The sequence below is a fragment of the Larimichthys crocea genome, chromosome VII, assembly GCF_000972845.2.
Source record: "Larimichthys crocea isolate SSNF chromosome VII, L_crocea_2.0, whole genome shotgun sequence".
Classification (NCBI taxonomy): domain Eukaryota; kingdom Metazoa; phylum Chordata; class Actinopteri; family Sciaenidae; genus Larimichthys; species Larimichthys crocea.
Window position 1 is genome coordinate 24,864,864 of NC_040017.1, and position 70,904 is coordinate 24,935,767.

At 42.4% G+C, this 70,904-nt stretch overlaps 4 protein-coding genes across 7 annotated transcripts; 3 read left to right on the top strand and 1 right to left on the bottom strand.

Moving 5' to 3' along the window:
* The first annotated feature begins 6,309 nt into the window (after positions 1-6,309).
* bcl9l (bcl9 like) lies at positions 6,310-33,185 on the top strand. Of its 3 annotated transcripts, none has more exons than XM_010739702.3 (9): positions 6,310-6,681; positions 24,712-24,785; positions 25,012-25,430; positions 27,684-27,806; positions 28,155-28,335; positions 28,494-28,578; positions 28,929-31,332; positions 31,428-31,682; positions 31,861-33,185. In XM_010739702.3, the coding sequence occupies exons 3-9, from the start codon at positions 25,100-25,102 to the stop codon at positions 33,045-33,047; spliced, it is 4,566 nt and encodes a 1,521-aa protein (XP_010738004.2). In that variant the 5' UTR covers positions 6,310-6,681; positions 24,712-24,785; positions 25,012-25,099; the 3' UTR covers positions 33,048-33,185. The 3 variants fall into 3 exon arrangements, with proteins under 3 accessions (XP_010738004.2, XP_019128537.1, XP_027136021.1); XM_019272992.2 differs by lacking the exon at positions 6,310-6,681 and adding an exon at positions 7,892-8,176; XM_027280220.1 differs by lacking the exon at positions 6,310-6,681 and adding an exon at positions 13,873-13,892.
* A 448-nt stretch (positions 33,186-33,633) lies between these two features.
* Positions 33,634-36,580, bottom strand: cxcr5 (chemokine (C-X-C motif) receptor 5). Its single transcript, XM_010739703.3, has 2 exons — positions 36,350-36,580; positions 33,634-34,925 (listed from the first exon to the last, which is right to left on the bottom strand). Exons 1-2 carry the CDS (start codon positions 36,380-36,382, stop codon positions 33,873-33,875), a joined length of 1,086 nt encoding a protein of 361 aa, XP_010738005.2. The 5' UTR covers positions 36,383-36,580; the 3' UTR covers positions 33,634-33,872.
* A 3,451-nt stretch (positions 36,581-40,031) lies between these two features.
* Positions 40,032-49,601, top strand: ddx6 (DEAD (Asp-Glu-Ala-Asp) box helicase 6). The gene is made up of 14 exons (XM_010739705.3): positions 40,032-40,177; positions 40,810-41,361; positions 41,448-41,511; positions 42,514-42,618; positions 42,902-43,031; positions 43,326-43,472; positions 43,595-43,689; positions 43,789-43,911; positions 44,006-44,134; positions 44,401-44,517; positions 44,877-44,940; positions 46,041-46,142; positions 46,232-46,411; positions 47,700-49,601. Exons 2-13 carry the CDS (start codon positions 41,147-41,149, stop codon positions 46,405-46,407), a joined length of 1,467 nt encoding a protein of 488 aa, XP_010738007.2. The 5' UTR covers positions 40,032-40,177; positions 40,810-41,146; the 3' UTR covers positions 46,408-46,411; positions 47,700-49,601.
* A 1,565-nt stretch (positions 49,602-51,166) lies between these two features.
* Positions 51,167-58,972, top strand: treh (trehalase (brush-border membrane glycoprotein)). 2 transcript variants are annotated; one of them, XM_010739707.3, is made up of 15 exons: positions 51,167-51,367; positions 51,933-52,033; positions 52,124-52,271; positions 52,348-52,435; positions 53,263-53,363; positions 53,516-53,608; positions 53,768-53,884; positions 54,153-54,275; positions 54,352-54,401; positions 54,893-55,093; positions 55,201-55,418; positions 56,529-56,640; positions 57,800-57,912; positions 57,998-58,051; positions 58,314-58,972. In XM_010739707.3, exons 1-15 carry the CDS (start codon positions 51,285-51,287, stop codon positions 58,449-58,451), a joined length of 1,740 nt encoding a protein of 579 aa, XP_010738009.2. In that variant the 5' UTR covers positions 51,167-51,284; the 3' UTR covers positions 58,452-58,972. The 2 variants fall into 2 exon arrangements, with proteins under 2 accessions (XP_010738009.2, XP_027135960.1); XM_027280159.1 differs by having other exon boundaries at positions 51,235-51,367; positions 51,568-52,033.
* Positions 58,973-70,904: the final 11,932 nt, after the last annotated feature.

Genomic DNA, 70,904 nt, shown 5'->3' on the forward strand with positions numbered 1-70,904 from the left:
CACAGATGGAAAATAAACTTTCTGTTATATCTCTTGAAGATGGTGAGTTTTGTTCAGCATAACAATATCGGTGTGTGGATTACTTGTAGATGTGTAAAGTGATATTATAAATTAAGAATGATGGGGATATAAATCGAGGGTGTCATCTTATTTTTATGTCAAATGTGTCCTAAAGATGAATTATAAAAGAAAATCTTAAAGATCATGCTGCAACATAACCTACAAGCTCACACCTTTTCCACGTTAAACCACTGGACACAGTTAGTGGAGCACAATAATGTGCTTTCATTCACACATACTGCAGCCACGTAAACAAACAAAAGTAATAAAATGTATCTACGGGCACACGGCCAAAGAGTTACACAGTGACACAAATCTGTGACAGGTTGTCTCACACTCATGTAGGTTTCCTGTCTTGGTTTTTGTAAGGTAAAGACATTAAAGCATTACATTTTTTTTTTCAAAAAACAAACTTGAACCCTGGAGTGCGTTCTCCATCTGGAAGCAGTAGAGGGCTTGTCTAAAAGATAAAAACGATATGAATCGCTGCTGGCAACTCAAATGTCCAGTCTGGGATCAATTACATAGACAGGATTCAGAGAGAGAGCGGAGGGGAGCACAGATTCTATATCATCGCCTAGTCCAGCATAGGCATGTAGCCCACATACACCCACACGCACACACACACACACACACACTAAACAAACTGCTCCGTGACCTGCAGCTTGTGTGCACAGTTCCCAGTGTCTGGTTATGGATTGGCTGAGACCGCATGCTGCCATGTTCCCGCCCCACTCGCACACTGCATTTAACAAGCGACTGATGGCAGTTCCAGATGAGGCCACTCTCAGCCAGCTGCTCTGTCATGTGGGTTGGGGCAAGGATTTCTGCTAGGATCAATAGAGTATGCTGGTTGTCTCGTTTACGTGTCTGTGAAGTTTTATAGTATTAAAAAAAAAAAAAAAAAAAAAAGAAATCCCATAAAAACATGTTAATTATTCCATTTTTAAGGATTATTTCCCAGCTTTATGCTCAACGTCCACGTTTGTCTAACAATCCTGTACCCAGAATTCATACGGTGCAGTGCCATGAAAACATCTGCCTAACAGTCTCGACGAAATGCATTGTGGGACGCTTGCGATGGAGGGGAGGAGGAGGAGGAGGAGGGTTGTAATGGAATGAATATGAATAACACAAAGTAAAAACAGACAGCACAACCAGGAGGGGAGAATGGGAGAAAGACAAAAGGATTTAATAGGATCCAGACTGCTGTGAGCTCTTGCTGTTTCAAAGGGAGACGCTGCCATATGTACGTCTACACTACACCGTGTTTGTTGGAGACCCGCGCAGGCAGGGCCAAGCATTCAGAGCTTTACAAAAGGTCACAGCAACACCTCCAGTCCCCATAACCTTTTTTAGGGTCAAGCCTCAATTCACAAATAGTGCAGGACCTCACCTCATGTGGCCCCCGTTAAACTGCATAGGCATGGTCTGCTCTGTGTCTCCCATTACCCTCACAAATGTAAATACACACTGTTGCAACCGGTCGGATGTTACACATCAGCGTACAGCGATATCTTACATGTAGTGTCAGATTAGTTCATTTAATCTGAGCTGAGTTCAAATAAATAGTATTTATTGGAGTAATTAGTTACACTTACAAAGCCAGTGTCAGGCATTAAAGCTGTGTTGGTGGTCCATCATAGGACAGATGTTGGAGGATGTGTCATACTGTTGGTCTCTTAATGTGTTTAATATTAGTATTTATGCATCTTCATCATGTTTCAGCACCTGTTGATTTTACACAGTTCACTCAAGCTGTTTTAAAATCTAAATTTGCATATTAATATTAATCACATATGTTATGTTTTGGCATGTAGCGTGTAGCGATCAGGTTTATCCAATGAAGAAAAATATGTTTTAGGACTAACCAAAGACTAAACAGTTCTGTGCAGCGTTGCGATGCCAACATGCCACCCAAATGGCAGTTTATACTAAATCTAAAAAATCTGGGATTTTCCAGAGACATCTGGACTCTGATGTGAATATTATCCACCATTGTTTCTTCTCCTCCTGCCTTTCAGTGAGTCATACCTGTGTTTGTGCAAAGCAAATCTGTCACTGCAGGAAAGGGAACGATGACTGTGACAGTGATTAAAATTCATCAGAGCAACTCTACTGCCATCTACTGTTTGCTCCGCTTTTCCACAATGAGGGGCGAGCACATTTTCTGTTGTGCCGTGGAGGAGCTTGAGCAGGAGGAGATAACTCTAAGCAACGGTGTGATAAAAGTAGAACAGCTAAGTTTTAATGGTGTAGTTTTAAACCGACTGCAATGATGACTAAGAGTGTAGAGCAAGCTCAAATCAGACATCAGACCAGAGAACAAAGTGTCAGGCATCTTCCACTGATTCAAAGAATACCTGGACAAATTCTGCTAAGCACACTGTCCCTGCTCAACGCAGATCGTCTGTTTATCAAATGGATAATTGTTAGTTCAACAGGTTCGTGTAGATATTCAGGTTAGAAAGATTCTTTACCTGAACCTAATGTTTGCTTGGTTTGTCTGCGATGTGTAAAACCATCCTGTCCGATCCCATCCCAGTCAGGGAGACAAGATTTAAGCATTTGTGTTTTAATGAACACTCTGCTGTCAGTGTGAAACCACTGGACCCAAAATACCCAACTAAACATTACCTTAATTCACCTCCTACATGGACCCAATCCAAGAAAACAAGTTGCCCATCCACTGCAGAGCATTGGAGTACGTGGGTATTAAGGTGTGCCAACAACCTTGATCAGAACACAAACAAGACTGTGGAGATTAGATTGGCTTTCACAAGAACCCAGATGCTCATCTCCCCCCTGTTAATCAACAATAATACTTTGTGCACACAGCCGAGTGGATTAAATACATCAAAACCCTGTAAATAACATTTTGTCTATGACTGAAAGATGTTTTTTCCTGCTTTGACACTGCCAGCGCAAACATGGTGCAACAAATGATGGACCGAGCTCTTGTCAATGAAAATCTGCTCGGCATCCATCACTACTCACTCTTCCTTCCTTCTTTTTCTGAGCAGTTTTTCACTTCTGTGTCTGCGGGCTACCCACCATGAAACACCTGCACGATTTTAAAGCACGGGGCATGAGGAAAACATGATTGTTGCTGACTTTGCCCATCTGGGAAACCACCTGTTTGAGATCCTGTGCATCAGCTTGCACCAGCCGCCACGGCAACTGCTTCTCCCCCAATTAAAATTACACTCTCTCCAAACACACATGCGCACAGACACCACCGTCAGACCCCCAGACTGACTGAGCAAACAAACAAATCTGCACATGGCTGCTGTTTATTAGATTATTTAAGCTATTTATAAATGTCAGCCACTGATGCATCATTGCTTTGTTTCGTGCTTCACTGCATCCTCAAGTCAATACTCATATGTTTGACGCATTTAGGATGATGACTGATAATGAGAGTATTGTATGTGAAGACTGCTGCTACTGCTTGTATGTTAAATGTGATGTATGCATAAACCTTCCCTTTCACAGCAAATGTCATTACATTATGGGTGAAATCCAGCATAGAAGTGCATTATACATTATGTTGCATTCATAGTATAATACCTGTATATATGTGAATTTAATATATGAAAACAGCCTGAAGGTTTATGATACTTTTGTACAGAGCACACACACACACACACATGTTAAAGTACAAACTATTGTCTGTGGAGTGCACGGTGTTCTCAGATGTACTCGGTGGAAACATCGGCGGTAGAGAGATTGTAGGTGAGGGACTTGACTTCCTACATTGCTACACACAATGGCAAGGGTAGTGTTTGTCACCACGGAAACCATTCGTATCTTGGCAACATCATCTCTAGCTGACTCGAAAATCAAATCTAATGATGGGATTCTAGCAGCCGAGTGAAAGAAAAATGCTCGGGAGCAAAGTGGCGGCAGAGGCTTTGGAGGTGTGAAAAAGCACACAGGTGAGAGGGGAAATAATGATGAGGTACAGCAAACTTTTTCTCTCTCTGCCCCCTCCCCAACGCTCCATCTGTACAGACTTCCTGCAGCTGCTGACAAGTGGAGAGTTTCTAAAGACAAAATCTGGACTTGAATCCTGTCCATTTGTAATACTGTGTGGAGGGAGGCTTACATGTATCTCCATCACTAAATGTCAACCTGCAGCAGCCGAGCCACAAGTTGTTTACCAGCATTAGTAATTCGCCCACTCAGACTGACCTCCACAGCTCTCAGACTGTTACATGTTTTAATTAAGTCATTTATATGTAACTGCTCAAGGGGTGATCCTCCCAGATACCACCGTCTCCATCCACTATCTAGCAGATGCTCAATACATTAAGCCCTCTACATTTAAAGATGTATAGTTTTGTTGTCAGCTTTACTGTTATAAATGTATTTTTGTTTCAAATCTCTTTATTTGCATATCATTTTATGGACAGTCCTCCCTTAAATACATCTCCCTGCTTATTTCTTCCCTGTAGTGCCATCACATTCCCTCAGGGTAAACCAATTTACATTCTTGTTTTGCTCTTCAGATCCATGCCAGTTTCCATGACAACATAGTTTCACTTTCTCATCCTCTCTGTCTCAGTCTCTCCATCTCCCTCCTCTCCTCTCCTCTCCTCTCCTCTCTCCTCTCCTCTCTCTCATTCCCCACTGCTCCTTTCTTACGTTCTCTTGACCTTCCCTCCAATGGTTTCATTTTCTTTCCCTCCAAATATCGCGGGTCCAGATTCCTCCTCTCCTTCTCATTTCCTCACCTAATTGAGCTCATTCCTCCGCTCTGCCATATACCAGCAAAGAATAATGGGCTCAGATAAAACATATCTCAGGGGGGGAGGAAACGGTGGGCTAGAATTCACAGCATCTTTTTGCATTTTCATCATAAAATACAAATGCAGCACAGTCTGTCTGCGGGCTTTTTTATTCCCTCTTAAATATCCCCGGGCTGGTCTATTTGGCAGGAGTGACGCCTAGAGCCAAAAATTATTGAATCAAAACAATGTGCAGCAGAGTATTCTTTGCTTTGATTAAAATGATATTCTTGTTTGGCTACTGGTGTGTCTACACAATAGCTCGCACGACTCAAAGGGGAAAAAGAACAATAAGAAAAACAAGATGCTCCTATCAAATAACCACATGTCTCCTCTGCCTTTAATGTAGTTATTCAAACAAAGAAATCCATCAAGCTGATTTGTTGTATGATGACAGTATAATATGGAGTGCAATTCTCTACCCATTGGCGTAATTAAAATCTCAGGCCATTTAATTACTCGGTGATTAAAAATGTCTCGTGTCAACAGGTGTGATGGTGTCTCCTCGTCTGATTAATGCCCGTCCTTTCTGGAAGGAGAAGGTCTCCTGCACGACTTTGTCTGCAGGTCAGGCAGTCACAGCGAGTCACCTCTGTGGACTGTGATTATTTTCACTGCTCCATTCTGACCCACATCCACTGGAGATTTGTTTTTTTATTTTTCCACCCCTCTCTCTCTCTCTTTCTCTTTCGGTATAAATCACTGCAACTTCCTCCTCGAGGATTTAGGACTTGTACTGTATGTTCTTCCCTAATATTCAACTGGTTGCCTCATAAAAAAAAAATACAAAAAAGTAGAGTTTCTTATTCACTGAAAACAGGAGGAAAAATCCTGGCTGATCTAGAAACCCACATCCTAGAAGGTTGGAGAGATGCTCTACCCGTGGACAGTGTCTCGTGTCCTTTGTCTGTGATCTTAACTGTACAAACTGCTGCAGCTGTTTCCAAGGTAACAAATTATTAAGAAAGATTTGCTGACTCACATCTCATTTAAAAAAAAAAAACATGAAAGAGATGCCTTTAAACCCCCCTTAAGTTAACTTGAGGGTGTTTTATAAAGCCTACTCCTGCTACCCACACCACCAGAGGGAGCATTTAACTTAAAAAAAAAAAAAAAAAGGAGCAGGTTTAAACAGTGCAACAACTGGATCTTCACTCTCTGAGTAACTTTATAATGGTTCCCCCCTCTGTACTTCTTCTTCTGCTCATTAGAAATCTGACATGTGCAATAAAAAACACATATCTGCTTTTTTATTTATTTATTTTTTTAATATATATATAAATGATTGATTGACTTGTCTTCGGGGGAAACGCACCCACAGATTATTTCAGCATCATGTTTTTTTAAATATTATTATTGTTATTATTATTATTAGTGTAATAATCTGAAAGGAAGTGGCTCTCTGGAGAAGTCCAGTGTGACATATCAGCACAGTGACATACGGATGCCCGTGTGGCCACACTAATTATTGTCATTGGCTTTGGGGGGGGAGTGAAATGGACTCGCAGAGAGAAATGCAACGTCCTGCCCTTCTTACATCTTGAACAGTGGGAGTCATGAACCGCTGCAAGGTGACGCGTCCTCTTGATTTCAAGCGAAACTTCAACCTGGTAGACACGGCGCGTTATTTATCAGCCGTGTAAAGAAAAGAAAAAAAAAAAAAAAAAAAACACTGCTTTTTTTTTTTTTTTTTTTTTATTCTAACAGTGATAATAATCACACAAACATCGGGGACCGTCTTGCGCAGTGGTTACGGAGCGAGCAGCAGCGGCAGCCACTCCGGGGAATGTGGACCGGCCGTCAGTCCTGACATCGGCCTCTTCAGATCCAGGTACAGTACACATCAACAACACAGTGTTGTCAAACCGAGCCGAGCCGAGCCGTGCTAGCCTCGTCGCCTTTTGCATATTTCTAAAAACTGTCTTGCGTGGTGTTGGACTCGGTGTAACTTTCTCCTCTCTCCTTCTCCTTCTCTGTCTCTTTCGGCTTGCAGAGCCAATAACAAAAAAAAAAAAGTTCAAATCCCCGTTAGCTACAGTAGCATTGGTTCGCTTGCAGATGTGTGTGTGTCAGTGTGTGTTTCAGTGTGTGTGTGTGTGTGTGTGTAGACATGAATTAGCATGCTAAGTTAGCCCAGGCTTGGCGCAGCTCATGCCGCCGTGCGGGGTTCACAGCCGGGGCATGTGTCCTCAAATCCTCCCTGACGAGACTGCGGTGCTTTCCACGTTTAACGCCTTTTTTATTTATTAAAAGAAGAAAGAATGATATTAGCATGTCAGCGAGCACAGGGCAGAGCACAAAGCTGCGTGTCAATGCTTCTTCTTCTTGTTGTGTTTTTGTGTTTTTGGTGCTAAGTGGCTAAACCGTGTTCAGGAGGTGACAGACTGCGTAACGACGCCTGTCAGTCACACACACACACACACACACACACTTCACAACACACTGCATGGTCTGTGTTACATTTTAAATATGTGAGTTTATATATATAAATAAAAAATAATAATAATAAAGAAAAAAAAAGGCATTTCCTGCTCCTGCTGTGATTCACACACACACACACACACACACACACACACACACACACACACACACACACACACACACACAAAGTTAAAGCTGATACACAAACCTCTGATAAATGTGCACGACTATTATTAATAGTGGTTGTACGCTGACAAACATCCTGTTAAAAAGTGTTGCTCTCTCTCAAACACACCCTTTTCCTCTCTCTCCATAAATATATATATATATATATATATAAATATGTGTGTGTGTGTGTGTGTGTGTGTGTGTGTGTGTGTGTGAGCCTTGTCCTGTTGAATATGGTGTGATAATGCTGCACTTAAACCTGTTCAGGGAGATCACACACACACACACAAAGAGATACACTACAGCTTTTCTTTTTCCGTGTGTGTGTGTGTGTGTCTGTGTGTGTGTGTGTGTGTGTGTGGCGTTTCATGCCGTTCGTGTATCTACAATATCCTGGTTGAGCTATATATAGCACCTAACAGAGTTTGCAACTTGATCCGAATTGTCTTTCTGAGCCACAGTACACTGTGCGTTGCTGCTTTCAAGCTGGAAGGGAACTGAAATATCTTTCTCTCTCTCTCTGGGCGCAGAGCATCTTTCTTTTTGAAATGAAGGCAGTCCACCACACTACCTGTAGGCCTGTGTGTGTTTTGTCCCGAGGCCTCACTTGTGAATGAACAGGTAGTGGATAACTCTGCATGGATATTTTCCGTAACTCTTCTTCTCGGATGAAACATGTGTCTATGAAGCGGGCCTTCCTGTCACAATAAGAAGCCTGTGCTGCGTGTATTTGTGCTGTAAGTTTCTTCCTCTTTTTTATTTGTCCAGGGTTGATTTTTGAATGAATAAGCACGTGGGAGCTGTGCTGTGCTGTGCTGTGCTGCATGTCTACACAGACTGCTCCTCCAGTGCAAGCAGAGACAGATTTGGTGAGCTGCTGACAAAGTGTTTCTTATCTGGTTAGGTGATCTGAGAACTTTGGGGTGAGTTACAGGGAGCACTGCTAAGGTGAGCTATGAAAGAATAATGTGATATTGAGAACGTTTCCACGCGACAGAATATACCGCGACACTTAAGCACTGGACTCTATAGGCCCTGTGAAAGACAAGGAAAAAGAAGCAGCCGGGTCTAATCCTTACATAGAAAGCATGTAGCATTTTTGTGACACTTGTCTTACGCTTCACATTAGTGTCAGTGTCTGTTGTGGTTGTGTGCCTTTCTGTGTGCTCATCTTTTGCATGTTTTTGCATACAGAGTTTGATGACAAAAGTAGTCTGTCCACACCGCCGTCACTGCTGCTGCTGCTGCTCCCCAACCTTTCAAATTACATCAATATATTTAGTCACAGCAAGTGTCCAAACTTCAGTTTGTCCGGTCAGGTGAGAACAATACCATTTGTCTTGGTCCTTTTTTTTTTTACAAGCCCGGCCCGTGGTAGCTGCTCGCTAGAAGTGAGAATGTAACATGAAGCAGCTACAGGATTTAACCCTCAGATACTGTACGCAGCTTCATGGCTGCCAGAGGACGGATGTTCACCTCTGTTTGTCGGCACTTACTCGTGCTTGGAAGGCCCCGTTTAAACGAATTTAAACATTTAAAACTGACGTCAACGCAAGAAGTGGTGTGATGTGCAGAAGAGCACAGCCACAGGGAGAGGAATCTCGATTAGTTACTGCTGAACTATCCCAATATCCACTACGTTACATTACATGTGCGACTTTTGTTTACAAGCCTGAAACTTATCTAAGTTAAACTGGATGACTCAAAACCGGAAAAATGCATCAAAGTAAACCCTTCCACGTACAAAACCAACTGGAGGTGTGATCACAGGCGGCGTGGTAACCAGTTCTTTCGGCCGTGTTACGAACAGAGTAAACAAACTGTCACGTAGGCTAAGTTTGAAAGAAAGATGTGTGAAGTGTGTGTGAGATTAAAAAGTCTCGAGGATGTCGTGAAAATCTCGTTGCATTTTGTTGCAAATGCATCACATTGCAAATATTTAATTAGATTCAATAACGTGAGTGTATATATCAGTTGGAACTTATAAATCAGTCGGAGATACCGCAGTAGCATGGCGCTTTTATTATGACGTAGTAAACAGAAATCAGACTACTACAATAAGTAAGTACAAATATTATTTTCTGAACATTTTAAAGGTTATTTACAGTTCATGTAACCCTTAGCAGGGCTAAAAATACTTGTAACTAAGATGAAGGATAACAGTTTGACGCACTGAACTGAATACCAAGTTGGTCGAAGCTTGACTTTTACCGTCCGCTGTATCTGATGGTGGATTCTACGAAAATGCCTCAGCAGCTCTCTGCTGTACAGCCCTCCAATGAAACGCAGCCTACAGTATTTTAGATAAACAGTTGTGATCGGCCTGACCCGGGCCTGCACTGTACTGAACCAGACGCATCTGCCAGAACAAGTAAAACAGAGTTTACAGATTTGTGCGGTTCCCAGGCTAATTATTCCCTCAAAGCGGTGTGTTTTCTAATAAGTACAAATGTACAAACAAAGGCTGTAAACAGGCTCTGCTACATCCGGATGCTGCATCTGTCACCGCCTCGAGCCTCTTCAAGCTTTCTCGTCGTATGCTTTTGTAATCACGCCATTACTTACAGCTGTGGTGTAATGATCGCATTTGTAGGACGCCCAACAAACAAGGTTGAAAACATGACTTTAAAATGAAGGTGAGTTACTTGTCAAAAGCCAACAGGTGCCAAACATGTGCAGGGCTCGACTTTAAGGACTGCTTGATTGCTTTGGGGCAAGTGAAATGTCAGGTGATGCCTTTAGAAAATGCTGCAGGAATGCCATGACAAGAGACACGTGTCGTGTCGTCTGCATGGTAGCTAAAAGGACTGTTGATAGTTTCAGATTTAAAGAGGCAAGTGAAAATTGACTTGCGGCAGGTAGATTTCTGTTCAAATGGGCCAGAAATCTGTGTCTTGCCCCAAACTGGGCCGAAATCACAGTTGAACCCTGATGTGCAAACACTTTGATGAGCTCTAGGTAATTTCCCCACCTTTGTTTTATAGACGTATCAAGTGTTGCTTGTTCAATCCAGGAGAATTTTTCCTTTTTCTCTGGCTCGCTTTCATCTCTTTTCCATCTTATGTTTCTCACGCCTTGCATCATTTCTTCATGTCGGCACACTTACCTTACTACTCCTGCCTTTACCACAATGAGCAGGTAAAAGTCACAGTGGGGTCATGTCTAGGTTGGATCGTGGACGTTTCTCTAATTGTAGTCCCTCTGTCCTTCAGTTTGGCTGATCTCAGGGTTAGTTATTTTAGTTCAGGTCGGGTTGTTTTCACTGTTTAGAGTGAATTCATTGGTTGCTCTTGGGAAGAAGATGCTGTGTACATTTTCTAAAGCTCTCCCACATAAACATATAAAGCATGTGTGGAATGCATTCTTACACTCGGTGTCGACGATGATGATCTTTGACCTGTGGGAAAACCCAAGACAGCGTATCTGATTGGACAGACTGGCCGTCCTCACTTGTGCAGACTGGTAGCGGTAGGTGCGTGTTCAGCTTGACACTCGATGGCTTCTGTCCATCAGCCTTCCGTTTTCCAATTGCTTCTGTGCCCTAATGCCTGCCTTCTGTCTGTACTGAGGCTGCAGTTTGGTCTTTTTTTCCTTGCTCTAGTTGGCTTTCTTCCCAGAATGTGTTGGAAAGGATACAACCCTTGACCCTCTGTACAAAATGAGTCCAGTACTTCCCTGTCTCTGAGCTGCGGCTAAACTGTGGTGGACTAGGTGCCTACAGTCATAGAAACATAGAAGAAACAGTTCAGCATCTTAAATCATCGACATGCTGTCTTGACACAATGCCATCTGACTTTTTTAAAGTTATTGTAAAATCTGTCCAAACAGATCTGCAGCAAATAATAAATTGCTCACTTCAATCAGGCACGTTTCCTAAACCCCTAAAAGTAGCTGCCATCAAGCCACTCTTAAAAAAGCGAACGCTGGATACTTCCAAGTTAACCAACTACAGACCTGTCTCAAATCTTCCTTTTATAGCCAAGATTGTTGAGAAAGTGGTTTTTAATCAACTCAGTAATTACTTGAACTCCAGTGGACTTTTTGACAAATTTCAATCAGGTTTTCGAGCTCACCACAGTACAGAAACAGCTCTTATTAGAGTGTTAAATGACATAAGGTTGAACACTGACTCAGGCAAAGTATCAGTTCTGGTCCTGCTGGATCTCAGTGCTGCGTTTGACACTGTGGATCACAGCATACTGCTGAACAGATTGGAAACATGGGCAGGACTCCGTGGAACAGTCCTAGAATGGTTCAGGTCCTACTTGGAGGAACGGAGTTATTTTGTGACCATTGGAAGTAATCAATCAGATCGAGTGGCTATGACATGTGGGGTTCCTCAGGGGTCAGTTCTTGGACCCCTTTTGTTCAGCCTATATATGCTGCCTTTGGGTCAAATTCTGCAGAATTCTAATGTCAACTATCATAGTTATGCAGATGACACACAGATATATCTTGCGCTGTCCCCAGATGACTGCAGTCCTATAGAGTCATTGTGTAACTGTCTAGAGCAAGTCAAAAATTGGATGAACCAAAATTTTCTTCAGTTAAATCAAGAAAAAACTGAGGTCATTGTTTTTGGCAATAAAGAGAAGAGGGTTGCTGTCAGTAAACACCTTGAGTTACTGTCTCTAGAAACTAAAGACCAAGTCCGAAACCTTGGCGTGTTGATAGACTCAGATCTGACCTTCAACAGTCACATAAAATCAGTCACCAAAACAGCCTTCTACCAACTTAAGAACATATCCAGAGTTAAGGGCTTTATGTCCCAAACAGATCAGGAGAAGCTGATCCATGCTTTCATCTCCAGTAGACTTGACTACTGTAATGGTCTTTTGACTGGACTCCCCCAAAAAAGTATCAAACAGCTGCAGCTCATTCAGAACGCAGCAGCTCGAGTTTTGACCAGAACAAAGAGATCAGAACACATCACCCCAGTTCTTAAGTCTTTACACTGGCTCCCAGTTAGCCACAGAATAGATTTTAAAGTTCTGCTACTAGTTTACAAATCACTGAATGGTTTAGGCCCACAATACATAAACGAAATGTTAGTAGAATATAGACCCAGTAGGGCTCTGAGATCTACTGACTCAGGTCAGATAGTGGAGCACAGAGTTCAAACCAGACACGGTGAAGCAGCATTTAGCAGTTATGCTGCTCACAACTGGAACAAACTACCAGCAGGACTGAAATCAGCCCCAACTCTTAGCACTTTTAAATCCAGGTTAAAAACTTTTCTATTTTCACGTGCTTATGGCTGAGCTCTTTTGAAGAACTTTTAAAGAATTTTTAATCATAATCCAGTGATTCGCTTAATGTTTTAAATTGTTTTCAAATTTGCTATTCTAATGATTTTAAATGACATTCTGATGTTTTTAATTAAATTTTCTTCTCTTTTTAATTTTTTATTTCTATTGCTATTGCTTGTCTTAATGTCAAATGTTTTTCCTTGCCTCTGTAAAGCACTATGAATTGCCTTGTGTACGAATTGTGCTATACAAATAAACTTGCCTTGCCTTGCCTTACAGTCGTCCTAACACTACATTTTTCAGCCTGTTGAGGATCTTTATCAGTGATTGTCTGGAGGAGCCAACAGATCCTGTGTAAACCGGCCTCGTTTCCATGCATTGTGCAAAATTCCCCTCAGCCAGTCCAGCAAAAAAAATCTGACACAAACATGTCCAACAATCCACCCTGATTGTAGGCGCGTATAAAACAGGCTTGGTCGTGGACTCGGTTAATATTCGAGCTGAAACATCCTCCTTCCTCCTCTGCTTAACGCAACACTTTTTTGTGTAGTTCACAATGGTTTTCCCTGCTGTATAAAAGGAAGGTACATCTTAGGTCATCTCCTTTGTCATCTCTGCTCGTCGAGGACTGCTACATCAAAAGACGGCAGTGCTTTGAGATCTTCACAAATGTCTCAGTTTTCCTTTTTTTAAAAATTCTTTCTCGGTGGCCTTTGCTGTGTTGCAGGCCCTTCTCTCTCTCTCTGCACATCGCCTACTGGTTAGCCTATATTTACACAGCCCTGTGACATGTTTTGTTGCCACAGCAACCTGCCACAACCCCCCCACCCCCCCTAGTGTGCTGATTTTTCTTTTTTTTTTTTTTTTTTGGCTGTCACCTGTGTACTGTCCCACAATGCACTGCAGCTTACCCCCAACAAGTACGGCTGTGTGAGCAGACGGACGGCAGCTTCGCGGATCAGCTTGTGGCCCAACTTCTCCCAAAGTTGAACACGATTATCACAGGACCGACTGAAATCCTTCTCTTTTTTAATGTTTATTCAAATGGATGCCGACCTCCAGTAACCTCTTGTTATGCTCGTAGACTGATGCATTCCTCCAACGTCAGGCTGCAGAAAAACAACGTGCATGTTGGAAGAAGAGGATGAGCGTGTGTGGTGTGTGTTATGAAGAAAAGAGGAAGGAAAGAAGAGAAAATGTCATGGTGAGGATGCTAAAAATCAAGAAATAGATATGGCTGTAATGCTGAATGTGGTCAATAATCCATGCACAGGGTTTCCCAGTCTGTCTCTTAGCAGCCCCTCTTGAGTGCTCTGACCAAAAATGCCAAACACGCAGTATACTGTGTTTTTTGAACAGGTTCCAGTTGTCCTCTCCCTGCCTTCAGCCTCTGACAGCATACAAATATAGTCTCCTCTCTACTTAAAAGTTATGACTTTTTGAATCGGCTGCCGCTGTGCAAGAAACATTCACACTGGCTGCGTCAACACCAAATCATTCCTTGGGTAGTCATTTGAGTTCATAATCTGGAATGTGTTGCTGTATTATCAGACACGGATGGCTGGTGCTTTCCAATTAAGTGACCTTTCAGCGGTGAGGAGAGCGATGAGGGGAAATATCTTTTTACACATTGGTTTCGTATGATTCGGGCAGAAGCGTGCAAAATCTGAAAACTCCATTCATCAAAGAGAGTCTCTAATTTATTGGGTGCTGCCTCCAATAATCACTCAAAATGTCCTGATGGCTGTCACTTGGAAGCAGTTTGACATTATTGGTCCCAGTTGGTTTTGCACGAGCCAACGTTGGCGGCGGTTTGATAGCTGATTCGACATCTTTAAAGGCCTAGCGCCGAGCTCGCCTGTCATCATCCTTGTTGATTTTTCTAAAAAGTTTTGCTTGCAAATCAATTCGCGAGCTGACAGAACTGTTCCGTGTTCGACTTAAATTTCAACTTTGTGTGTGTTCCTCTCTCGGAAACGCAGCGCTGTGATTTTAAAACCGCCCACTATAGATTTCAAATCCGAGGGGTGTCGGATGATGTTTGAAAGTTATTAGGACCTCTTTTTTCCAGACTCAAGCCCTAAGTGTATCTAAATGAAACTCATTACAACAGGTTAGTCTTAAAGTTTTTGAGATTTAAGAGCTTCTATTTACAGATCATGGCAGAAATAAAATATAGTATGTGTAACTGTTAGAATGAGCCTTTAATATCTACAAACACCGTGGGTCCTCCTGCATGGAGTCTGCCATGTTTCTACAGAAGCCCTGGACAGACAAACCTAAACACTTTCATGCTGTTTTATTACACATTCGACTGCTAACATGTTTTCTCGCTCACACCAGGAAGGAGACAGTAAAGCGGTTGCAATCGTCAACTACACCCCTAGCTGCTAATAAACCTGCACAATGTTCTTTAAACTTTGTTTTTTACTCTGCAGCAGATAGACTGCAAGTCATTTCCTCAGCGATCTGCTCGTCTTCCTGAGGTTGTTAGCGGTATATGATGAAAGATTTTATGTTCAATTGTCGGTACATGTTCAATTGCACCACTGCTGAAGACAGAAGTTTTAGTTCTTTCAATAGTAAAGTATGTAGAGACCCAAAAGACACATGGTAAGAATTTATTTCTTTATTTTAACATAATTTAATCTCAGTGCATCTCCATCAAACCGTTCTGTCGCAGCAGCTTCAGTGCGATCATAAAGTTGTGGTTCAAAGCCGTCTGTGTTGCGTCACATTTCGTGAAAGTTGTCACGCTCCACTTCAGAGTTGTTTCATTTATTAGAGAAAGCCCCACAGGTAGACTCAGCAGTAGAAACTCAGCAAAACAGCGTACAGCATGTCTGGCACGGTGTAAAGTGGTGATAAGGGTGACAATTTTGGGCTTGTTTGAAACCTTTGTGTGTGGACATGAAGGGAGTCATTACGGCAGCCACATAACCCACATTACATGTAACATAAAAGCAGGCGACGAAAAAAAAAAACCTCCATCAGAGGTGTGTTGTAGTCTTCTTCGTGAAGCAGGTTGTGATAAACCAGAGCTGTGTGTGTGTGTGTGTGTCTGTGTGTGTGTTTAGAAAGAAACTGTTGAGCTCAAGATGTTGAATGTTTGAAAGAAATTCTGTAGCTCAGCGATAAAGATGTCAATGCTCTTGAATAAAAAGTCAAAACCAACAGAAACCTTAATCTGACTAATCAGACTCTCTAACTCACAGTTATTTTAACTCCAGATCTTTTTTTACAACTCAGGATTGTGTGTGTGTGTGTAAATCTGAGCTTTCGTTAACTCCCGAGAATACTTCTTGAAAACGCAACCGAGAGTCAGCGACTCTTCCGTGTCTCAGGTTTTCTTTTTTCTTTTTTTTTATGTTTGCTAGAAATAAAAATATGCCGTCATCGTGGAGGATGGCGGCTAGACATTCAGATGAAGTATGGAAATGTTTTGATTGTGATATGGTTGAGTGGAAACTATGCCTCGAGGTGGTGCGAACTCATCTGCAGTGAAGACATGAAAGAGAGAGCGGGAGTTCAAACGGGGGAAAATTTACAATGTTACGTGAAAATATTGATGTGATGGAACTGAAAGTTTTGTTATTGTCTCCTAACAGTCATTTACAGTATTACCAACGCTGTTTTTAATATAATTTTGCTTATTTGTTTGCCGTCCGTGACATAAAATAAAAATTCCTCCGTCGTCAGATAATAAAAAGTTACAGCTCATGACACTATCGTACATTTCGGATGGTTCTGGACCTCTATGAGGGTTCAGGACGGATCCACAAACCACCTGGACATCCAACTCGACGCAATGTCCTCCAGTGAACTCAACATGAATGTTGGTAGTCGGCTGTCCTGTCAGATTACCATGATATAAACTGAAGAACTTGTTGGGCCCTGCAAAGACACATTTCCACTTAGAGTAGTCCTTCACAGAGAATTTATTTAGTTCGCAGTCATCCGTGTTGTGTTAGCCATGGCCTTGTCCTAAGTTGGAGTACAAAGTGGCCAAGCACATTTAACTTATTTTCTTCTCTCAGGCTACAGCTCGACTGGCGCCATGTGCAAATGCAGTTTGTTAAGCAGCTGATGTCAAAAAAGTCTCAACTGTGCATCTGTGTGTGACTGCGTGTGCTCCTGCGTCATACACATTATTCATTCATCAGTACTGTTAAACACTTTGGCCTCAGTGTTTACTGGTGTCGATCCACAGAGCAGCACTGTGGCATCTGTGTTTTGGACTTGGCTTAGTATTTTGTTCTCACTGTTGGCCCTGACTTCCCAGGGCTCTCTGGGTCTATTAATACCAGCTTGCTCTAAAAATACAGAGTACTGTGTGACCCACTGGGACTAAATAGGAGCTCAACCTCTTACCGTAGGCACACTGACATACACACACTGCAGTTATACGTTATAAGTTCCATAGAGTACACCATACCTGGACAAGCAGAGAGTCAGTATTTCTCATACTGAAGGCTGAATACCTTTTGGGAAAGTCATTTAAATCATTCAACAAACCCTCAGGCCTGACTGAGAACAGTGTGCTTGGTTTCCACTGATGTTGAATGAATGTAGGGGTGTGTGTGTGTGTATCATCATGGCTCTAAATGAATTGGCATTATACATGAAGACCATGTGCTATGGATTTAAGAACTCATTAAATTATTTACCTAATTTGTTCGGCGCAGCGATGAGATTCATCTGGACAAGGCCCAACTGTTTGTCTGAGTGTGTTCCCCCTCAAACAACTTGTGAAAATGTTTAAATAAGGAGAGGGACACGGAGAACATTTCATGACTGCTGATCGGTTTGATTAAAGGTTTAATAAATATCTCAAAGGCAATAAGACAAAACAATGCACATCAGGGCATGAACGTAATAACGCCAGACCTCCATAGCTTTGTTTTCATCGTCTCTTGGGCACCCACTGATTTGGTTTATGCTTTCATTAAAATCAGTGGTGGAGAATCATTCCTTTGAACTGTTGAAGTTATCAAAGTGTGAACGCACAGTGGGAGAAAAAAAGATCCTCCATATAATCATCAGTTGGACAAAGGAGGTCTCTCACATCAAAACAATAACCAGAGATGTAGTATAATGATTATTAATGCAATGTGGGATCATGGGAGTTGTTGTTTTAATTGTTAAACAACCACCACTGCCAATGAAAACCTATCTGATGTGACTCGTAAATGGACTGTACTTATATAACACATTTCTAGTCCTCCGACCAATCAAGGTGCATTTACACCACAACACATTTATACACTGATGGCATTGGCTGCCATGCAAAGAGCTAACCATTCATACACATTCACACACCAATGGCACAGCCTTTGGGAGCATTTTGGGGTTCAGTATCTTAACGATACTTCAACATGCCGGGCATCGAACCAATGATCATCTGATTATTGGACAGTATTAAAGTTTTCACATTATGTATCCCAAGTTTCCCCTAAAATTATAGCAGCTAAAGGAGCTATGACGCCATTGAAAGATGACCAAAGTCTTGAACATTGCAGACTCTACTTTTTTCAAGTAGATACATTTTTGTTAAACATCCTGCGCATCATGAACGTTGGCAGTAATAACGGCATGCTTGTCTCTTCGCTGTACACACCTCGCTTTGCTACGTGTAAGACAATAACTTTTTTTGTTGCAAGCAAAGGCACCGGCCTATTTAATCCCAGCAAACAGTGATTATCTCTCCTGCCTCAGTTAGATGCTCTTAAATTGGCTCCACTTTGACATAAAAACAGAATTAAATTCGCTCGTAGTGCGAGACATGCTGCTATGGAAGATGCTGTACAGGGATGACTTTAAAGGCCTTGAACACATATTTTCACAAGCAGCTTTTAACTATGGCAGAAATAGTAGGAGTCCATACGATTTAATATCTGCTTGAAGTAGGTGGGTTGATGTTAGGGGGGGAAAAAAAGGTGATGTCACATATTTCTGAGCACAAATCACGATTTGGCAGATTTGAATTAAGATCTGATGACAGTTGGTGGTTTGATTGTTGCATATTTGGTCATGAATATTCAATTTTATGAAGAAATACAATTAAGTAATAACATTTATATAAGGTACAAAGGTGTTGGTGCCGTATGGCAGCAATTTTTGCTGCTTTAGGGATAAAAACTTGACTTGTGTATATAATATGTGGAGACTCAGTATTAGAAACACGTTGGTATGATGGAATATAATCGAACATCACAACAAATTGCAGGCCCCAAAATGACAATAGAGTTAAATCAAAGCCTCTTTACAACAATTTAAACAAAAGCTGAAAGTAGTGTATTACACTGCTTCACTTTTAGGTAATGCTGTAATTTCCAGAGCTTAAACACACTGAAATATTTGAATTGAGACAATTGAAATGAGAGACACTGTCCCAGTCAGTGTCATCAGTCCTCTGAGTGTGCACTTTATTTAAATAAGCTGAAATTTCTGAAGTTGTCTGGATAATACGGCTGCACAGAGTTAACATGGGTAACATTTTTTTGATTATGTGCACAGAATAGTGTTTTCCCCCCTAAATTACTGTAATCCCTCGTACCCTTAAATATTTTTTTGTGTATTCATTTTCTCAAATGAATACCATCAAGCAGCAGGAACTGAAGTTACAGGTTGTTGTGTGTAATCTGGGCTGTCAGGGAGGAGCACACGGAGTGTTGGCATATCTTCAAATGACTTTATTATTATCGCTTTAGTTTATTTCAGTCACTTTGTCCTCTTGACACACTTTCTCTTGATGCTACACGGAGCGTTCAGCTCTGCATGGTTACTTTGGTTTGCCAGCTTTGGGGTGTGAATGCCACATGATTTAATACACAGATTCAAACTCAAACTTTGTTCTTTACAGGATGGCAGATTGTTTTTATTCTGTTCATTTGTGCACAGAAATGACTGATTAAAGGGTCACATAGTTTTGTTGTCCAGAAGATATTTTTGTGATTTTTAAGTACCAAAAACCATCTTAACATAGTTTTTACATCTCCTCTCTCACGTGTCTCTCTGGAGCTCTTGCAAGAGCAGGACGTTTTGTCTCATTAATGTTAATGAGCCTCTCTTTGATTGGCTGTTTTGTGATTGACACACAGCCAGGCCAACCGAGACGATTGTTTAAAGACACAGTTACCGAAAAATGGCTAAAAGTCTCGTCCTCGCCCTCTTTTCAGTTGGTAACCAACAGAACTGTTCATCACAGCCAGGTAAGACGAGGGATTAGACCCCAGCTGATGAAATCCTCATCTTATAGTCATAAGCGTCATAAATAAAGGTTCGTGTCAGATGAATTGGCTGTATCTGAGTTTAACGTTTGATTTCAGAAAGTTAGAGATGAGAGGAAGTTATATCTCCTTAAAGATAATGACATCTGTAAGGTTGTGATGTCACAACTGTACAGTCGCCACCCTCAGCCATGAGATGAATATTAATGAGACAAAGTGCAACACAAAACGTCCTGTCCTAGAGACAAGCAAGAGAGGAGATACAAAACTATCCCGAGATGTTTTTAGGTACTTTAAAAACACAAATATGTCATTGTGGATTACAAAAGTACAAATGAAACAACAGAAAAGTGTAAAAATGTCTAACTTTAACTCACTTCTCTGTTTTAATACAGCTGAATTAACGACATAGTTGTTCTCTCATCTACACATTTTTCTGCTTCTGTTATTAGACAACTCAACCAGTATGAAATATTTATTTAATTGCTGCCCATAAAAACTATATGTTAACCGGCAGTCGTTCTCAAGCTGCTGCACTGCGGCGATAAAAACCCAGAGTTTATAACTGCAACATCGTCTTATAAAATCAACATAAATCCAGGTTAATGACAGCTCCGCTCTGTATTTGGCCATATTGATATTTAAAATGAGCGATCCCTGCGATGGTTAAGCTCATCCACTTACCTTGTACACACTGAAACACCCACCCGGTGTTAAGATTTATACACTCTGGAGGCTGTTTATGACGAGCTTCGTTTTGTTTTAGTCTGAACGAAGGATTGAAATTGAGATTATGGTTTCTGCACAGTGACACTTCTCTACATTCACCACATCATCAGTATCTTCTTTTGGTGGAGCTGGTTCGGCACCATTTAGCATCACTGCTGGTCCTTAACACTTAACTGGTGTTATTACCTCAAGCCTTTAGTATTTAATCAGCTTGAATAGAGCTGCAGACTTCCATGAAGGGAACTGTTTATGAGTTATTGGTGACTGCTCAATCAACTACGATACAGGACTGTTTTCTCACGCTTGTTACAATGAACCAAGAATACATTTGGCAGCCATGCACCCATCTGTTTGCACCTTTTTTATTTAGATTCATGTGCTATTTTATAACCATTGTGGGCTTGCAGGTTATTTATTAATCAGTGTGCATTTGAATAAATAAAGAGCCGAATGTGTGAGCGTGTCTCTCGTGTTTTCTCGGTATTTGGTCACCTACTACTAGTCAGTCTGGATGTTGCCAGGTGGAGCCCAGCACAGGACTGATTTCTTAATCCAGCTCCCGATGGATTTCAGACCATTACCGCCTGCTCCCACAATGTGTGTGTTCCACGCCGCACCGCTCCTGTGAGATTTGCATCGGGTCCCATGGCATCTCACTCTCAGTGCAGTAATAACATAGTGAAATTATGTTCTCCTCTGCATTTAAACACAGCACTTTGATTTATGTAGAGAGTCTGGCTAAATGAGTTTGGCCTTGTTTGGTCACTATGAGCCACCGTACCTTGTATGCGTGTCTATGGCAATGCCAACGAACGTGCTCAGGTTCAGGCTAGTTCATCCCGCCCGCAGCAAAGTGTGAACGGCTCGCTCCAGAGAGATTTGCATCGGGTCCCCAATATCAATGAAGTCCTCTAATGACAAGGCCTTGATTAGTCTGCCTCTGTACACAGCAGGTACTGTATGTGTAACTACTCATAAGATCCAGGGCTCTTTACATAAGAAGCTGAACTGGGGTTGTACATTTTCAAACTGTGTCAGCACGCTTGTTTGCACAGTAATACTTGGATCGGGTTTCATCTATCCATCCGTCCATTATCTCTCACCGCTTATCCTTTTCAGGGTTGTGGAAGCCTGAAGCCAATCCCAGCTCAACTTGGGTGAGAAATCTTCAAAGAATTTCACTTCTAGTGTCAAATGTTGGTAATTTTACCTCCATTCCTGTATATCTTATCTAAGGGCTTAAATAGTTGGGTAAAGAAGTGCAATTAGCATTTTGGACCCGCGGATATAAATCTATGAGAGCAACATCTTCTCGTGCTGTTAAATCATTATATGAAGAACCACAGGAGACCCTGTTTGATGTGGAAAGCTACAGTTCGAGGGCCAGACGGAGAGCTACCTCCAACCTCATCAACGTGAACACAAAAAACAAGACTAAAAATTATCTTTCAAACCTGCCTCGGCTGAAGCAGTCGATAAACGGGAGGGAAAGGGGGAACACACCTCCCTTAAGGGACATTAGGTTTGACTTTATTTTTTTATTGCAGATTAATCGCGTGGCAGCCAGGTTGATTTGATTTAATTCCATCATTCAAATGTCACCATAATTAGGTACTAATCATTTCACAAGCTTAGCTGTTAAATGCCTTGTAATGTTCACGTGTTGAGGTCGGGATGTAATGAATGCAGATGACACCAATTAAGTTTGGTGTTGGCTCTTAAGGTGTGTCTGAGTAATCGACACCTTTTTCCAGAACAAAAGTGATAGCAGAACGTACAAGTCAGAACTTTTTTTGTAGGTTCTGCGTACTATAAAATCTGAGTGTCATGACTTTTTATTTGTGTTTTCCAGTTGACGATCAACTGTGCGACATCAAAGTGAAATAAAATCCTCCCACGCTGATCTAAAATACTACACTATGACGCACCTAAGTCATCAGTTGTGCAACCAGTGGCATAATAAGCAGAATCACGTGTGTCAAGGTGTGACAGAGGATCTGAGCTTTGTGTACTGGAGTTATAATTTTTTTTTAAATCTTAAACCGGTCCCTTTGTCTGCAGTGCAGCGAAGCACTTTTTCTCCAGATGTTGCGACACAAACTGGGTCTTGAGACTCTTCCAAATAAAATAATTTTCGAAGCCTGTAAACAGCACTGTACAAACACACTTTCTTGGCTTGAACACGGAAACCTGCTTTGTTGGAGAGATGTGACCGCACAACAGTTCAGTTAAACATTAATGTCCAGAAACCAAAAATCTCTATAGCTGTTAATCCAGATAGAATAAAGGGATTAAATGTATTACATACTACAGTATTCATTAAGCTGCTTGTGAGCATATTCATATATTTGTATATTACGGCCTCGCAGAACTAAAAAGCTCACAGACAGTCTGACAAAGCTGTACCAGCGCCCGTGTAATGTTCCTTGTGGCTGATTACTTAAATATAGGCTCCATACACGTGGCAAGGAGTGGGGATAATGGTAGAGCAAGGCCTAACTTCAGGTTTACAAAATGTTTGAGTGAGACACAACATTTACTACACACTTTGACTGCCTCAAACGTCTCCAAACTTGTTGATTATATCATCTACAGTAGAAAAAACTGATTCTCTTGGATATCTACGAGACTGTTGTTCATTAGATAGGCCTATCTTTCCTTAACTGTCCACTCGAAGGTCAGCGACTCACCATATGATTAGTCTGCCTCCACTTTGTGTTGCACAAAGCAAGTGAGTCACACTTTTGTCAACAGGACCGACGTCTGACTGTCCCCGCTTTGAGTTAATGAGTGATGAAGTCCTTCAGCCAGCGAACAAGGCGCCTTTCTGTGCTGACTTGAGCCGTGTTAGTTAATGACTAATTACAGCGTTGTGTTTACCATTACCTGTCAAGGTGAGTGAGCGGTACAGATGGTTCCGTAAGAGCGGGACAGCTGACCCGACTGACTCCGCTGTGTGCGGCGGTTGAGATTGTGTCATCGGCCAAAAATGGAAACCGGTGGAAATGTTTACATGAGATCTGCATCACGTCTGCCAAATATCTCCAGCTAGATGTTTTCGAACAGACTGTTTTTGACCAGCTATTGTTCACCAGCAGCAGGTGTGGAAACGTCTTGTCGAGACCTGCAAATACCGAAGAACTGTTAAACGCTCGAGCGCGCGAGCAGCTTTTGTGGGATTGACGGCCAGAAAACTTGTCAACGACTGGTTTTGTGGGCCGCAACGCACAAATTCTTCAACGTGCAGAGAAGCACACCACGGTTGCAAAGGTTAAAATCAGAAGCTCGGGGGTTATGGACACAGGCAGGTGGCGGTGTCAAGAGGGCGTCAGCTTGCAGCTATGGACTTGAACCCAGAATGAAGCCTCACGCACGGGGGAAGTGTTCTCCATTCTTAATGTTGAGCTGTTTTTGTTCCCAGTCAAGCTGACAGTAGGCCCGAGATATGCTCAGCGCTGAGGCATAGGCCTCGTCATCTTGGCTCTCGGGTCACACTAAAATAGATTAAAAACATGTAACGCTGACAAAACCCTTGAGGTTTAGTGGTGTGTCTAAATAGGCCTAAGCTAAAATGTGTAATAAGCATGTAATGAGTTTTTGCCGCTTAGTGCTTAAACTCAAAGTACGAAACTGAGAGAGTGAGTCTCTGAGTGAGGGAGGGAGGGAGGGAGGGAGAGACAGGTATTGCTACAGACAGTGTTGTGGAATGTGTGGTGGAGTTTTTGTGGTTTGCAAAGTGTTTGGCAGGGGGGAGGGACCTAAAACACTGCTGAGCTACATCTGAGTTGCAGCAGGTCCCTCCCCCAGCTGAGCTCAAACTCAGTCTTTGCTCTGTTTCCCTTAAAGGAACAGTTACCTCAGTGTCTCTGTGGCCTCGGCCTCTCTTATCTGTCTTTTGGCATCATCTTCTCTCTCTGTCTCTCTCTCTCGTTTCCGTCTTCGCTCATGAATTTGATGTTGACCCACAGGCTGAGGACACACACACACGCGGACAGATAGCACCGACTGTAAAGGTTGCTATCCGTCTTCACTGATGATGGTATTCTCTCATTGTCCCCTCCCCAGGTCCAAGTGTGGTCAGTGAAGTGTCCTGGAGAACAGCATGGCAGTGTATCAGTTGAGCGTCTGGGTGAGATGAGGTGAGTCAACAGGCTGAACGGTTTGCTTTAAAAGGCCCTACCTTGAACCACTCAGTGAATACGCTAAAATAGTAAAACTATGAAGTCTATCGAGTAGAAACTTTCAGATTAGATGTGTATAACTTCACTAGATGAAGCCTAGTAGAGTAACTAACTGAACTCTAGAGCCCAGGACAGAAATTTAGTCTGAATTATTGATGGTCATGATTTTTCTTTTCTCCATCAGTGTCGCCTGTTAGCAATGTGAGCTCCACCGTCAACCAGGCACAGCTATTCTCCATACCAGACCTCCACCTCAATCACCAGCCAATCAAATGCACCCGGACAATAAACTGGCCAATCATGGCAAGCAGGTCACCGGTGATAGCCGATCCCAAATACCCGGTATAACCCAGCAGCAGCAGCAGCAGCAGCAGGGAGCTGCTGGTCACCTGGGTCCAAAGGGCGTTGGTGCCGGGAGCCATGGAGTGAAAAGCAACCAGATTTCCCCCGGCAACCCTGGGCTGAAGGCTGTCAGTCAGCCGTCAGTGAGCAGCATCGGAGGGATGCTGAAAACCAAATCCAAGCGGGAGCGGAGCGTCTCCATCGACTCTGGCGAATCGAGAAATGCCATTCCTCCAGCCCTGGAAACAGATGCCAAAGGAGGTAAGACGTGCGTGCGCAGAGGAAACTGTGTCAGCATCATGGGCATATAGACGGTGTGTTTCTGTTCTATGTATGCAGAAGTTCACTTCCTTTACCTTCCTATCAGCCCAATCTTAACCCAAAATACCAGATTGCGTGTGCGCACCTCCTCCACAGCAGGAAGTGAATGTAAGGACTGAGAGGACAGAAGAACTTGTTTTCTCTCTCGCTGAAATGCCCTGACCTTTCAGCGAAGCGTCAGAATTTCCCCCTGGCTTTTGATAGTTTGTACCGTGCCCGCGCTGCTGTGACGTGTCTCAGACGAAAAAGCATCTGGGCTTTCTGTAGAGCTCAGAGAGAGAGAGAGAGAGACGAGTCATGAGGTTGCGAAAAGTTAGTCAGCCTAGAGTGCTTGTTATTAAAGCAAGAGACAGTGAGTGGGTGGGAAGGCTTAAAGACCTTTTTGTGAGCGTCTCGGTAAACATTTGCGTTCACGTGGCTCAGCACAAAGTGTTTGCCGTCGCTTATTTAGGCGTCCGTGCGGTCACGTGAGCATTTGACTACAGATGACATTAATGTGATTTTGTGAAAGTCATCTGGGCCTCCTGTGCACCACTTTAAACACTCAAACACACACACACACACACACACACACACACACACACACAAACAGCTTGACACACTCAGAGGCAGAGGTGTGGTTCAAACACAAAGAGCGACAGAGGCTGAAAGAGGGAAAGAATGAAAGATAGGGTGGATCATTTGAAGGGAAATCTCTTCTGGCTCCATTTGACCTCCCCCCTCCACACACACACCACACACACACACACACACACTACACACACTCCTTCTGTCTCTTTCTTTCTGCCTCGTACCCTGTGATCTAATTTCTGCCTGCAGAAAAACAAAAGTGCGCTCAAATGAAACACAAGCCTCCCTCCCTCCCTTTTTTACTTCACCATCAAACCGACAAAACCTCGACAGTGTCAAGACGGCGGGCAGACGAGGCTCAGAAGCCGACTTTCTTTTGTGAGGATAGACCAACTGCTCGTAACAAAAACATTCACAGGAGAAGAGGTCACCTCTTTCATACTGCCTCTCTCTCTTTGTGTAAAGGTAGCACTTCTCCCTCTGCTGTCCTTTTTTCTGTACTGTCACTGCAAACTTCCTTCCTTCCTTACTGTACATTCAGTCTGTGGTTACCCAAGCACATCTGATGTGTCTGTTGGGAGGTAGTTTTCTGCCACAGACTCAGTAAGGTGTTCAGCAATGAACCTAAACAAGATCACTGATGTGTTTGTAGAGCTAGTTTAAATATGTGACAGTAATCAGGAACATTGTCAGTTTGCTTTTCTTTCACGTCAGAGTTAAAAGCAACAGTTGTGTTTGCTGTCAGAAGTTTGCTTCTGCTTCTCTCTCTGCATGTTACCTTCTGGAAATTTTTCGAGCCGCTACATATTTTTTGCAGCTGTTTGCACCCGCCGGCGCACGGCAGCTCGTGCATCCACATAATCATAATTGCGCCATGTGAGAGGGGGCTCGGCACATGCTCCTCAAAACATTGCATCTGCAGATATGATTAGCATGCATGGCATGTTGTTGTGAAAATAAAAGAAAACCAATACAGAGCACATGAGCAGAACTGCACACGAGGGCAGTGTTCAGTTTTTACCAGTAACGTTTTTTTTATCATTTAGGGGATTGAAGACAAAAAGTATAGGTCAGCTCGGTTTATTTAAGCAGTTATTGTTTCTTCTTTTGCACACTTGCATTGCTGTTTTTTGTAGCTTTTATATCAGCATTTCCCATGACGGTGCAGGAATGAGATTGCAGATACTATAAGCATACTTTGCTGGTCACAACAGCGGAGTAAATTTAAGCACGGGTGCCTGAGTTTCACCTTATAACTACAGTATTATCACAGACATACTGTAGCTCTGGTTATCATATTTGACAGTTTTATATTAACTTAATGATGTAGCTGATTGCCTTGTTTTTAACTAAGAGCATTTGAAGTTTGATTAAAGTGGTTCTGACATCCTGTTCAGATTTAAAGTCATGCAGCTGTAAGCTGTGATCCTGTAACTTCCAGCAGGTGAAGCGATCTGCCTGAGAATAGTTGCACACCAACTTGTGGCTCTGTTTGGATTATTGAATTATTTATTATTCAGTCATTAGTGGTAAATGACAAGAACAAAACAACATCTATAATTGCCTTTTAAAATGGACAATACTATGACAAGCGTTGACGTGTGTGTGTGTGTTATCCTCTAGAGGGTGTTATGCGCAGTAAGCGGCGCTGTGTTCTGGAGAAGAAGCAGCCATATAGTGGAGATGAATGGTGCTCTGGACCTGACACCGAGGAAGATGAAGACAAGCCGCACACTGCGACCCACCGTGAGTCTCTCTACCTGCACACAGGGGGAAACAAGCTGCTGTTGAATGTAGCACAGTCCCCACTAACAATAGTTAGAGAATTACATGTAACCGCCCGCCATGTTTCAGTTTTATTTGTCTGGAAACAAGAGGTTAAAGCTATAAATTATCCATTACTGTTTTCAGACCTTGGACACACACTGACAGGAAGAGGATCTACAGTGCCATACTATCCCTTTTCCAGTCACTTTACATCCAACTAGCTCCATCTAGTGTTCAGATGTTGTAGCCCTTTCACTGACTTTACAAGTGAAGAACCAGGATACCAGTTTACATAAATTAAACCAGTCTGCTGCTTTTTTTTCTCAGGAGGAGAGCGTGGGCTTGCAGGTCCTATCCAGGGGCTCTCTGATCGCCTGTCTGCAGGACCCATGACTGAACCTGGTGGTCCTGTAATGGGATGTGGAGTGGGACCAGTGGGGCTAAAGGCAGAGCCACATCAGCCTTCACAACAAGTGGTGTATGTTTTCACAACCAACCTAGCCAACAGGTGAGAAGTATTCACATGTCAGATATGCCATGCAGGTGATTATTCACATAAGAAGAGGAGATGTCTTGATTTTCTTTGTCTCATCAACAAACTTGAATGCTAAACGATGTGACTAGAGTAATAATTGAATCTGTAATATTGCTCTATTTGTTTGACAGTGCTGCAGAGGCAGTAATGAAAGGACAGACTGATTCCATCCTCCTGTTTCACCAGCAAAATGTTCCACGCACCAAGTTGGAGCAGGTCAGACAAATTTAAACAAAATATCACGTTTGTGTTGAAACTGGAAGGAAACGTGTTTGTACTGCAGTAGAAACCACAGGTGCAAAGTATGTGGGATGCTTAATTTGTTTAGCTATTTTGATCTCGGATGCTGTACCTCCTTGTTCCTGTTTTTATTAGCAGTCAGTGTGAATTGCTGCATTTAAATGTGCAATGCACCATGTGTTATTTTAGCAAATGAACAAATAGACAATATACTATAAAATATAATAAAAATAAACAACAACAATACTACTATTACAAATAACAACAATAACTGTAGGGGCAAAAGCGTTTTAATATCCTGAACTGCCTTTCTCTCTCTGCCACAGGGCCACTCATCAGGGAAGCTTCCTAACCTGTCTGAGAAGGTAAACTCCAGTAGCTCTCCACCGATAGGCACCCCTAAATCCCAAAGTGGAACTCCACGGCCAGCCTCTGCAGGGGTTGGAGGCCCATTGCATCCTGTAGGGACACCCTCCTCAACAGGACACTCTGATAATGAATCCTCTCAGACCCGACTTGGTGGAGCTTCGAGCAATAACAGCATCATCGCCCATAGGTCAGAGGGGGGGAGCGCGGCCACACCTGCAGGCGGAGTCCCAGGAACCGGAGATGGGGATGGTGCAGGGGGAATGACTCTTCCTGTTGCTACTGTTTCTCCCTCTGGGAGTCCCTCCATCCTATCTGCACACCTACAGAGTGATACAGTCCAGAGGAGCGGCCCAGGGAACTCCGATGGAACTCTTTCCAAAGAGCAGCTGGAACACAGGGAGCGTTCTTTACAGACGCTGAGAGATATAGAGAGGCTGCTTCTGCGCAGTGGGGCGAGTGGAGGCCCTGGAGACACAGGAGGTACAGCTAACAGTGCTAGTAGTAACTCCTCCAACCTAAATAATAATAACAATACTGATAGGAGTGGCATTCTGGAGGACGCTGACAATGGTACTAATAACTCTGGAAATTGCAGTAGTGGTAACATGCTATCGTCAGCCTTGACTCCAATTGGAGGGATGAAGAGATATGAAGAACCACTCCAGTCCATCATTTCTCAAACACAGTCCCTTGACAGCCCTCAAATGGAGTCTCACCATAACCTCCCACAACACCCCCATCACCAGATGTCTTCACCTGGGGTTGACATGGGTCCCTTGCTTGGACCAGACGGGCTGACACCTGAGCAAATGGCGTGGAGGAAACTTCAAGAGGAATACTACCTAGAGAAGAGGCGGCAACAGGAAATGCAACCCCCCACGCACCCCCAGCACTTTAGAATGATGACTGAGATGGGAATGCATGGAGGTCCAATGATGATAAGAGGACCTCCTCCGCCCTACCACAGCAAGCCTGGAGACCAGCAGTGGGGTCATGGCAATATGATGGGAGGAGGAATGGGAGGAAATGCACGAATGATAGACATGCATCAAGATGGCCCCCGTGGCCCCAGGTTCCTGGGACAGATACAGAGAGGGCCACCTGGGGGAGGTGGTTTTCCTGGTGGCACAGGGGGAGTTCTATCAGTGGAGGGTCTAGGACCCCAAAGACCCACCAGGCCAGGGATGATTTGGCTAGATGATATGCCAAACAACATAGGCGGTGGAGGTCCCTTTCATGGCTGCTACCCTGGTGGACCTCCTCAGCACTTGCAAGGTGACCCAGAGCATCCGATAACACACGAGGAAATGTTTCGCATCATGGAGAAGCGGCAGATGCAGGGGCTACCCAGATTTGAACTTGACAGATTGTCTAAACAGCAGCAACAAGGCAACCTTGGCCCAAGAATTATGGATAATCCTGGTGGCCCAGACATTCCTAATTTGGGAATGGGCCGGGGTCCACCACCCAATCGAGGTGATCCTATGGACTTCCCTGGTTCACGGGAGATTATGGGCTCTCCTGGCGGGGGTCCTCAGATGAGAGACTTGGTGGATTCTCCTCTGGGGGGCAACCTTCCAATGAATATGAACCCACAGATGAATGTTCAGCAACAACAGCAGATGATGCTATCTCAGAAGCTCAGAGGCGGTCCTGGGGGAGGGGGGCCTTTAGGTGAAATGTTTAGCCCTGCAGAGATTTCACGAATCAGGGCTTCACAGAATGGAAGAGGAGGAAATAAGGGAATGATCCCAGGACCTGATGGCCCCTTCCAGTTTCCCAATCAAGGTCCCTTCTCTGGAGGACAGGTGGAAGGGCCCTATCTCCAACAACCTGGCCCTGAGATGTTTGGGCCTGACCAGCAAGGTCCTAATCAAATGGGAGGTACATCGCGGCTTAGTCATATACCTATGACAGGAGGTCTCAGGGGCGCAGACCTCAGTCCTAGGCATCCCTCTGATCTATCAATCAACGTTAACCCCCTGACCTCTCCTTCAGTGCCTCCTCCTCATCAGCTCAAGTCTCCATCCCTCAACCAAGAGCCTTCTCCTCTTCTACCTTCCCCCTCTGCTCCCGGACTGAAGTCACCCTCACAGATCTCCTCTGCAGGGCATCATCCCCCTCTTCCCCCTTCATCTGGTGCTGGGACTCCTTCCTCTTCTTCCATGAAGTCTCCCCAGGTTATGGGGTCATCCAACCTTGTGTTGCACTCTCCATCTGCCTCCCCTGGGCGACTCAAGTCTCCAGCTATGGCTGTGGGCTCTCCAGGGTGGGCGTCTCCTAAAACAGCTCTTCCGAGTCCAGGTGGTCCAACCAGTGGTAAGATAGTGGGCAACGGAGGAAGCAGTTCCACTGAGACAGGTACACTCAGAATCCAAGATGATGTTGGTTCGTCATTAATGCTGTTCCTAGTATTGATGTGACATTAATCTTTTTCTTTTTATGTTTTTTTGCAGGCCAATCACTTCCCCCCAGGAGCTCCAACTCAACCCCCATTAGCCAGCCAGGATCTATGAATCCTGGTATGCCATTTACTTCCTCTCCCAATGCCCTTCCAACCCAGAACCCTTTATCTCTTATCATGTCTCAGATGTCCAAGTATGCCATGCCCAGTTCTACTCCTCTGTACCATGATGCAATCAAAACAATTGCCACTTCCGACGATGAGATGCTGCCAGATCGACCACTTCTATCTGGTGTCAGCATTGGAGGTAGGAAAACAAGGACGCATTGTTACCCAGTCCGAAAACACATCTAGATTTTGCCATGCCATCAGTCAGTCTTTGAATGAAAGAAGTGTGTTCATTTGTTGTAGTAAGCAACACAAATCTCTAAACCAATTATCCAGTTAATATTTAATAAGTTTGATGTGCTGTGTTTTCTCATCAGGAAACATGGGGAACCCCCAGGCTTCCCAGATACTCTCCCAGGGCTCCATCGGTCCCCACAGTGATGCACATAGCCCCATGGGTATTGTAAGCCAAGGTCAGCAGCACCTGTCCCATGATGCCTCAGGACCTGTGCTTTCTTCTCCAAACCACATGGGCATGCCTGCTATGAATTCTGCCATGATGGGAGGAGGCGCGCCTGACGGGATGGGGCCCTGCAATGTTTCACCTATATCTCAGAACCAGATGGCAGGATTTCCTCGCATCCAGCAACCACCTCACGGACCCATGCACTCACCCATTGGAGGAATGTCGCAGAATTTCTCTCAGTCCAATGAGGATATTATACCACCTCAGCAGTTACACCTGCTTAGCAAAGGTCATCCTCTTCAACGACCCTCTCACCCCTCAGACTCATTTGCCTCTATGCCCATGGGGGATGGCCCGGATCTAAGTGAAGTCATTCGACCCACTCACACAGGGATCCCTGAGTTTGATCTCTCCCGCATCATTCCTTCTGATAAGCCCAGTAGCACTCTTCAATATTTCCCAAAGAGTGAGCCACATCAAAATCCACATCAGGGGCCACCATCCCAACAACCCACTCCACAGCAGCTCCTCAAACAGCTGTCTTCTGGCCCTCCACACAGCGGCGGCCCTTCATCCAACCCCCACTTAGCAAACCTACAGAATATGATGGCTGAACAGCAGCTGCCGCCTCACCCCTCACACGGTGGAATACGCCAAAGCATGGGCATTCCTCAAGGTGGCTCTAGGGGTATGGTGCCCGGTGGGGGCATGGGCCCCATGTGCCCCCCTGGACATATGATGGGAAGGACAGGCATGATGCCCCAGCAGCAACTCCAGCAACAGCAAGCCATGATGGCAAACAGCCTTTTCCACCATCCTTCCAATCCATACCCTGGCATGATGTCCTCACAGCAGCACCAACACAATCTGATGGCACAGCAGAACATTATGATGATGCAGGCTAAACAGCGGAGCATGTCGATACCAGGGGATCCTTTTGGACCCCAGGGTCCTTTAATGTCCCCTCAGGGTCCCATGATGGGGCCTTCCCACCCACAGTCTGGTATGATGGGCCCCCAGTCTCTCAGACAGCGTGGAATGTCTCTGGACAGTCCCATTGGCTATGGCCCTGGAGGTATGGCCAATATGCCATTCTGATCCAGCTCATAAAACTGTAAAAAAAAAAAAAAAACAACAAAAAAAAACATGTCTACTAGGTTACCTTCTCATTGTGTGCAAGTTTTTTCATTAATGTTATTCTTGCAGCTGTTTGAAAAGATGAACTGTAAAAAGAAATCGGTGATGAATTTAGGACTACAACTGATTTAAAATATTGAATATTTAAAAGCACTGTAAAACAGTTAAATAACAAATCTGAAGCCATTTTCTAAAATACTGTAAAATATGTATATTTCAAAGATGTGTGTATTTGTTGTGGGAACAGAGTGGCAGTCAGGAGAGGAGTGCCTCAAATTTCTATTTGTTTTAATATCATTGATTTATTTTCTCCAACTACCAAACTGTTGTGCAAATGAAAATATATATATATATAAAAATTGATACGCACACATATATAATATATACTTGCTGTATATAAGATGCAATTTGTGATTGTTTGCAGTTGTTCTGTATAACTGTTTTAATAGAAGTCTAAAAAATAGAATAATACTGATCTCTAAGGTGATTTTAGTTTTGGTTATTGTGTTGTCAATTAATGTTTGATAACACTGACACGGGGACACGGTTGCTGTATATATGAAATCTTTATTAAATTCAATTAGTAGCAGATAAAATACATGCAAAAGCAGATTTCAGCCAACAGTAACATTTTTTTCTTGACTGGGTAAATAAAACATCTTTTAAATGCATTCAAAGTAGCAATGGGTAATATATTGTTAGATAAAATAACGCGTTCCATCATTACAAACAAAATACTGTAGAAAAGAAGCATTTTAATTACAGCTGACATTGTATAAGAGTTTATTACATGAGGACGATGCTGGTGGTTGTTGCTACGTCAGAAATGGATGGGCGACTGAGACCCTGAGCTCTGATGAAGGGCATGCAAACACGGCTGCACCCAAGTTTACAAAGCAACTGTATTAACTCATTGCGAAACCGCACCCCGACAAAGGCATATAAGAAAGGGTTCAGACAGCAGTGTGAGAATCCCAGGCTCTTTGTCACATCTATGACTGGTTGCAGTGAGAGCTGAAACTTGCAGGTTTTAGGTATTATAACCTGCAGGTCTACCAAAGTTTTTATCAGTAAGGTGATATTATATGGTAGCCAACAGAAAAAAAAGACCAGAGTGACGAGTAAAGCCAGTCGAATTGCGCCTTGCTTTGCTTGGCTTTTCTGACTCTTGAACAGAGTAACCACCACTGCTGTGTAACAATAACTCATTGCAGCCAGAGGTAGGAAAAAGCACATATGATCAAAGACTCGAACGGTCAAAAGCCAGTTGTTTGCATGAATGCCAAACTGATGAAAGTAACAGGTATACACAGATGTGTTTGGGGCTTGCTCTATAACGGACAGAAAAATAACATTGGGTGAGGATAAAGCCATGCAGAGCACCCATAAGGAAATGCACGTTAGGTGCACTGTTCTTGGGCGTCGACTTTGCATGCTAGTAATCGCATGAACAATTGCCAAATACCGATCGAACCCAATGCAAGCAAGCAGGAAACTCCCACAGAGGAGGTTAAGCTGCTTCACCAGGCCCGTCAGCTTGCAGAGGAAGTTTCCAAACACCCAACCAGTGGCGTTCTCAACTACATCAAAGGGAAATGTAAAAAGGAGCATGAGGTCTGCCAGGGCAAGGTGCAGTAGGTAGATCTCGGTGATGCGCAGGAGGCGCCGACGTCTCAGGAGAACCGTTATCATCAGGCCGTTCCCTGCAACGCCCACCAGAAAGATCAAGCTGTAAAGCACGGTTTGGAACATGGCATGGAAGGTCTGCAGGCCCTTCTCTTCATCACCGCAGTAATTATCGCTTCCATAATCGGAGTACGTCTCGTTGTATGCGTAGTCCTGCAGTAAAATATGAACATAAACATCCATTTTAATCACCTCATCACAGTTTAAAGATCACTTTCTGTGCTGTGGAATAACACACAATTGTACACTTGATTAACTTTGGTTAAATTCTAATAGTTATTTATAATGAAAAATTAGTCATTACCTAAGAATGAATAATTCTTTCCTACAGCCTTCTATTTCAAGATGTTTTGCCGGAAAGGCAGAATACCAGATTTTTTCACTTCCCCTTTACAGTAATGACATTTGGGGTAATACATGACATAACATCTTATGTGGCTGTATAATAAGACGTTGACGTTTCCCCCCCAATGAACATCCAAGTTAATATTATATCTGCTATTAGAACCTGAACTTTAAGGACCAGCTGGCACAAAAACAACTGGTTCAGTAAGTGAAGGTCTTCCTAAATTCCCATTTGATAAAGTGTCTAAAAAAAAAGAGTATCTTTGCATCAGACAGAAGTAAATAATTTATTATAATTAAATATGATCCAGACACTTTTCTTATACATCAGGTTCCCTTCTTTTAAGTAGAAAGTTCTGTTTGATAAAATCAAATTAAATTAAAGTTCTAAACTATAAAAACAATTAGAATTTAGACATGATTCTTAATCATTGCTGTCTGTGTTATTAGTTTAAATTTGTAACAATGGTTTAACTAAATTTCATATTGTCATTTCCTTAAATTACAAAAATTAAGTTGATTGATATTACAAGCAATGTAGATCATCAGACAGATAATATGCTGTGCAGTAATAATCTGTTATAATTACATCAGTGTTCTGTTAAATGACATTATTGTTACCTTCTTCATCAGTAATTAAATAACAAGCTGAAGTCTGAAACCTGTGAAAAATGGAATAAATCAGCCTACAGTGTTACTGTCACAACTAAACGGCCGTGATTACAGCGGCTCACCCCCTTATTTCTGTAATGACTCAACAGGAAACAAGCTCTAATGTGTTTGGTGCATTGTTTACGGTTCAGTAATTGAAGCTGATATAGTTTATGAATTATATTTCTCCACTTTCTTACTTACTGCAACAATTTTAAAAAGTCATGCAGTTGAATTTGAATCACTGGAGGCAGCTTACATGTTGATTGTTACTTTAAGATTTCTTTCTGCCAGATGCTGCAGCTGAGGCTTCGATTATGTGAAGGAGTTATGTAATACTGTCTTAAAAAGTAGGAAGGTGTCGACCACCAGTTAAAAGACATTTAATTACAGACTAAATCAAAGTTAGGTTTAACCTGTTTCTTACTATGACACCAAATCTTTAGGTTATAGAAATTTCACAAACACATTTGAACATTTAAATGAATTTTAGAGCAGAACAGACCCGCTATATGCACTCACAACTATGAACAAAGATCTTCTGGGGGACCTCTAAGAAATACTAAGAAATCATGTCTTACCTCATAACCTGAGAAGGTGATTGTAACAGCCATCAAGATGAGTCTTGGTCACTTCAATATATAGTTACTGCTGCTGTAGAGAGAGAGAGAGAGATGTGCCTGTGCTTCCTTTTTGTGCTAGTTCTTCTGTATTTGCTTCACTGATTTTTCTGTGTGTGGGCGGTGTGTTCGGTAGACACGTGAAGTCAAAATGGTCACAAGAGTTAGCTCAGATCTTATAAAGTCAGCATGCATGAGCAGTGATGCAGGTATAAGTAACTGTATCTCACAGTTTATTCTAACTTTTTACAAGCAAGAGACAGTTAAACTGATTGATTTGTTTTGTGTTTTTGGAACACATCTGAACAAATCTTACACAAATCTGAATACAACATCCAATCAACATTTGAAAATGAGTATATGTTTGTGTGCTATTGCCGTAAACAGCCTCCAGCTTTGTTACTGGCATCACTACTGTGTTGCTGATTGAACATTCAGCACACTCACCTCGCCATGTTGGATCTACTGTTTCTTCTGCCACCCGGCTAATCTAAATATCAGCAAAGATGTGGATCATCGTGGATAATTAATTCTGCATAACTTTAAAGTCTGTGTGAAGTAAGAATAAATATGTGTTTTGAGTTTGTCAGACCAAAGAAGAAAGTAAGAATAAATATGTGTTTTGAGTTTGTCAGACCAAAGAAGAAAATTTGAATCATTAAAAATATCCACAAGTTTATGAAATTAGGTGTCAAAATCTGATAAAAATGAGCAGTATTCTCAGCTCCAGGACTGTGGGGGCACGTGAAGCCACGCCCACACATGTGAGCAGTCATGCAGCGATTTTGAAGTGACTGAAATGTGTCAGATGAGTTCAGAAAATCACGACTAACCTTGAAACACTCTGATTGAGACTGATTGATTCATCTCTGTCTCTCTGCTCGGGGTGCAGGGGTAAGCTCAGGGTGGCCTCAGCGTGTCATCAGGGCCACCCTTTAGGACCACCCACAAAATCCTGGACTGAAAACTGTTTTAACATCTAACTCCACATTTCAGTAATATATCGTTCAAAGTCTTTTCACGTCTTTAGCAACTGTTTTCCAACATATTTAATGTGTTTTGAAAGAAATCTTAGAATTGCCTTTACACAGACTTCAAGCCTTAATATAGTTTGAACAGTTGAGTTCTATAAAAAAAACTTTCCGTAGGAAAAAATAAACACAACATAGCTTTGGTAAAGTGCACTACTTTGACAGGTGATCAGAGTCAGAGGCAGTATTAAAATGTTTTTGTGTTGTTTGTTTACTGAGCTGCATGTCACATTAATCTTGAGCAGAGAAGACTCATGTTTGGAAAAATAGATGAATGTAGAGCAGGGGTCTTCAACCAGGGGTCCGTGACCCCTAGGGGGTCTGCAGAGGTACTGCAGGGAGTCCACCAATTTTTGTCAAAATAATTGACAATTTTCACCAAAATAATTTGTGAGAATTAAAAAATGAAAAAACAAAACAAAATTAAATTGAGTAAACCGAAAGCATTAATGTGCAATAAAAGGCTACATTTGACAAAATGTATTTACAAAATATGAATCAAGTCAAGTCCAAGTGAAATCAACTTTATTGTCAATTGCAAAATATTGTTAATTGCTATATGTACAGGACATACAGAGTATTGAAATTTCCCTCTTATCCCAGACAGCATAAACATGAAATATAAAATATAAGTAAAAAAAAAAGAAGTAAAATAAAAATAAAAATATACAAATCTAAAAATATAACAAGCTAAAAGACATCCGTGTGGCAATATGGCACAGTGAAAACAGAATTATCAGTTTATATTATATTACAGTACACAGGTCTATCAAATGAAAATTTACAGTTGCTTGCACAGTGCAAGTTCGGTTTGCAAGTATTGCAAGTTGGTGAATTGGGCCATTTGTGAATAAGTAGTGAAGTTTCTGTGTTGAAAAAAAAATAAATAAATAATAATAATAATAAAATAATAATAATAATAATATAATATATATATATAGGCTAATAATCCAGTATATAAACAGGTGAATTAAATAAATATAAAATTATTATAGCAAAGTCTCATCCAAGACTCCTGATGTAGAGAGAGTCAAAGAGAAGACACACTGCAGGCTCATTGGATTCAGTGTTGTGAATAAAGTGACTTAAAATAGTGTAAAAGTGTTACATCTTGTTACGGGATTTTTTAAACTCTTGAATAAGGAGGACTGGATTCAAAGTATCGAGGTTTAAGTTGAATTTATTATTTTTGTACAAGAAGGAGCGTTTTAACAAGTACCTCACACAGTAGGGTTACAGAGAAAAAGCTCCTCGAGGAGCTCTAACAGTTTCTTATACATTGTTCAAAAATGGGCTGTCTCGGACACTTTTCACCTGATACAAATAACATCATCACATTCCTTTACTGCTCAGAAATGAGCACTATAATATATTTTATATCCACACGGTCCTCCCCTAGCCTGTCTCTCTTGTCCTTGTACTACTAATTTATAATTGTCTCCCCCTGCCAGTCTCAGTGAATCACAGGCCAACTAAGGGAAGTATGCAAGACATGTAAAAGTGTTACATCTTGTTACAGGATTTTTTTTTTTTTAAAGAGGAACCCTTGAATAAGGAGGAATGGATTCAAAGTATCGAAGTTTATTATTCTTGTACAAGAAGTAGCGTTTTAACAGTGCAACACACAGTAGGGTTACAGAGAAAAGGCTCCTCGAGGAGCTCTAACAGTTGGTTCTTATACATTGTTCAAAAATGGGCTGTCTCGGACACCTTTCACCTGATACAGATAACATCATAACATTCCTTTACTGCTCAGAAATGAGCACTATATTTTATATCCACATGGTCTTTCCCTAGCTTGTCTCTCTTGTCCTTGTACCACTAATTCATAATTGTCTCTCCCTGCCAGCTTTAGTAAATCACAGGCCAACTAAGGGAAGTATGCAAGATATGTAAAAGTGTTACAGGAATTTTTTTTAAAGAGGAACCCTTGAATAAGGAGGAATGGATTCAAAGTATCGAAGTTTAAGTTGAATTTATTATTCTTGTACAAGAAGGAGCGTTTTAACAAGTGCAACACACAGTAGGGTTACAGAGAAAAGGCTCCTCGAGGAGCTCTAACTCAGTAAATCACAGGCCAACTAAGGGAAGTATGCAAGACATGTAAAAGTGTTACATCTTGTTACAGGATTTTTTTAAAAAAAGAGGAACCCTTGAATAAGAAGTTTAAGTTGAATTTATTATTCTTGTACAAGAGGGAGCGTTTTAACAGTGCAACACACAGTAGGGTTACAGAGAAAAGGCTCCTCGAGGAGCTCTAACTCAGTAAATCACAGGCTAACTAAGGGAAGTATGCAAGACATGTAAAAGTGTTACATCTTGTTACAGGATTTTTTTTTAAAAGAGGAACCCTTGAATAAGAAGTTTAAGTTGAATTTATTATTCTTGTACAAGAAGGAGCGTTTTAACAGTGCAACACACAGTAGGGTTACAGAGAAAAGGCTCCTCGAGGAGCTCTAACTCAGTAAATCAGAGGCCAACTAAGGGACATGTAAAAAACAGGACACACACACTATCTATATGAGTTAAAACCCGGTATAATCCTGCTTTTTAAACACACATGAGGGTGAACCCTTGATTTGAAACGGAATCAGCTGATCAGTTTGGACGGGGGCGGGTTCAAATAGGAGTGGGAGCCATCTTGAACGGTTGGTTGACAAGAAGACTGTTTCGTAGTCAGCTAAAAAAAAAAAACACACACACACAGAGTACAGCTCACAAACACCGCACAGGGACCCGGTTAATCCAGGTATTCAAGGTAAACACACCGCCGGACGGGTTCTGCTTGTGGACAGCTTTTAATTAGATGTTATTTAAATACGTGGCGACTTTTCTAAATCTGCGTTTTAACGTGATTTCGTCCGTCGTTAGCCGGTTTGTTAGCCGCGTTAGCACACCTCGCACGGCACGGTATTTAACCAGGAGGTGTTTAAATGTTGTTGGGAGAAGATGTTTTGCATTTGGACTAATCTGACCAGAAAGCAGGCTGTTTTTTAAAATAAATAAATAGTTTGAATCCGGCATCTTGGACGTTAAATGACCCGACATTAGCACGCTAGTGCTAGTTAGCACAGGCGGCTAGCAGGAGGCTAGCTTTGGTTAGTTTGATTTAAAAACGGGGAGAAAACGCTTCAGGTCGGTTTTGTGTTTAAACATTCATCAACTAGAGGTCTCAGATGAACTAATGACAGACATGACTTGTCCATAAATCTGCACATTGTAGCAAATAACTTTAAATATCAGCGCACTGCTGAGTCGGCTAAGTTTTGACGACAGGCCAGCTGTCAGCTTGTTAAATGTCGACTCACCTCTCTTTGAATGAGCTCCAGGCAATTATTATGTTATGTATTTTTATTATATTAATGCTAACACTGTGTCCTTTTGTTTCAGGGTTGGATAAAGCTGAATGGAGGACGCAGTTGTGGCTGTTTAAGCCAGATGACAATGGCAGAAAACATCCATGCTAAGCCCTGATTCACTACAAACCATGCTCATGAGTTTTCTGATCTGGAGAAAGAGGGTCAACATTTCTCGTTGAAGGAACCTGCTGAGACAAAATTTGAACAATTTAACATTTGGATAATTATTTGAAGTCTCAGAGAAAGAGTGAGGGGGGAAAAGGACAGATCTTAAGTTCAGAGTGGTCCCCGGTGGAGTGGACGCACTTTAAAAAAAAACAGAGACTCATAAAAGAGGTTTCATTGCAGAAACTACAAGCTGTGTAAACATGAGTACGGCCAGGACGGAGAACCCGGTGATTTTGGGCTTGTCCAACCAGAATGGACAGCTCAGGGGCTCGGTGAAGCCGGCAGGAGCACCAGGTGGAGGAGGAGGTGGCGGAGGAGGAGGAGGAGGCCCTCAACAACAGCAACTTAACCAGATGAAAGGCGCAATCAATAATGGCAGTTCCCAGCCGGCCCCGACGACTAACGCCGTCATCAAGTAAGTTATATACGACTCTAGAAACACATTTCCTGTGTTTTTTTTGTTATATCCCTGTTACTGACGTGAACTGTGCCCCTCCACAGACCTGGAGATGACTGGAAGAAAAATTTGAAATTGCCCCCAAAAGACATGAGGATGAAAACTTCGGTTGGTACAAGATGCTTCTCCCTTTTTTATTGAGCTGAAAGTTGGATACTGTGGATCTTTTTGACTTTTACGTTATGTCAGTCTTGAGTCTTTTATTTAATTTATCTAATGTTTCTTTAGATGAGAGCAGACCATCCAAGTACTTTGCCCTTGAGTCATGCACCTGCCCCTCTTTTGGGTGAAAACAGTCCCTTTTTAATTTGTCTGGCACTGCTAGATAAAGATAATTTAGTCTGCCTGCATCAAACCTTATATATAAATATATATTTCTGACATCTGTCTTTCTGTTTTCTGTCCAATGTTACGAGAAACGTTTCATTAAAGCAGACCAGCTGTTTTTCAATGCATGTAAAAGCAGCTCTTAGGCATAGTGCCACTTTTACAGGGCTTGTTTTCACCCAAAGGGGGCATCATCGTCATTCTGAGGACAGTGATTCATGTCTGCTTTCATGAGATAAGATATATTAACTTTAAAAAGATCCTGTGCTGTATATACACAAGGTGGATAAGAAATGACTCATAAATTAGAAATGGATACATTCCTGAATATGAAGCCAGCATACCTCGAGCCATGCTGTGATTTTTGCTGACTTTGTCATGCAAGCGAAACCTGCTAAGATCTGACTATTGGATATTTTTTATGAAGGAAATTACCGAGTGACAAAACTTTAACAAAATCTCATTATGCAGGAATTCTGTATAATGATCCTGGGTGCTTAAATTGTGATGTGTGGTAATTATACCTGCAGCATAGTCATAATGTCACTGCTGCACTCATTCATGGTAATAAAGATTTTCGTCTTCAGTGTAACTGCTCAAGCTAGAAGAGAAACCTTCTACACATTTTACTTTATAAGAACAGAGGTGCTGATTGTCGATGGTTTGAAGAAAATCTGCAGTTTAATGTTTCTTTTAGTGACTTAAATCAGTTTACAAACCAGTCTGTTTACATCTTGTGGACCAAATGCTAATCTATAATCTTTATTTTTTCAATGATAACAGGATGTGACTGCAACTAAAGGCAACGAGTTTGAAGATTATTGCCTAAAGAGGGAGCTGCTCATGGGAATCTTTGAGATGGGCTGGGAAAAGCCATCTCCAATCCAGGTACAGTCACACAGATTTAATCCCTTTAACGACATTAAAATGATACGAAACTCTGTATCACATTATGACAGTAACAAAGGAGTTTTAAGGGTTTTCATGTCATGGAACTGACAATTCAGGGTTAACTCTGACTGTGAAGGTTTGTTTTAAAATCAGCTTTGTGAGGATTTAGAATGAGGTTAGATCTCAAAATGTCTCACTTATTCAGACACAGTTTAGTACTCACCAAAATGCACTGACTCTGTTGTATTGACTCTGTGTATTGACTCTGCTTGTTGCTCAGGAGGAAAGCATTCCCATTGCACTGTCAGGAAGGGACATCTTGGCAAGAGCCAAGAACGGCACGGGAAAGAGTGGAGCCTACCTCATTCCCTTACTTGAACGCATTGACCTGAAGAAGGACTGCATACAAGGTGAGAGACGACACCAACCACTGCTGATCACTCACAGCCACATTTCTGTGGTACTTCAGTCACACTAACCCATTGTTTGTCTATTAGCTGGTTTCATGCTTCTCTGTTGGTAAAGTGATTATCCTGAAGATGAATCCACATTGAAAATAATTGTTCCCCACAGCTGTTTCTGTTTGATTATATTCAAATAGTCATTTCTTTTGTCTTTCTGTTGCCACTGTATGTAACGCCTAAACAAGGCTCAGGTCTTTTTATAAATGCACAAACACTCACTGAGCCTTTCCGTTGCTCCAGCTTTGGTCATAGTGCCCACCAGAGAACTGGCTCTGCAAGTAAGCCAAATATGTATCCAGGTCAGCAAACACATGGGCGGAGTGAAGGTGATGGCAACCACGGGTGGAACCAACCTACGTGATGACATCATGAGACTCGACGAAACGGGTAAACAAAGTTTTTAGTCATCGGAGGGTTCTACATGTTGTCAGACCTTCAGAATGCCACGCTGTCGGTATTTAATGTGATTTTCTGAGCAGCTTGGATTCATTTCTGTCTGTGTTTCGCAGTACATGTGGTCATCGCTACTCCTGGGAGGATTTTAGACCTCATTAAAAAAGGAGTGGCCAAAGTCAATCAAGTGCAGATGATTGTTCTGGATGAAGTGAGTTCAGTGGTTTTATTTTCGGCTTATTTTATTTTTTAAAATAAACTATTGTGACAGACTTTAAAACCGCCTGACTCATGTCGCTCTGCCCGACAGGCTGACAAACTCCTGTCTCAGGATTTTGTGGTCATGATGGAGGAGATTCTGGGTTTTCTGGCCAAACAGAGGCAGATTCTGCTCTATTCTGCAACCTTCCCTCTCAGTGTGCAGAAGTTTATGGTACTTTCCTCCATATTCTATGTCCTATCAGCTGTTCAACAATCTCCTTTAATCTGTAGCACAGCTTTAACATACCTCCTGTTTGTTTTTGCAGAATGCACACTTGCAGAAACCCTATGAGATCAACCTGATGGAGGAGCTTACGCTGAAGGGTGTGACTCAGTATTATGCTTATGTAACTGAAAGGCAAAAGGTTCATTGCCTTAACACCTTGTTCTCCAGGGTAAGTGTTGCACGTCATGATCGCGTTTTAATTAACTCCGTCATAAACAGTGCAAAGGTCAACTTTCAATGTAAATAGCTGCATTGCGAGCCAGATTTTTGTCTAAAATGCTGCATGATCTGTATTTTGAGTCCGTGTAACGCTTTCGTATTGCCGTTGACACTAATGTTTTATCATACTTAAAACAAATGCCCTGGCTCACAGTTCAAACATTGATTTCATGGATTTATGATGTTTGTTTGTTTTTTTTTCTTTTTTTTCCCCAGCTCCAGATCAACCAGTCTATAATCTTCTGCAACTCCTCTCAGAGAGTGGAGCTCCTTGCCAAGAAGATCTCCCAGCTCGGTTATTCATGTTTCTACATTCATGCCAAGATGAGACAGGTCAGCTCAAAAAGTTCTGCCTCAGAAATACAAGCTTGAAGAACAAAATCCACTGGTGCCAGAACAGCTGCTACTGTTACTATCCCTGTGCATTAAAGTGGTGCATTGTGTTGGTGAAGCCTGTGCTTCTACAGTTCACTCCAGTGCTCTATTTCTGGAGTGTTCAGTTTGTGCCTTGTTTGTCAATTTCTGTTTCAGCTTGCCTTAGACTGTACTTTAGCATGAACAATAACAATTGAACTAACAGTTCTTTCCAACAGTGGGGAAAAGCAGCAGCACAAACTGAGGAGTAAATATAAACTGATACAGAACAGACAGTGTAACAGTGGCGTCTAAATGTTCTCTGTTCTGCGCTCCAGGAACATCGTAACCGCGTGTTCCACGACTTCAGAAACGGCCTCTGCAGGAATCTCGTCTGCACTGGTAAGTGCTACAGCCACATGCACGTCCATCACCCCCAGACTCGTCCTGCCTCAGCTCGAGCTTTCCACGTAGCGTGCACCCTGCTCAGATTTTGAAAATCCACCGCTGACCTCGGAGTTCAAATGATCTGAATATTGACCGACTTCAAAGCCTGTCCAAACAAATTACAGCTGACCCAGATTGTTGAACGCACGGTCAGTTTCCAGAGATGTAATGTTTATCTAGTTTAAAAAGTGCTTATTGGCCTCCCCTTCAGCATTCACTTGAGTTCTTGTTTAAAAGTTATGCGATGACACATCAGCACCGAGCTGAACTAATGCTACTGACTCGAGTCCAACGCAGCAGCGAGTGCAGCTCATTAAGTCAAGTGGCCAGTCATAGTCCACTCCAACAACTTTAAAGTGGTCGGAAGACTAGAAAGGTGCCAAACAAACAAGTCCTTTTTTTTAAGTGTGTATGCACAATGTGGATACATCAAGAAAAACAGAGCCTGATTGTTGCATCACTCCAGTATAGCCCAGTGGGTAAATCTTTTAAAATTAAAACTCCACAGAGCACAGAGACAAAAGGAGTTGTAGCAGTACATGCACGTAGGATGGCGTGCACTTAAGGCTCCAGGCTGAGTTGAGATCTAAACAAGATCCGGTTGCTACACAGCAAACCAGCAAAATGAAGTTACACACCAGGTCACAGAACCATGGGAGCGTTTCGATTACGTTTAGCTGCACTGATTAGAGCCAAATGTGTTGCCATAGTTCGACCACAATGAGCTCAAGTCGCTTGTAGGAGAACACGGCGTGTTTGCATTGAGCGCACTGTCGGCACTTGTTTTGATATTGGGAACATCCTGTTACCACGATGAGTTTAAACTGAACTGAAAGTGAAACTCGCTCTTTATATATGACTGAAATAAACCACACATACTTTGGCAGCGTCTTGACTCACCTCACTTACTTTTTTTTTGTGTTACAGCGGTGGCAAACAACGGTTCTTGTTTACGTTTTTTTAGTTTCAGTTCATATTGACTGGATTGTAATACGGTTTGTTTTGTCGTACACCAGATGTATGATTTTTTTAATTTCATGCTTTGTTTTCTTCAGACCTCTTCACAAGAGGAATTGACATTCAAGCTGTGAATGTTGTGATCAATTTTGACTTTCCCAAGCTGGGAGAAACGTACCTGCATCGCATTGGAAGATCTGGTAAGAGTCTGTTAACTGTGCAGCCTCTTCTTACAAAGATTTATTTGAGGTCAAACAGTAATTTAAACCTTTTTGTTATTCTCTTCCAGGCCGCTTCGGACACTTGGGTCTAGCCATCAACCTCATCACTTACGATGATCGCTTCAACCTGAAAGGGATTGAGGAGCAGCTTGGAACAGAGATCAAACCCATCCCTGGCATCATTGACAAGAGCCTATATGTGGCAGAGTACCACAGTGAGAGTGGTGAAGAAGTCAAGCCATGAGCCAGTAAGTACACACACACACAGATGGTACTTAAGTCTATCAGGATGAATCCAGAATTATTTAATCGCGTCTCTGTTCTGTGTTTTTGATGATGTAACACCGAGCAGGATAAGAGATTTGATAATTATGCTGACTGATGGCAGGCATTACATTTTGACGTGCTCGTGCTTTTACTGGTTATGCCGGTTCATTTGTGTAATTTACTGGCTCAACTAGATAATTTAGCCACTATCATTACTCTCATTATCTACACGGTGCTTGTCCTGATCGGCCAAGTTAAAATTCTCCAATTTTTTAATGCTGCAAAGATCGAGGCATCGACACACGTTGAAGCAGGAGAGGATAGGCAGATGGATGCACATCATGACCATGGATGTGACCTGAAAGGGTTAAAAAGGCACTTTTCATTTGCTCTGGACTTTAATGCAGTTGTTACCGCGCCATAACCAGGCTGCAGTTTTTCAACTTGAGCGATCGTGTTGGCGCTCCGCAGAAAGTGTCTGACCTGAAGTGTCCTTGAGCCAGACACTCAATCTCCAGCAGCTGCAGGAGGGCCGTCGTCATTTCAGCACTCGGCTTGAATTTCCTTCAGGATCAATAAAGTGTCTAACTGTAAATCAAATCTAAAATCTAGACAGATTTTTAATATTGATTATCTGTCAATACAGACTTCAATACTATACTTTGATTTACCTAAATGCTGATTAAACAGATGTAGCCTTTTTAATTGTCACATCTTATTTTTCAAGACTCTGAAAGTCCTGCGTCAAAACTAATCAATTTAAAAACTTAAATGAATTTATTCAAATAATGTGACTTCTAAAAGTCACATGACCAATTAGATCCTTTTACTAGAGAAGAGTCCTCACTCTGTTGGTGATGTGGGAACTATAAACACAACACAAGGTTTCTTACCAGCCATCTTTGGCCTGTCAGGTTTGCGTGCCACTCGGCCAGTTTAATTTTGGCAGTGTAAACTTTGTTAGAGTCGCCAGTGGCAACGTTATTTTTGCGATGCCGACCAAAGCCGCTGAATGTTTCGTATACTGCCCTGTGTTACGAAAGAGAGGAGGAACAAGATTCTTCACGAGCAAAAGGCTTACAGTCATGATTGAGCACTTCACATCACACTGAGGTGGATAAAACAGAAAACCGACAGGATATAATAAATCAGTTTCATACAGTGAAAGGCTCCTGAATGATATGAGAATGCAGGAATAAATTTAAATGGCGCTTGAGTTGCATAGTAAGTACAGCCTGGTCTAATTTAATGTCTCTTCTCTCTCTGCAGATCAGTCCATCCTCCATTCCCCTTTGTACCTTTTCACCCCCCCCTCTTGGAGTTCGTTTTTTTTATTTTTTTTTTTTTATGTACAGTTTCTGTCTGTCTTCCTTTTTTGGATGCCACCATAAGGATTGTGTATTTTGATGGACGCGTTTCGGAAGAACTCATTCGCCCTTTTATTGGGGCTCTGTGCTGCACCACCACACCCTGAAGACGTAAGCACCGGGAGGAAAGCATGGGACCAAGTTTGAGGAAAAATATATAGATATATATCAATGCACATCGCGACGATTCATATCCACCAATGACGCAGAGCCAGCACCAACAGACCGCTACGTGACACCCTCCATTCTCCACGTTTTATTTTGGAAGTTTTAACCAATTTGTATCAAGTGCCTTAACAAGCAGTTCAACTCGTTCTAAAGTAATAACCCTTCATTATCAGCCATCGTGCTCACTTCATACAACACACACATGCACACACACACACTCTCACGTACACCTAATTGAAAATTTGTCACACTAATTTAATGTCCGATCACGTGGGGTGAATTCATAACTGTTTTCTGTTTTGGTCATCTGTTTGCAAGGAATGGAGATGAATAGGAGGGGAGGCCGGTCTCAATGATCTTTTTGCTGGCTCAGCTGCACTTCTGTCTGGCTGACCCATGAGGACAAAACTTGGATTTTTCCATGGACAGAGATGCTGGATGTTTTCCAAGAGACAGCCAGACTGTCCAGTTGCTTGTGAAAAGAAAGAAAGAAAGAAAAGACCCAGACCCTTTCCTCTGTCTTCAGCATCAAAACACTAAAAACGAATAAGCAGCCTCTCAACACCATGAGTCATGAGGATTCCTGTTTCGGTGGAGTTTAATTGTAGGGATCGCTTCTTTTTTTTTTTTTTTTCTTATGTCCTGTGTTTCACTTTCCTATGGATGGCCATAATTAATTCTGCGAGACGTGCAGCCGACATGCGGGCTGCACCTTTACACCTTGTGTATATACCTTCATTTTAAGATTGTTTTAGACAAGTTCAAAAGGCTGGCTGACAAACTGAAAAGCTCCCCCCCTCTCCCTCCCCTCTTTTCTCTTTAGTTAGCACTGGAGACTGTTTTTCCTTAATTGCCAGTTTGTTTAATCTGCAATATTGGCCTGTGAATTTATTTATAATTTTAGAAGAATTGCAGAATTTATTAGAATCTAAAACATTTAAATGACCTTGTGCATGAGATGTTTCTTTTTTTTGGAGGCTTTGGAGTTTTCACATCACTGATAATCTTTTTAGCCCCTCCAAATTTGATGGCGAGTGCAATTCTCCGAAGCCGCACTTAAAGTGAGCTACTTTAAATTGTTGCCCGTGTTCTCCTGCTACCAGTGTTAACAAGTGTTCAGTCCTGACAGACTTTGTTAAGCTTGTGCATTTGAGTAATTAATTCTTTGTTGTCACCAGCCTTAACTTGTGAAACTGACTCTTGAGACACTCTCTGAGATCTCCCGTTACAGTGAGTGTTGTTATTGGAAGAGAAAATAATATTCTATCATGTAGTAGTACTACTCGCTGCAGTGCAGCTGAAATTGGCAGAGAATTTGTTTTCTGGGGGAGGTATTAGCTGTTACGTTGTTGGCCTTTAAGCACAGCTACATTATTTCACAAATGTTGAGGAGGAAACTGTGGATTTATGCCCCCCCTCCCCTTTTATTTTTTTTTTTGAAGAATGTCGCCCAAATGCATCAAAAATGAACCATCTGATATAAAATGTAGCAGGAATTCATCCTCTGTGCGTTGCAAAGTTAGCCGGCTTTATTTAAAAAAGAAAAGAAAAGGAAAAAAGCGGCTAACGCGATAAGAGACGCCTCACTAAAAGGAAAAAAAACAACCTGAGCAGGTTGGGCTGCACTTAAAAAAAACACAGAGAGATGAGTTCATGCAATAACACTGACTGCACTGCTTTTTGTACACTCATGATGGCCAAATGAGAGAGAAGTGCACGGTGGTGCAGAGCATTCATTAAAAAGAAAAATTGGCGCGGAGGGGGAATGGGCATGAAGGATTACAAATTACTATTAGTCGGACTGCTTGTTTAAAAAAAGACCTTGGGCACTTCAGACTGAGTTTATGGCTTATTTCTCTGCCCTTTTATTGCTTTTGATATTTTTGGGTTTGGGTTACAGTTTTGCGTTTTTATGCAACATGACAACCTTTTAATTTGCACGAAGGTTTTTCCGGCTCGGCTCGGCTGAAACCTTTTTGCAAATTAAGGTTTCCCCTTTTTGTTATGGTGAGATGCTCTATCGACGGTTCTAATCAGTGAGAATTATTATTGCACATTTAATTTAAGCTCTTAAAAAAACAAAACAAAGGATATCTATTATAGATCAGTTTAAGATTCCTGTTTTATTTCTCACTGGTTAGGACTGAGATCCCCGTTCTCTCTCTGTTCTGCTGTCGTCCCCCAAATGCTCCTGATGCACATCTGATTCGGCTGTTTCGGCTCGTTGTTTGGGTGGGAGGGCTGTATTCGTTTAAAATAAATTAAAAATCAAAATTAAATCAAGCATTAGTTGAGAGAACTGGGATCTAACCGTGCAGACGCTTGGCAGCTGTCTGCTTCTTGTCAGCCCACTGGCAGTAACCGCCACAGCGAACGCTGCTTTCACGGCTAAAATCAACGATCCTTCAGGGATGGGATGTGATGGGGCTTTACTGCCAGTGGCTGCCATTGTGGAGCCTTAAAGACTGAGACAAGAGCATCTCGCCCCTAGATCGGGTGACTAATTGGACGCTTCGTGTAACTAAATTGTCTCATTCTTTAAGGTCTTGTTTTAAATTCATGGGGTGGTTTAAATTTGTGCTCTTGCTGCCCTGACGCACGCGTCCATCCTCCCTCGACGGTCCCGACACATTTTACGACGACACAGCTTGTGTTACAATTTGGCCGTCCCAATCCCTTCACCGTCGAGGAGGATGCGAGAGGAGGTCCGTCAGGGACTCCTTTTTCAAAAAGTGATGCGTCAGTACAATAACGTGGGGAGGAGCCTTTGAGCTTTAACAAGGACATATGATCAAAAAGATCCAAAGATTTGGAAATGGGTATTAAAAAAAAAAGTTTGATAAAAGAAAAAGTTGCCCTTAAATTTGGATTTTTTTTTTTCGTTCTTTCAAATGAAACGTTGATGTGGAGTACACCTTGTTTAAAAAAAAAAAAAGTCTCCAAATTTAAGTGAAGAATTTAAAGCCTGAGTTCATTTTTTCTTTTTTTTTTTTTTTTGATGGAAATTTGGTCGTTCTTTAATTGGCAGATTTTTTCAGTGAAGCTAATTTTACGATGAAGTTAAGTTTAAAGGATGTCATCAATATTATTGGATACGATTTTGAAAGTTTTGTTGAAAATAAAGCTCACTGAAATTTACTGTGTCTGAAGCTTTTTTGCTGTTTTTTTGTTCTTGACCATCCCTGCAGAGTCAAGTTTCAAAGCTAGATGTCAGTATGTCACTGGAGTCTGCGTGTCGACGTCACGCCTTTAAAATAAACCGTGGCCTCAGACCGCAGGTTCACTCGCACTCTGGTGTCGCCTCAATTTACAGTTCAACATGCAGAACTTGGTAGTACTTTGCGGTTTATCTGTGGCTCTTTTCACCTCCGTACAGAGTGCTTTCCCTCCGCCCTGTGACAGGTGAGATAAATGCTCCGAGTGTTTCTCCTGAAAGCGTTCTTGTACGTTATAGACTGCTTCCTGTTTTTGAAGCCTCTTCTGATTCATTACGCCTGTAAAACTGATCCTCTGCTCTCAAGGCAGTTCCTTTAAAACTAACTGTAATATTGCAATAACTTATTTTTTTTGTCAAGTGACTCACAATTTTTCTCCTTTTATAGAATTCCCTTCATTTTGTTTGACCTGTCTGTCTTGGCAGCGTTGAGCTGTTTCTCTCTTGCTGAACAAAAAGTTTGTGGGATCCGCTCTCTGCTGCTGAAATCCTGGAAGGCCTGTTCCCTATAAATGTTGAATCCACCGCCGACACACATTTACAGACACATTTGTTGTTTTTATTATTCCCCTCTAGCGTGTATGAGGTTGTCAGCAGACCTTTGGCCCCCTGCTGCTTATTTTGATGACTGATATGGTTTTATCACCTCCCTGCAGGACTCTGTAACAGGATGAATGAAGTGTGTTGTACTGTAACACAGACAAGGCCTTTATCGTAACTTTAATAATTCACAACTCTTTAAATTGATTTCAGTGAAATATACTGCTCCGGGCCTGTCTTGCATCAGGTACAGACAGCTAAAGTGTTTGAGGATGACAAGTACTTTGTTGACATGAAGCTGAGGGAAACTCCTGGTAAGTCAAAAGTCAGTAGATCAGCTTTTTTTCATGACTTCCAGTATGTGGCACCTTTTTTTTTTTTTTGCTTCTTGTCTTTTCCTGCAGATGTTGTTTTGTCGGCTTTTCGCAACCTCTCACATGGATTGCCAAACACGACTGTGCCGTCCGGCAAACTGCAGGAGTTCCTCACTACATACTTTGAGAAACCAGGGATGGAGTTCGAGTCATGGACACCGCCAGAATGGCATGAGAAGTGAGAGCCGCTCGTTAGAGAGTACGATCATCTCTCTAATTGTGTTTGGCTGACATGAGTTGACTTTTGTATCCAGGCCGAAGTTCCTAGAAGGGATAGCAGATGATAAGCTGCGTAACTGGGCTGAGAAGATTCATGAGCTGTGGAAGTCTCTTGGCAGGAAGGTGAGGATGAGGACTAAAGGTCAAATGAATAGTTGATGATAAATAAACCAAATGTTTGGTGATTCAGTCCCAGATTCACAGGTTTGTTTCTTTAAAGGAGCAATATGTAACCTTTCTTGTAACAGTGATATCTAGTGGTTAAAAATTGGTACTGCAGTGCAAATTTAAAACAGTAGGTGGGGTTTTTTTTGGCAGCTTTTTAGAAAAAAAAAAGCTAATTTAGAACTAAAAGTCTTTATGACCCAGTCTGTCCTCCCTATGGACGGCTCACTTCCCCCCCAGAAAGCAACCCCTGTCTCTAAGAGACAAGCATGTTGTTGATCACGTGACATGATTTCAACTTTTCGATGGAAATAATGATGAATTTATACGTGCTGTCCACTCCTCCATACAAACACTACGGTGCACTGTGTCCCAGAAAACAGCCTCGGCCTCCTGCAGTGAGAGCTAGGTAGTGTCGATAACGTTTACAATGTCTTACCATGATGCACTGTGGGTCTGGATCTCTGTCACAACACAATCTTACGGGAATCCATGAGACAGTCCGGGAGGCAAAGTTGTTAAGAAGCTCAGAAGCATGGTCATTTTCTGATTAAATATCTTACATATTGTTCCTTTAATGTGAATTTCTGATGGTATTTTCGTCTCCATTGACAGTAAATAGAATATTAAACATCTATAATGAAAATGATAATTGGTTGCAGTCTTAATGAGGTTTTTCCAACATGTTCCTGTTGCAGAATGTGTTTCTGAGCACGCACCGACATGTCTAACTGTGACTAAAGTTATTGGAACATTTAAAAAAAAAAAAAAGGTTTCTCCACCAGATCCGCGCCGATGTTAAAGATCACCCAGAGCTCTACTCGCAGATATACACCCCACATCCTGTCATCGTGCCGGGGGGACGCTTCAGGGAACTCTACTACTGGTGAGTGAATGATGACGCCTGTCTCTCAGAGAGTTGGAACGAGGTCAGAGCGAGGAGAGATCACAGCCAGACTCAGCCAGGGGTCTCTGCTGAGAAGCCCCACCCGGGCGCCAATGTGCAGACAGTGACGCGAGCTGCTCTGTGCCCAACAGGGACTCCTACTGGGTCATCAACGGGCTCCTGCTGTCAGAGATGACAGACACGGCCTACGGGATGATTCAAAACTTCCTCTACCTTGTCAACAGGTGAGTCTCAGGGCGCCTTTCATCTTTTATTGCACTCGCTCGCTGCAGGTAGTTCAGCTGGCTCATTCTGAATCAGTTGCACACTTTGGATATGGAGCTCTCTGGGTGGGGGGGATTTAAGATTTATGGAATAAAGGATTTTTTCTATGACTCCTACAGATATGGCTTCGTTCCAAATGGTGGGCGGATTTACTATGAAAGGCGCAGTCAGCCTCCATTCCTCACTCTAATGGTGGAAAGCTACTATCAAGCAACCAGGGATAAAGAGTTCCTCAGGTGATATTTAGGCCTGAGCTGATGTCCTGCCAGACACATCATCATTTCTCAGCTGCCTCGTGTCTCTTCCAGAAGAGAGAGAGAGAAAAAAAGCATATTAAACACCAAAACCTCAGTGCTCGTGTCTGTCTGCGCCTCCGGTGTTTTATTTTTCTTAACTCGCTTAATTAAAATATGACACCCCCAAAGTTTGAATGTAATTATATTAAAGCAGTCTGGATTAAAACATAACTCCCTGCTGTCTGTGTGTGAACATGCACGCTTTCAGAGCAGCTTTACCGGCGCTGGAGCAGGAGTACCGGTTCTGGATGCAGAACCGTTCCACGCCTGTGACAGTCAACGGGACTGAGCACGTGCTGAACCGATATCACGTGGAGGTGGGGTCGCCCAGGTAGGTCTGAAATAAATCAAGTGAATATTTAAAACAAGTCTAAGAGGTGTTGTAGACTAACTGTCTTTTTTTTAAGGCCTGAATCCTACACAGATGATCTGGAATTGGCAGAAGGACTCCCTGAAGGTAAATGACTTATTAGTAAGTTGAGCGTGAGGAATATTTCCCTGCTATGGTAATTTTCTTTCATGAGACAGGACAAATCAATGTAGTGTAGTTTATAATTGCTCCTGAGCAGAAAAGTGGAATATATATTCCCCTGGATTCAAGGATCATCTGTGCAAAAACAAATTAGTTCTGAAAATACCTGAGCGCCGTGTTTTAATGAATATTTAAGGTGAAACAAATTCATTCTTTCGACATCGCTGCTGAACAATTTGACCACGACTTTCAGAAAAATCTATTAGATGGAAAAATGTGTTTACTTTCATTTTTATGTTTTTGATTTCAGACACATATTCAGGTTACTGGGTGGTTATGAAGCTGTTTAGAGCTTTTAAAAACTGAAACAAACATGTTAATCAGAAGCTGCGCTTTTAACTTTATTCCACGAGTGCTACATTCTAGACGCTGATTTGTTGTGACTCTGCCAGTGATTTTCTTTTTCGTGCCCTCAGAGCGTAAGGAGCAGCTGTGGATGGATCTGAAAACGGGAGCAGAGTCTGGCTGGGACTTCACATCCCGCTGGTATATAGATGGTGACGGCAACAACAACGACACCCTCAAAGAGACCCGAACCAGTCAGATCCTGCCCGTTGACCTCAACGCTCTGCTGTGTCTGAACGAGAAGGCTCTCGCTTTATTTCACAGGACGCTGGGTGAGAGTGCATTAGCAGCTCTTGACCTTGGAACTAATGTCTGCCCGCACACTGTTTTTTAGCTTCTAACCGGTGTTACATAACGGTGATGTGCTGTCTCCTGACAGGTGATGGTGACTCAGCCGCCCCGTATGAGCGGGCTGCAGCTCGCAGACTGGAGGCGATAGAGTCTGTGCTGTGGGATGCTGAGAGGGGAGCCTGGTTTGACTACAACCTGGTGACGCACTCCAAACACTTTGAGTTTTACCCCTCCAACCTGGCACCTGTTTGGGCACAGTGCTATTCTCGGCCTGAGATGGGAGAGAAGGCAGTGCAGTATCTGAAGGTTGGTGGACATTGTAGCGTCCGTAGTAGTTTCAGCTTACAAACAACGTGGAAGAAGAATAGTACATCTCTGCACATGCTGTAGGTCTGGTTTCTGCCTTCACCCATAAACAGTGATTTAGATAATCTGAGCATTGTATAAAAGCTTTTCAGCTACAAAGTAGCTCCAATAAAAAAAGCCAAATTACCAATTACCTTCACCTAGCAGCTCAGTGTCAGACAGAAAAGTGTGTGGCTGCAGTCCAGCACCATCAGGGGTAAGTGAGACAATGCACTCATCTGCCACTTCATTAGATACACCTGTGTAATCGTGTAATATAATCAATAGAGGAGCTCTTACATGAATGAATACTTCATGAAGTTAATGCTGTTCAGGTTTTGTGCCATTGTCAGAAATGTGTTCATTCAGTTATGTTGACGGTGGTGCTGTGTTGGATGGTGTTACACTGAAAGGTGAGGAGGGCAGAACACCAGAAACAGTCCAGCACAACACCAGCACTCGCTCTGATCTCGGTTAAAACGGACGATTGAATTAACGCCTCTATGACTGTGAAAAAAACTGAACATTATAGATGAAATATTCATCCAGTTCAGGTTTTTGTCCCCACACAGCTGCTCAGTATAACCAGTCTCCGCTGTCTCTTTTAACTGAAATGAAATTGCGTTGTTTTGGTCTGCTGCCGCAGATTTCTGTGCTCTGTAAATCATTTTTGTCTCGTGCCGTCCTTTGAGAAAACAAAAATGTGAAACCAAAAAAAAGGAGACATTTGTTTGTTAAATGAGGTCACCGAACAAACATTCTCTGCTAACATCATAACAAATGTGTTCTCAGTCCCTGCAGTGTAACTTCATCCTGCAATATTAGTAACAATACAAGTTTTAAATTATTTTTGACCACACGAACCGATGACTTCAGGACTTGAAATAGTTTGCTGAAATACTTCTTGACTGTTGATGGAGGAGACTGTTGCTCATATTATTTCCCCATCTGAACCCCACATGTTCCTTATGGACTGTGCTCCTTTGCTCCAGCAGATGGCGCACACACACTACACTGCTTTCATTGATGCAGGCTCTTATGGTTGCTCTTGCTTTGCTCATGTGTGTGCAGGGGAGTGGCGCTCTCCATTACCCCAATGGAGTTCCAACGTCGCTGAGAGAATCTGGGCAGCAGTGGGACTATCCAAACGCGTGGCCTCCTCTGCAGCACATGCTCATCGATGGTAAGGAGGCAATGAATTGTTCTGCCACCATGAGAAAATTCCTGATTTGTTGCCTTTGCATAATCATTTCTAAGAATGCACAGAGGATGTAGGGTAGTGCTGAATGCACTCTGCCTTGCACTCCAGCACACTGATTGGAAATGAGGCTGACCTTCAGGTTTAATTTCAGGATGGTTACATCCGAGGTTGCCCTGTGGAGTTCTCTTGGAAACAATCAGAAGTTATGCACACGTTGAGTGTTATTCATTGTGTGTTATCTCTGAGATCTAGCAAACGAGATGAATGCATTTCCTCCCCTCATAAAACATTTGCAAAGCCAATTAAAACGGCATTGTTTTCATCCGCATTAGTTTGCAAGCAGCCTTCTTCCCCGTCTTTGCTGCATTTCTCTGACATCAGTGGAATAATGTGAAACCATACAACGCTGCAGGATGAGTCCAAAAAAACACAGAAATGAGTTCTGGTTCCTTCTTCTCAAAGTCAGTGTTTTTTATTTTTTTAATGGGTTCTTGGTTTTAGTCCTGAAACAAGGTCTGCGGTTCACACGAGCTTCAGAGATTTTATGACATCAAATCAGAAACATTGCTCCAAAGTTTTGACCATTACAGCGGTCAAAAACTCCACAGGATATCTAGGTTAAAGGCAATGGAAAGTAATCTAACCAGTTACATAAGGCCAACATATTTATTATTCGACTTCAAAACTAACCCACCCACAGACATCAGCAGACACTTGGCATCTGCCCTGGTGATACTCTGCCAGGTTTGTACTGCAGCCAGCCTCACTTCTCGTTTATTTCAAAGGATTTTTTGCCTTTAGTCCGGTCTTTAGCAAGTGACACATGATCAGGGAGCGCCCTAAAAGCTCTTTGGTTGCTTAATCTTAATTAGATTGGGATCACTGTCCGGCTGAATCTTTCTTCTAATACTGGGAGACTGTGTATTCCCAGCAATCGCGCCTTAAAAGGTCCATGACTTCATCAAATATACTTAAGACTGAGAGCAATTAAAACTCACAGTTATTGTTTGATTTCAAATTCAATCTGCTGGAGTACAGAGCCAACACAATTTAAAAACATGTCACTTACCTAATATTATTTCACTTTGTCGTGTTTAAAGCCTTTGTTAGCTCTGTCTAATGTTTTTTTTTTTTTTTTTAGGTCTATCCAAGCTGCCTTCAGACGATGCTAAACAGCTAGCATTTGATTTGGCCCAGCGTTGGATCAAGACCAACTGGTTGGCATACGAGAAGTATGACGCCATGTTTGAGAAGGTGACTCATCTGAGAGTTTCGGTGTTTGGGAGCTGGTGTTGATAACGCAGCTCTCTCACAAGGTGTCATTTTTCCCTCGTGACAGTACGATGTGAACGGAGATGGCAAACCAGGCGGTGGAGGAGAATATGAAGTCCAGGTATTTCCTCTCATGTGTTAACGTGCTTACAGTCACACCAGGCTTTGTAATTTCATGCTGAGCTCTGCAGATGCACATGTATTCTCTCACTCTATCTTTTTATGTATAATTTTCTATCCTGTTGAATCTCTCGTCTTTTCTCTTTCTCCCCGTTTCTATCAGCACATCACAATTACTTGTTTTTTTTTTTATTTCCCACGTTTTCTGTGCCAAATGAAAATAAAAATAGCCCTCATGCTCCGCTGTGCTGCCCTTTCTGTAGCTGGGTTTTGGCTGGACCAATGGCGTGGCCCTGCAGCTCCTGGACCAGTATGGGGCGAGACTCACCTCAGGAAGCGGACGTCTGTCTTCTGGCCTCCTCCTGCCTCTGCTCAACTTTGTCGCTGTCATACTCCAGTGAAACTGAGGTGACAAAAGAGCCTGGCCTGGAGGTTGGATTTAATTTTATCACTCTGGCCCGCTGACAGACTTCAGAGAAACACAAATTGACTTTAAAAATGAGACTAAAGTCTGTGTGATTTAACGAGGTCTGATGTTTTTCTACACCCTGTGCGATCAGGATCACTTTTATTTGCAGAAGGAACAGGATGTGATTTATCACAACCAAGAATCCCTTCGATTAATATTTTAGTATTTTTCCTCGCAGCTAAGTGATCTCTGGCGATATCAGAAGATGCAGATCATGTCGGCATTTCTGGACTCTCTCCAGTAATGCAGCCTGTTAGTGCTTACTGCTGCTTAGATCACAACATTAACTTGTCCCAGATATTGAACTGACACTACAGACAGTTATTCACCTAATTCAATTAAAAAGTTTATTGCTTTACAGTAGCTTAACTCCCTCTGAAGACTTCCGTTCGTTTGCAAACTGAAGTTGTAATATAAAGGAGCGTGTGAGAAATAAAATGTGAAGTGAATGCATTAATGTTGTTTGCCGATCTGACTCGAGGCACATTTATTCCAGATCTACATGTCAGCCACTGCTGGATTAATATCACTTGTTATATATTATAATGTAGTGATGAATTCCTGCAAACTGTCAGCACAAATTTATTTAAAATGTAAATTTAGGTCATCAGTCACGGCCAGTCTATGACCAAAATGTTGCTATTGTGTTATTTGGCTTCCTACACACTTCTACTAAGTGCACATTACACAACATCCATCGTAACATTACATATCACCACGGTGACAAATTTCTGTGGCTACGTCCCCAATTAAAGCTGAATGTTTTTCATGTTAAACAGCAGCAGCAGGATTTTTTGGCTTGCATTAGCGGTAACTTCATAGACGATGTGAGGAGAGTGAACAATAAACAGTGAGGCTGATATCAGGGAGATAAAATTACACTTTTGTTTTCGTCTGAATCCCTGATGCATGTGAGAGTAATCTGAATCCAGCATGGGAACGGCAGACTCCACCACTAACAATGAAAACTATTATAAAGGAAGGTAATTACTGGATGGAAATGCAGCGCATTGATCGGGCAGAAAAAATGACTGCCGTAAATGTTCTAAAAGAGGTCCAATATTTTTTTTAAATGTTGGGTTTAACACATGAGTGCCACCACAGTTTCACAGTTAACCGTATCCATGACATCTGACCTGATGATGATCAGGTCCACTGATGGTCCACATCAGATGGGTGCTCAAACAAGCACCAACAGCATCTACCTGTCAATCAGAGTGGCCACGCTGTTAATTATGCATAACATTCAATATCACTTTAACGAGTTCTTTAAAAAGTCAGCCTGAGTACAGACCAAAGCTGTTTTTTGTGCCAGGCTGTAAACATGTTTATTTCTGCTGTGAAGTTGGACATTAGAACATGGGGACTTATGGAGATTGACTCATTCTGTAGCCAGCCTCAAGTGGTCGCTTGAAGACTTCCACATAGGCTTCACTTCAAAGCCGCCATCATTTTAAAAAGAAACAAAGACGAGTCAACATTTTTATGTTTTTGTCGCAAGCAACTCATTCGGCCTTTGCCATTTCTGCTTGTGTCTATAGTGAAGTGCATGCCAAGCATGAAATGAAGTCCATATAGATATTCAAATGGTTGTCCAAAAAAAAAAGAGTAATGAGAAATTTGCTTCCTAAAGAAGAAACTCCATCCCTCTTGGCTATGAAGATATGAGGCTGAAACAGGGATTTCACTGCATCTCTCTCTTTAGCATGAGTGCACACAACAACAAGGCCAATAGGTGCAGTGGTCCATGCAAGCCCAAAGATCACACCCCGGTGATGTGTTATTCTGACTCCCCATCTACAAGTCACATCACTGCCTTTTTTTTTTATACCCCACTACGCATAACTGACACCCATACAGCAGCAGCTGTGTGTATTATGCTGTGTTTAGAAAGGTTTAAGCAGCAGGCTGCAGTCATTATGTTTTCAGTCCTCGCTCGACAGCAGTTACTCAAGTAGAACCTGCTCCTCTTGATAACTCGCACACTATCATGCCGTTTTAGCAGAAATGTGCCGTGTTCAGTTAATGACATCGAGCCGTAAGAGAAGCTGTCCGGCAGTTAAGCGTCGATGTGGTGAAACCGCGGACACGTGTTTGTGTTTGCGTGTGTGCGTGCCCCCTTTTTAATTACACAAATCTAAGGACGTTGTTCTGAAAGGCACGTTCCGTGGGCGGCCCCGTGAATTGTAAAGCGGCGGTGACAAGTGCTTTACATGTTGTTGTGGAAGTAAAGGTCATGGTGTCTTGTCCTCAACAGACATCCAGTAGCCGCCGCTGCATACAAACGAGCTCCCGCATGCAAACTTCTTTTTGTTTGGAAAGTTCTTCACGTTTTTAATTAAAGCCACAATTAGAAGATTTATAGCTCTTTGTGCAAGAATCATTGACAGTTTACCGACAAGAAGGCACTTCTGAGATTTCTTTCAAAACACATTAAATATGTTGGAAAATAGTTGATGAAAACACGTGAAAAGACTTTGAACGATATGTTCCCGAAATGTGGAGTTAGAGGTTAAAACAGTTTTTCACCAGTTTTCAGGCTACGTTTACACATATGTTGAGAAATGAATATTTCCCTCCCTGCGTTTTCCAAAATAGCATCGTGCACATAGCATCGTTTCTTATCTCATTTTGACAACAACGAATAATGCTTCCATGATCATCGTCATAGCAAAAGATAAACATTGGTCGCGCTTTTGACGCATCAGCTGCCTAAAACTCTGTTTATCTGAATTTACACGCAAACGCAAAACCGTAGTTTTCCAGAATCTCCACTCTAGCCGGAGTTTTTAGAAAGATTAGTTTTCAGAGGCGAATTCACCGTTTGCGTGTAAAAGATAGGTACAAAGAGAAATGTCTCTGTTTTTAAAAATACCCATGTATGTGTAAACAGGGCCTCAGTTTCAGGATTTTGTGGGCGGTCCTTAATGGGTGGCTCGATGACACGTTGAGGCCACCCTGAGCAGAGAGATAGAGATGAAATAATCTCAGCTCAGAGTGTTTCAAAGTTAGTCATTTCATTTTCTGACACTTCAAAATGGCTGTTTGACCACTCCCACTGGTGGGCATAAGTCGTCTTTGCTGCATGTACCTCTGGATTTAGATATCTTTTTTTAAAAGAAATGCAGAGAGCAGCCCAGTCCCTGATTTCCATAATGAGAATAAGATCCAGGATGATGTGTGAAATCTTATCAAACCGCTGCGAAAGTGGGGGAGAAAAAAAAGTGGCTGTGGAGGACAATAGTGGTGGATTCATATCTCTGAATGTGTGTGCGGCTTCATACAGAGGTCTGTGCTTCATTACTGTTCCCTGGCTCAGCCTTCACCGGCCCCTGCAGCACACATCACAAAGACTGCTCATTATCCACTGAGTCCTCGTGGTGCCGCTGAGACCGGCTCGGTGCTGCAGGAACCCTGCTCTGCACCGGCAGGATAATCCAACCACACCACCCACCCACACACCCACCCACCCACATCCGCGCAGCATGTGAAGACCCACGATGGGGAAGTGCAGTCTGTCTGTCCACCGACGGTGAATCAGAGAGCCAGACATGGTTCCTCAGCTCCCCCTGGCTCCCATTCAATAAGCTCTCATCAATAACTCATTGAGGGACCATGCCTGTCTCCCTGTGTAATGCATTTCCCTAATTACGACCGTGGCCTCCACAAAAAATTGGTTTGTTCCTGGCTTAGCAGCTAAATTGTTTGGAGATTAGGCCAACTCCTTGACCTCTAAACTGGAAGGATTGGCTAACTGGAGGCATTATACGGATAGATATGAGATAGCTTAGTAATATTGATTCTGCACTGTCCGGAGATATCAGGCTTTTTATAATCAATAACTCTTGAGGAATCGTTCCTATAGAATTTCAGCTGCTTAAGAGGAGATTTTAAAATCCAATCTAATGGAAGGAAGAGCGACCAGTGAGAGAAAAATTTAATATTGCCTCAGCCGATCTGCACCCTTGAACTTGAGACTGGGGGGAATGTGTGGAAAAAAAGGAAAACTGCATCAAAAGCAATTCACCTTGCTCATGCACTTTTTCCCCCCACACACAAGTTTTGTACTCCTTTGTGAGTGTCCTAGTTGGCTCATACATATTTCTCTATGATACCGTCAGCTGCTGCTGTCGATATATATTCTGCCTTTATGTTCTGAATGCTCTCGTACAGCATGTACCGCAAACCTTAACATGCTTATGATGCAACAAGCTCGCTTTGGTCATGACTACTCAACTAAAACAGAAATTACGACGGCATAAAGACATTTAAACTAAAAGTAATTCTCTGTTGCGTTAAATATTCATGCAACAAACCCAGCTCTGAGAAATACGCCTAGTTATTAAGAGTTTTATGATTGTGTGGGTGTGATTCGATCACATTTAATTGACAGAGTTAATTAACGTACTCGTGTGCTGAAGTCAGAAATACAATACATCATTTCATAATGAAACGTTTCTGAATATTAAATCAAATGTTTATATTAAAGGTGAACATTTGAGGGCGCAGAGGAGGAGAGTGCTTTTTTTTTTTCTCCTATGATATTAATAACATAACTAATAATATTTTGAGAAGACAAGTTGACATTTTGCTCTGGTGGTTGTCTCTTACAGTAGCTTATTCTCTGTGGACCTGTTGGCAGCATGAGGGTTAAGCTCTGTGTGTGTTAGCTCCCACTTTATTTGAAAATAAGTTATTACATAATATATCAATATATATAATTATATTATATACGTATATATTCTTGGTTCCTTGACAAACATTGCACAGCTCCCACGTTTGTGTTTCAGCTCTTCTCCGTGGCTCAGATAAGAGAATTGTTTGTTGTCAGACACAATTTGTTGAAACTTTCCAGACGTCTCAGAAGGCTGAAAACAGTATTACTACGTGAGGTTCCTCCTCCTGTCCAAAACATTTGGGACTGTTGCCCGAACATGCCACTGTGAGGCGGTAGAGCTCTTTGTTGATACACCTCGTTTCCCACCCCGCCCCGCACTCATGCCATTTTCCTTCTGGTGGCCATACAATCAATATAAACGCCACAAAAGCCTATCGCCATTTGCAGAGTGTGGCACGGCGTCCTTGGCTGCTGATGAAATCCTTTTACCAGGCACTTTACATGGTTAAAAAAAAAAAAAAAAAAAAAAAAAAAAACTAATCACATTCTCCGAGTTTGTCTTCAAAGACCATTCTTGTTGCGTTTGAACCAGAAGCCAGCAGAATCACACACCATATTTCACACTGATTTTTCCATTATCCTGCTGAGTGGGATGTCAGTGCGATGACGGGCTCAGATCAATAGTGTGCTGTTGGTGAGGACTTGAATTGCTAGATCTCAGGCCAAGAGAGGGAGATGGGCTTTGTTTTGCTGAAGTAATTGGGAGTGATCATGCATTTTGTACATGCCACGGAGAGAGAGAGAGAGAGCACGTGTATTTCCGCTTGCAGCATGCTTTCACCCCCCCGAAAGATGAAAGCGGTGTTGTGTTAACTGGCTGGGCTTGCTGTGTAATGGCAGGACGTAATGTGTGACAAAAGCGTCTGAGCCATTTTTTGCACACAGAGAGTCTGACTGCACGGTAGCTCCATCGTGGGAAGCAAACAAGTCAGTCAAACAGCCTTGCAGGGGAGGCCATGCCTGGTGAGAGGGATGAGCCAGAATCAGGAGGGAAGAGAAAGCAAGGGAGTGAAAGAGAGCACATGAGGAGTCGTGCTTATTACAGCTGCACAGATGGTGCAGCAGATGAGATGGGAGGGTTAGATGGATAGATAAGGAATGAGAGTAAGACGGGGAAAGAGAGAAATGGTACAAGAGCACGTGTTTGACAGTGTACATAAGGACTGGAGATCTTCCAAGGGAAACACTTTAATATTTATTGTTCTGTGGCTGGTAGGAAACTTTCTTTCCTCCTCCAATTCGTCAGCAAGAAAAATGGCTGAGGAGCCGCCTGTGAAATATTAATTCTATTGCAGAGAAGCAGGATGCTGAAGGTAGTAAAGGATAGAATGGCATATGGTGAGAGATCCTGAGGGAAAGAACACCGGGGAAGAACACTGCACAGACAAGAGCGTGTCGGAGCGGCGAGGAGGAGTCGAGGAAAAGAAGGAGGGAAATTAAATTATCGGGAGGAGGATTCAGGGGAGCTCATGAGTCTGCATTTGCAAGGGAGCTATATTTGAAAAGCCCAGACTTTGTGCTTTGTAAGCTATTATTCCAGGCATAGTCAATATTCATTCAGTCTGTCTACCGGATGCAGAGGTAATAAGAGGAAGATGACATTTCTCACTTGTATTAGAAAGAAGAAAAAAAAACCTCGCCGGCGCAGAAGCGTCGCCGTTCTCCTCAAGTTTTAAGTAATATGTTTGATGATGAATATTCAATTTCAGATGCTGCAGTTTCTGGGTGACAGATTTCAGATTACAAATTATATTTGAAGCAGGAAAGTAAAGACGAGTCCTCAGTGATTAGAAAGACAATCTCATCCCACTGGGATCTAAAAAACTGGTTTCTGATGTTTGTACCCGCTGTTCCCTCGACATACACGGACTAACAGTGTACATGCACCTTTGTTACAGTGTTAGTGTTATAAAAGTTGAATTAATTAATTAAATAGCACACTTACAGGCACAGTTAGGTTAATTAGAAGCTCCAGTGTGTCAGATTCTGGGTGCTCTGTTTACAGAATATGGCTGAGGTGGAATATAATATTCATAACTGTGTTTTCAATAGTGTGTAATCACCTGGACATAAGAATCTTTTTGTTTTTGAAGAATGAGACTTTTATATCTACAGGTCCACGTTGGCCGCTATGTTTCTACAGTAGCCCAGAAAGGACAAACTAAACACTGGCTCTACATGAGCGAGCGTCCATGTCTGTTGAATGGTTTTTTCACAGCCACAGTTTATCCTTTACACTCGGGGTGGTGCGCTCGTATAGTCTATTTTGCTTGTGAAGGTTCTTAACCGAGTGAAATAACACGGATGTTGAGAGCTGTTTGAATTCTCTAACTGTAAAGAAAAGGAGCTTCAATGCTTCCTTGATTATCTCCTTCAGCATAGGATACACTGAAGCATCCTTTACCAAAGGAAAGGAGGTAATGCCACCCCTTGCACATCAATGTATTTAAACAGTGTGATGCAGACTGCAGCAGAGAGGGAGTGTGTGAATATGGACAGATGCTTTGACGTGATCATGAAGCCTGTTCTAAATCCTGCAGATCATCATGGAAGTCACCGTTGCTGATTAAGCAGATTCAGCAGGTTCTCATGGATCACGGTCCTGCACGACGTCCACTACATATATTATTCCTGTCATTATTTTCATTACCATATCTCCGCTACAGTTTCATTGGTAGATGGTGGATGACCGTCTACCAATGAGCTTGGGTCAGGAAGTTTTTCCTCACCACCGTTGCCACGTGCTTGCTCATGGTGGAACTGTTGGGTCTTGTTGAATTGAATATATCTGCCATAACTTGCCGATATGTTTATATATGAGTGGACAGAAAGGCGAGTGTGAGCGACCATAGTTTTACTTATGTGACAGCTGGACAGTACTCTTTTATTATTTTAATTCTGACGTTGATAATGAAGTCATTTTTCACCGGGTTGTTTACGTTTATATATCCTGCATGAAACAACACGGTCAGAGCGCACACGGGAGAAGTATCTCAGATGCGCGTTTTGTAGTCCATCTTCTGAACTTTGTAGTTTTACCGCGTCAATAACATCCGCCGTCGCATGATGACGTAGTCTAGTGTAAGAGCAGTCGGGTTCTCTGAACACCGTGGTCTATTCTCCTTCACATCTATGACGTGATTAGGAAAGGACTTAGGAGGGTGAGGTAAGGGAGTTGCAATCAGCAAGTACACCACTAGATGGCACTAAATCCTAGACTTATAGTTATGAGTCTGTTATGTTTGTTGCTCTGTGTCATGTGTAAAGAGAGTTAAATTAATCACTCAAGAAAAACCAAAAACCATGATGGCCATCAGTGTCAGCAATGCTCATCTTAACACACGTTTGCAGGCCTGTGTGCAGACTTATTATTCTGTTGAATGAGTTGTGTTGTGGGGCACACACAGATGACCCCATAGCGAGCGGAGACAATCCTCCTATTGTTGAACGGCTGGATAAACCTGGAGCAGACTTCCTGACGAGCATGCTGAACAGCACCTGAAGCTCTGTTCCACATTGGCTCATGATGAACGCGGGAGGTGGTGGGAGGTGAGTCACGTAACTGCAGTCCAGAGCCTGACGCCTGGAAGCAGTAACAACAGTTTTATTCACTCTCAACCAATGAGGTTAAAAACTCATTCGCTGAGAGCAAATGAACACCAAAGGGTGCAGGAGAGAGTAATCACTAACCTTCAGACATGAAGGAACAAGTCCAAAGGTGAAAAGTTTGATTTCTTGACATCTGATTTTAGTATTCCAACAGGTCCGAGCTTACAGCATGCCCGCACATGGAGCAGAGTGCTCTCCTTTCATATTACAGGGAGAGATGAATCAATATGAATTATAAGACAAATGATTGTCATCTCAGTCGAGGTAATCAATACACAACCAGTGTTCGGGTTCTTGCGTACATGTTTATGAACAAATTTGGGTGTCTGCGTCCAAGTAGAGGCCACGTCATCCTTTAACGAACACGCAAACATTACAAAAAAATACAGAAATCTGTATTTCATGATGAAGCTAATTTATTCTCTCCACAAACAACAAAGGATGGTGTCACTCCTCCTCCTTGTTTCATGTCCCCCATTAGGAATGCACAACATCTGCATATCTACGAAGGTCAGGTCAAGACCATCTTTGTCCATCGGAGACCTGTTGTGTCCCCCTGGAATAGAATAATGAAGAAACCAATTTCCTCTTTTGTCAAAGCTGTGTGAACCATGTAATCAGCACAAACCTGCCAAAACAGCCTTCAGCGGGAAAGAAAGGAGGGTTTCATTTTAAGGAAATATTGGTGCTTCACAGCTTTTTATTGCCTTTGATTGTCATCTGTTCTAAATGAAAATTTGCTGGCTCTTATGACACATTATAACGCAGCGTGTTATTCATTGACGCGCCTTTGTGGGTTTTTTTTTTTTTTTTTTGTAATAGCCATGAGGAAATAGCTCCCGGGTTCCTTTCATCCACTTTAATATCTGATATCAGAACTCAGATAAAAGAAGAAGCAAAAAAAGAAAAGGCCTTTTTTTTCTTGTCAGATGTCACCTTTACTCCTCACCTCTGGTAGACGGTGACAGAAGGAGGTGCACCAAAATGAATTTTAATGATTATCAACTCATGATGCCGGAGGATTCTTTATTAGCGTTGCAGTTTCCCTCGTGGAGCGGGCATGAGAATACGTGAAAACGCCCTCCCAGGTGTTGCTCCGCCAGATGGGCTCGGGATGCGATGATAATGTATTCCCCAGGCGTTGGCTCCTGCCTTTGAAAAATGCTGGTGCTGGGAGAAGATGGCCTTGCACTGTTTGAAAGGCAAGCCGCAGGGGGGACAGATGCTCTGATATTCCAGCAGGGGTATAGCTGCGGGGCCTCATGGCTGTTCTCTGCCTAGCAGGGGGACGTTCTGTTGAGTCACGCCTACGCAGCTCAGCGGGCGAAGACGTGGAAATGGCAGGCAGTGAGCAGCGGCGTGCTCCGCAGGTCATGTTGCTGCATTTACCAACGAGGGCAAGAGGGAAGATCTGATCACAGGCTGTACTAATTTACAGAGTGTCATGGAGTCAGTGCACTGCTATTTAAATAGATGCTAAAAAGCAAAAGTTTTTCTTAGCTTTTGACCTAAAACAACTTTTGACAACAGGATACGAAGTAATCAGCGTCATAAGAGGGGCCTAAACTTGATTAATGTTTTTGCCAGCCGGCGAGCGTGTGATTGTGTATAATAAGTCTAATAAATATTATAGCTAAAGCACATAAGACCGCTCTGGGAAAACCATCGAGGGCGAGATTTTCTCCCATCACATCATTACACTAAGATGAAAGAGATCTCAAAGTCTCTTTCCCTGAAAGCGTTACATCATGTTGGTCCCACTTCATCCCTTTGTCTCCTCTGAAGTATCAAGTTGCATTTCCATTATGCTAAAGTTTTGCAAAGTACAAAAAAAAAAGAAGGAGTTAAAATGCGACCACGACCGGTGTCAGATCATCGAGCTCTGTTAAAGCCCACTGAAGGATTTTCAAAATCTGATGTCACTGTGAAAGTTAGACAGCTTCCCGCAGCCTGTAAACCTCGGGTCTCAGAGGAAGATGACTAATTGCTGTTATGGACTTGCTTACAGCTGCTTTAGACATGACATCAGCCATAAAGAGAGACACAGCTTTCTAAAAATATAACCTAAATACAGAGTGAAGACACAGTTATGTACTTACAGGTAAGTCACAAAGTGTGAATCTGTCACAAAGGTGAGGTTGTCAATTATTAGCTAAAACCAGTGACAGGCTTTCAGCACATTGATGTGACGTGAGTTTTTTTAAAACCCTTGGCGTGCATGTTTGTGCAGACCGGAGCTATATGTTGCTTCTTGGTTGCATTTGACTCTTGTGATATCAGAGATCGATTGCTGAACAGTTGCGTTAGCCAAATGGCGAAAAGGTGAATCAGTGTTATACCATGTCAGATATGCAATCCATACTTAAATGACGTGTGTTGGCTGTGTGCTACTTTTCAGTCAATCCTCTTTTTGCTTTGTTGGGTGTTTGGTTGTACTGCTGCCATCTTTTGGACTGGAGTATCAGGTCAGCAAGTTTAAAGCAGCTACAATCAATATATTTTTTTTTATGATAACAGTGAATCAAATGAATGGTGTTGCTGTTAATAATGAACTATCAGCTGAGTCTGCAGTTCCCCCTAAGCTCTACGGGGCTTTATAGCATCTTTCAGCTGATTGTTTTGGTTTTATGGCCTGCAACTTTAACTGTTTAAATTCAGGACTCACCGCTCACATAGGCTTATTTTCCTTTAAGAAAACTCGACCTGCTCAGCACTTAAACGACAGGCAGACAAAGTGAGGGACTATCTTGAGAACATAGCAGAACATTTAGCAGCTTAAAAGCCTGATATTTCCCCGAGGAGTTGAATTCTGGACTTTGTTTCACAAGGTGGCCAGAAACAACACTGCAAATGAGTGCTAACGTGGCTCTGTGTCAGCTGGATATGCAAATAGGAAACTTTGTCACTTTGTTATATCAAGCTAAGAAAGATGTTGGAGTGTGTTCACGGCTCATTTTCAGTTATGATTTCAAGTTTATGTTCAGTTAAGATGTTGAAGCACAAGAAAGCCAAGAGTCTAGACATCTTTAGACATCTAGAAAAAAAGTCGGCGTAACGCTTTTAAACACCAAGGCCAAGTTACATCAGCAGAGTGAAGGGAACTGTCTCAAAAATCACGACAGGATGTGACAAACAGAGATAAACTGCAACATCAAAGAAGAGCGCTCACAAGCTGAACGTAACCACCGGGGGACAAAACAGCCAACGATGGTGGAGAACTGACAAATGTTTCTCTAACTGGCAGCCGACCTAATGCGACCCCCGAAGTCGCAGTGTTTCGAATTTAGTGTTACATTATTTAGTGTACCCTTTGAAAACGGCCACTGGAGGCAAAACGTTCGACGATATTGTGAGTCCTTGAAGTTGTGGGAAAAGCTGGTGTTGTTTCACTCGGCTCAAGGTGAACGCCCGGCCATTAAGGTGACACTCGTTTGGTTTTTCCAGGAGCAGCTCTTTGAGAAGACGCGTCCTCGTGCCTCGTGCCTCGTGCTGTGCCTTTCTCGGCCCCGCTGAATTGTGGAGAGGCCTTGGATGCAACGGCTGAGTTTATCACTCTTAATGAGAGACTCTGCAGTAGGCCACACTCCATTACGCATGAGCCAGATGATAAATTACGTCGCCTTCCATGACTCCCTGACCCCAAGGGATGTTTAATTAATCAGAGGCTGGACATGGCCACCATTAGTCGAAGGAACAGCAGCCAGGGCTGCCCTGGACACATTCTCACTCCCACACATCATTATTTGGCTATCTTTCCAGCTCCCTCACCTTGGCAGCCAGGTGTGAATATACAGTATAGGATCGGAACATAGAGGGAGGGAGTCAGAGACACCTTCATGACCCCATGGGGGCTGTTACCAACACTAACTGCTATTTGAATGTGAAGCAACCTCAGCTCTTAATCAGGTTAGAACATGAATAATTGAGTCTCACAGATATTTAATAGCTGATAGTCGAGGGGGGGTCAGAGCGAGTGTGCAGGTGCAAATGTTGCTGCACAGGTAGAGCAGCGGGTCCCACAGTGGGATCTAGAGACCCCCATAAGGGATCCTGGAGGAGGATCCGGGACAAAATTAGGAAGTTTCGAATTAAATTAAA

Excerpts from the sequence above, each read along its gene's own strand:
- bcl9l (XM_010739702.3), top strand. The coding sequence starts at position 25,100 with ATGCACCCGGACAATAAACTGGCCAATCATGGCAAGCAGGTCACCGGT. Across the intron at positions 28,336-28,493 it reads ACAACCAACCTAGCCAACAG|TGCTGCAGAGGCAGTAATGA; the intron begins GTGAGAAGTATT and ends TTTGTTTGACAG. Across the intron at positions 31,333-31,427 it reads AAGCAGTTCCACTGAGACAG|GCCAATCACTTCCCCCCAGG; the intron begins GTACACTCAGAA and ends GTTTTTTTGCAG.
- cxcr5 (XM_010739703.3), bottom strand. The coding sequence starts at position 36,382 with ATGGCTGTTACAATCACCTTCTCAGGTTATGAG. Across the intron at positions 34,926-36,349 it reads TCACCTTCTCAGGTTATGAG|GACTACGCATACAACGAGAC; the intron begins GTAAGACATGAT and ends ATTTTACTGCAG.
- ddx6 (XM_010739705.3), top strand. The coding sequence starts at position 41,147 with ATGAGTACGGCCAGGACGGAGAACCCGGTGATTTTGGGCTTGTCCAAC. Across the intron at positions 41,512-42,513 it reads ACATGAGGATGAAAACTTCG|GATGTGACTGCAACTAAAGG; the intron begins GTTGGTACAAGA and ends CAATGATAACAG. Across the intron at positions 44,518-44,876 it reads TTCATGCCAAGATGAGACAG|GAACATCGTAACCGCGTGTT; the intron begins GTCAGCTCAAAA and ends TCTGCGCTCCAG.
- treh (XM_010739707.3), top strand. The coding sequence starts at position 51,285 with ATGCAGAACTTGGTAGTACTTTGCGGTTTATCTGTGGCTCTTTTCACC. Across the intron at positions 56,641-57,799 it reads GCAGCACATGCTCATCGATG|GTCTATCCAAGCTGCCTTCA; the intron begins GTAAGGAGGCAA and ends TTTTTTTTTTAG. Across the intron at positions 58,052-58,313 it reads GAGGAGAATATGAAGTCCAG|CTGGGTTTTGGCTGGACCAA; the intron begins GTATTTCCTCTC and ends CCCTTTCTGTAG.